Source organism: Triticum aestivum, chromosome 5B (assembly GCF_018294505.1).
Source record: "Triticum aestivum cultivar Chinese Spring chromosome 5B, IWGSC CS RefSeq v2.1, whole genome shotgun sequence".
Taxonomy (NCBI): Eukaryota; Viridiplantae; Streptophyta; class Magnoliopsida; order Poales; family Poaceae; genus Triticum; species Triticum aestivum.
In genome coordinates this window covers 215,775,510-215,847,598 of record NC_057807.1, presented here as the reverse complement: position 1 = coordinate 215,847,598, position 72,089 = coordinate 215,775,510, and the positions used below count along the sequence as shown (strand labels likewise).

Sequence of the window (72,089 nt, the reverse complement as noted above, 5' to 3'; positions counted from 1 at the left end):
TCTCGTCGCCGCCGCTCGCTTCTCGCCGCCGCCCGCGCTGCACGCCGTCGTTGCCGCGCGTCGTCCCGACCCCGCTGTCACACGCCGCCCACGCATCCGCCAGCACGCGCCGCCGCCCCACCGCCATAGCCAAGCCCGACGCCGCGCCGTAGTCTGCCGTCACCGCCCAGACTCGTCGGATCCGCCGCCCGACCCGCCGGTTTCTTCCGGTTCGGTATAACACCGTCCCTGGTTCGCCGGTTTTCTTTTAGGTTTAGGTTTTTTCGGTTTTTGTTTAAAACCCGGTTTTTTTATTATTTAGTTTAGTTAAGTAACGAACTTTTTCTTTTTAGTTAGTTTTAGTGAACAATTTCGTTCTGTAGATCTATTTAGCGAACGTTCGTTCCGTAGGTTTTTCTTTTTCTTTTTAGTTTTCGTCCAGGGACTTAGATGTAATTAGTTTTCTTACAGATTAGTCCCTGTTTTTCAATCGATCACAACTCTTTGCTCGTTTGTACAAATCCAATGAAACCAACGCCCATTTCTCTGTTATGATCCCCTTTGACCAAATAATCAACTTAAACATATTTTTGAAAGTTTAAAATTTGATTTCAAACAGATTTGAATTCAAACTTCTTTTGTTCATAACTCGAGTTTTATAACTCCGATTTTGTTGATTCTTTTTGCAAATCGAAGCACTTGACCTAAACTTTCTGATAAGGCCAAATTCACTCAATTTTGGTACTGTTAGAAATTGTTTTCTGTTGAAAGAGTTATTCGCTTGTTTTCAAAGTTTTTCCGAGATCTTTTCTTCGATTCTTTTGCATGAGTGCTTATGTATGCAATTGCTTGCTCATGATAGATTGACCGGAGTGTGACGAGTAGAACTATCAGGAGTTATGAGTGTGAATCATCTTCATCAGCAGTAAACGCAAGTTCACACTTTGATCATATCCCTTTATTACCCCCTTTTTATGCATTAGATTCAACCCTCAAACATTGCATGAGTAGGACTTGATAACATGTGGGTACTGGGAAGTAGTTGATGAGGTAGGAATCTATTGTCTTATATTCAAACCCTTGGGTGTTACTACGTTATGGTTATACTGCTATGCTATGCTCATAGACGTGGATTGGTTCTGAGAGAATTCATGGAAGATGTGAGAGTTATTGATAATTTAAGGTTTAACTTAAGGTGGCTACTTTAACACACATCTGCGTGGATTGGTTGGGGCACCCTGGAGCACCCAGTGGTTTGCCTGGCCACCTGGAGAACCCAGTGCTTGCCCAAGGGAATCCCGGAGTACCCGTGTGATTGCCCTATGGAATGCCACCCAGGCTCAAAGGGGCCATAAGATTATTCATGCTAGAAACTTATGTGTGCAGCCACAAGCCATTATGGGCTCTAGCACAGTTGAGTAAGTTGTGTGAGCTCTTGAAGAGGTGGACTAGCAGATGTAGGGGGATTGTAGGTGTACCGGTCCGCCCGGAGTAGAGAGTGAATGCTTCTGAAAGACTGTGTCTCGGTCATCCCGTTCTCAAACACCATGTAGTGCAAGAAATTCAAGGGACGCGATCGAGTCTTGTGGGGAAAAGTGTGCAAACCTCTGCAGAGTGTATAAACTAATCATGATTAGCCATGTCCCCGATTATGGACATCTTGAATATCTGGTACTTGAATTATTGATTTGATCTCATCACGTTACTTAATTAAATTGTTGGGTTATTAATGATTTTTGGGATTGAGTTGGAGGAACCTTCTCAATATTTTCAACCAACTTGGTAGTTAAATAAAATATACTCCTTTGTTGTAGGGGAAATTGGCTTTATGCAAAAATTAAACTTAGAGCTTCCACCAGCCAAATATGCATGTAGTGATAGCTATTATTCATTATTATCCTATGGTGTGAATTTGCCAGTACATTCAATGTACTGACCTACATGGCTGCAACATCTCATGTTGCAGGAATCTTACGACGAGTAAGTGATACGTTAGGGTTACGATGTCTACACTTAATTTTGCCGTTGGTGTTGTTGGGACTCCACAACCTTGTTGTTATCTTCCGCTATATGGATTGAGGTAATAGTATTTACGTTAGTTTATACATGTGATTTACCTCTATTATAAATCCTCGAGTACTGTGTGTGTCAGCATACCGATCCAGGGGTGACACTTAAGCACAGAGACTTGGCCGTCTGAGGTCGGGTCGCTACAAACTTGCCATGTTCATACTAAGCAATATGGCAAGCTATTGATATACATCTCCAAAGAGTAGTTACCATGTCCGTATTTAGTAACACGGTAAGTCCATAAGAGGAAGTTGCCATATGTTCTTATTCAAAAGGTGAGGATCAAGAACAAATTGCTATGATTGCGTACGTTGACCTAGCAAAACTGCCATAAGCCTAACATTCCAGAGACACGCTACATAACAATTTTTGCAAGATCTCGAACAAATGTTTGCACCAAAACAATCTAAATCAAGGGTTCATACATAACGAACAGATCAACCAAAATCAAAGCACTGCAAATGAACATGTACACTATCAGAACTCTCAACTCCAAGCCAACTGAAGGCTACACCACGGGGAGCACCCCCGACAATAGAAACCGACATCCGTACCATTCCACCGCGGATTCGCCCAAAAAGGGCCGCAGAATCACACAGGTGCATCGGGGGAGCAAAAAATTGTGCAGCGTTGTGGTGTAGATTGCCCCGGGAGGACTGCCAACTGCAACTATCCTATCTTCACGACGGGACTCCCCAGCGATGGGGAATAACACCCCGCACCCTTCCGTCGCGGATTCACCATGGAACCACAGCGGGATCAAAAGAGAAGTGCCAACAAGATGAAACGCAAGCATCGAGGGGTTAACTGAGTGGAAATGAAAGCAACGAGGGGTTCGCGTGATTACCTTAACGCAGCTTCAGAGTAGACGAGGTGAAGCGGTTGAGTGGACTCCCAGCAATGGGGACCGACCTCCGCGACACTTCAGTCGCGGTTTCACTGAGAAGTCGCCGCCGAATGCGTCTCGATGATCCAACTGCCGCGATGAGAGAGGCAACACACAGTGGAATGCGGTGGGGATAAATGAGGAACCAGCGAAGTAACCGGCGAGGGTGGCGATAGTGGGTGAGTCGGTCTTCGAGCGAGCAGCGGTTCCACCGCACGACCCTGTGCGCTCATGTGGCGTTAGAGCCAGGTGGCTGCTGTAAGATTCGTGCAAACATAATGTATAGAGATCAACACGTTTGGACCAAGTTGCTTCGTGTCACACGTGTGGCACTTATAATTTGGTGAACTTTTTGTAAAAGGTTATATTTTTGCTACTTTCTAACAAAGGTTGGATTTTACCCTAAAAGGGAAATGGTTCCCTTCAACCGACCAATATTACGCGAGCGTCCGCCGCCTCCATGTCTGTTGGATGGTCTCTGTCAGACAGTTAGGAGCCAACCCCTCCGTGTCACATTCTGCAACTGGTCCATTGTTTTAGGAAAAGGTTCTGTAACTAGCCCCGTGTTGCAAACTGACCAAGGGCTAGATCTCGCAACATGACCTATGTTGAAAAACAAATTCTGCAACACCTGATGTTGCAAAAAAGATTCTACAATATGACCCATGTTGCAAAAAAAACCTGGCAACACAACCTATGTTGCAAAAAAAAGGCAACATAACCTATGTTGCAAATGTCTCCGCAACAAGAGATATGTTTCAAAATAGAATTGTCAAATCCGATGACTCCCTAGGCAGTGGATCTTTTAAAAAGATCCGCCGCCCACCGCGTAGCGGCCCCCTAAAAACAAGGTCATATTTATATTCTTTTTTAACTATATTGCAATAAGACACTTTTGGTTTATCACAGAACTCTAGCTTTTTTGTCGATGACACTTGTCATTCTGAAATGGCATCCAATTTTGCATCTTGCCTTCTTCCTCCCTCCTCATCCTCTTTTTCTGTGTTGGCATTTCGTCGAGCAGTTCTCGTCCAACCGCCCATTTGAGGAGAGCACGTCCGTGGACGACGAGAGCACATTGGCTCAATGCGATGCCATTGGACAGGTGCATGCAACTAAAACATGGAAGGCGCCAGCGGTAATTCCCCTGTCATGGCTCCATCCTTTACGACGTTGTCGGACAACTAACAGGTGGACCCCGGGTCCACTCGGTAGGCGGGCGACACCAATGTGTGACTGGCAGCGGGCCTAGCATGTAGTAGGTGTAAGCCATGGTGTGTGTGTGTGGGTATACATAACTCTGTTGTGTAGGGAATGAGTTATCTGAAGAAAGACAAGTCTGAACCTATCTCTCCCTATTGCTCTATTTCTCTCCTAATTCTCTGCAATCCTCTCTGTTCGTCCCTCCTCTCTCTCGAATTCCTGTGAGATCCACCACCAGGGCCTCACAATTGGTATCAGCAGCCTCGAATCCGCGTTCGCCGCGCTCACATCCTGTTGATTCGACGGGAAAATTCCACCATGAAGGGTGTGAATTTTGTTTCTACAAAATTCGCGCAAAATCCCAAGTGGGGTTCGCTGAATTCGGAGTGAGTCGTGATGGCGCTGTCGAAGCAATCGCTGCCATCGACGCAGACCAATTTGGTGCTCACAGCCATGGGGGAAAACACGGAGATCATCCAAACGGTGCTTACCAGTGTGCTCACCAAGTTGGAGGTGATGGATCTACGGATTTCGACCTTGGGGAAGCAGCTTGAAGCGACACAGGAGAATGTGGATTCCATCCGTCATCGGCAAGCAGGGATCAGCATGGCCTCAGGGTTGGGAGTTACGGAGCAGGGTGCGAGATCTATTTCCTGCCCTGCCCCTCGGCTCACGAATCTACAACCGCCATTGCTCAGGAACCCGGAGGCAGGTCAGGTGTTTACCACGACACCACCGTCCCCCTACAGAGCAGCCGTCATTGTGGTAACCTGCGCCAGCGCCACGCTTGGAGCATGGTCAAGCTGGCGAGCATGCCCTGGAGCATCATCAGGAGTTCGCATAGGAACGAGACCGAGTTCATTTCATCAAGCCGCCCAAGCACCACTTTCCCCATTTCAATGGTGAGAATCCTCGGTTGTGGATTGACTTGGCCCTCACTTATTTTGATATGTATTAGTACCTGTGAATCAGTTGGTGTCGACTGCTACACTATATCTCGATGGACACGTTGCACTTTGGTGGCAAGCATTCAAGCATCATCGGCGTCTGTGGCCGTGGGATGATTTTGCTTTAGAAATTGAATTAGAATTTGGGCAAGGCAAGTTTGAATCACATATGACTCATCTCTTACGGTTGAAGCAAACGAGTACGGTAAGAGAGTATAAATTTGCATTCGAGACAGCAATGTATCATTTGATAGCTTTGGATCCTTCTCTGAACTCCAAGTTTTTTATATCTCAATTTGTCCTGGGACGGAAGGATGGGATCAAATCTGCTGTTCGGTTGCAAGCAGCCACTAGCGTAACACGAGCAGTGTGTCTGGCCAAGATCCAGGAGAGCTACAAAGACAGAAATCAAGGTTTCAGAGGCAGATGCAACATCAGTCAGTTCATTCCACAATTCCATCTATGCAACCAGGTCTGAGAAAGTCATCAGATGATTATGGTAGAGAGCATCAGTTGCACGATTTCCACGTGCCAATGGTTTATGCTTTTGTTTTGGAGAGAAATATAGTAAGGAACATCAGTGTAAAAAGCCTATGCAACTCCTTACAATCCAGTTGGGAGAACATGGTGAAATTTTGATTGAAGATGTCGTCCAAGCATTGGAGCTGAACCTGGAAATTTCGAATGCTGTCAGATCTCGGCTCATGTTGTTTCTGGGGCGGATAATGCTAAAACCATTTGCATCCGAGCTCTGGTAGGCAACCAAGTCATGTTAGCACTCGTGGACTCGGGCAGTAGTCACAGCTTTGTGGATGAAAACTTTGCCTAGCACGCTTCGTTGGACTTGGTCGTTGTTCCATCAGTGAAAGTTACCATTGCAAATGGTCAAGCTATGGAATCCAAGTTTCAGGCCCCGAATTTGACTTGGTGGGCACAGGGTCACACTTTTGAAACACCAATGCGAGTGCTCCAGCTGGGAGCATATGATGTTGTCTTGAGGATGGATTGGCTGAAGTGTCACAGTCTAATGACTTGTGATTGGGAGGGAGAATCATTACAATATGTACATGGTGGTTCTATGATTTCCATTCAAGGTGTTCAACCTGTTTCCCCTATGCAATTGCAACCGATGTCGATGGAGCAATTGGACAAAGCTCTACATGGCAATGATGTTTGGGCTATGGCAGTGGTTGATCCTTCTTCTGGTAATGCAATTTCTAAGTCGGGCTCGCATCCAAAAGATCTAGTTGTAGTTTTGACAGAATTCTAAGATGTGTTCGAAACTCCAACTAGCCTTCCTCCACACAGAGTGTATGATCATGCAATTAACTTGGAAGTGGGACATAATCCTCCTAACTCCCGGACTTATCGATACTCTCCACAACAGAAAGATGGGATTGAATGACAAGTGGCAGATATGCTCAAATCAGGGATTGTGAAACCTAGCATGATCCCATACGCCTCTCCAGTACTTCTGGTTAAGAAAAAAGATGGTAGCTGGCGTTTCTGCGTGGATTACCACAAACTCAATGCCATCACTATGAAGAACAAATTCCCTCTTCTTATTGTTGACGAATTACTTGATCAACTGGCAGGATCAAAAAAATCTCCAAGCTGGACCTTAGGGCAGGTTACCACCAAATCCGTATGCATGAACCAGATGAGGAGAAGACTGCACTCAAGACACATTCAGGACACTTCCAATTTCATGTTATGCCGTTTGGGGTGACCAATGGACCACCAACATTTCAGTGCTTAATGAATAACATTTTAGCTCCAGGTAATCGCAAGTATGTCATCGTGTTTCTGGATGACATTCTAGTTTTTAGTATCACTTGGGAGGAACATTTGGAGCATCTCCGCTCGGTACTGCAGACCTTCCATGAGCATCAGTTGTTTGTGAAGCTTTCCAAATCCTCTTTTACTCAGACTGAAATTCAATACTTGGGACATGTGATTTCCTCAAAAGGTATGGCTACAGATCCAGAAAAGACTCTCGCTATGAAACAATGGCCTTAGCCTACCAATGCTACTGAACTACGGGGATTCCTTGGGTTGATAGGTTACTATCGAAAGTTTGTCCAGAATTATGGAACCATGGCCACACCCTTTGAAGGTAATATGCCCTAGAGGCAATAATAAAGTTATTATTTATTTCCTTATATCATGATAAATGTTTATTATTCATGCTAGAATTTTATTAACCGGAAACATAATACATGTGTGAATACATAGACAAACATAGTGTCACTACTATGCCTCTACTTGACTAGCTCGTTGATCAAAGATGGTCGTGTTTCCTATCCATAGATATGAGTTGTCATTTGATTAACAGGATCACATCATTAGGAGAATGATGTGATTGACTTGACCCATTCCGTTAGCTTAGCACTTGATCATTTAGTATGTTGCTATTGCTTTCTTCATGACTTATACATGTTCCTACGACTATGAGATTATGCAACTCCCATTTACCGGAGGAACACTTTGTGTGCTACCAAACGTCACAATGTAACTGGGTGATTATAAAGGAGCTCTACAGGTGTCTCCAAAGGTACATGTTGAGTTAGCGTATTTCGAGATTAGGATTTATCACTCCGATTGTCGGAGAGGTATCTCTGGGCCCTCTCGGTAATGCACATCACTATAAGCCTTGCAAGCAATGTAGCTAATGAGTTGGTTGTGGGATGATGCATTAAATAACGAGTAAAGAGACTTGCCGGTAACGAGATTGAACTAGGTATTGAGATACCGACGATTGAATCTCGGGCAAGTAACATACCGATGACAAAGGGAACAACGTATGTAGTTATGCGGTTTGACTGATAAAGATCTTCATAGAATATGTAGGAGCCAATATGAGCATCCAGGTTCCGCTATTGGTTATTGACCGGAGACGTCTCTCGGTCATGTCTACATAGTTCTCGAACCCGTAGGGTCCGCACGCTTAAAGTTCGGTGACGCTTGGTATTATGAGTTTTTGTGTTTTGATGTATTGAAGGTAGTACAGAGTCCCGGATATGATCACGGACATGACGAGGAGTCTCGAAATGGTCGAGACGTAAAGATCGATATATTGGATGACTATGTTTGGACACCGGAATAGTTTCGGGTGGTTTCGGGCATATACCGGAGTACCGGGGGGTTACCGGAACCCCCGGGGGGTTAATGGGCCTCATGGGCCCTAAGTGGATAAGAGGAGGGGTGGCTAGGGCAGGCCGCGCGGCCCCTCCCCCTCTAGTCCGAATAGGACAAGGAGGGGGGCGGCGTCCCCCCCCTTTCCTTCCTCTCCTCTCTCCCTTCCTTCCCCCTCCTACTCCAACTAGGAAAGGAGGGAGTCCTACTCCCGGTGGGAGTAGGACTCCTCCCTGGGGCGCCTCCTCCTGGACGGCCACCCCCTCCCCCTTGATCCTTTATATACGGGGGCAGGGGCACCTCTAGGCACAACAATTAATCTCTTGATCTCTTAGCCGTGTGCGGTGCCACCCTCCACCATATTCCACCTCGGTAATATCATAGCGGTGCTTAGGTGAAGCCCTGCGTCGGTAGCATCATTGACACCGTCATCATGCCGTCGTGCTGACGGAACTCTCCCACAAAGCTCTGCTGGATCGGAGTTCGTGGGACGTCATCGAGGTGAACGTGTGCTGAACTCGGAGGTGCCGTACGTTCGGTACTTGATCGGTCGGATCATGAAGACGTACGACTACATCAACCGTGTTGTGCTAACGCTTCCTCTTTCGGTCTACGAGGGTACGTGGACAACACTCTTCCCACTCGTTGCTATGCATCACCATGATCTTGCATGTGCGTAGGAATTTTTTTGAAATTACTACGTTCCCCAACAGTGGCACCCGAGCCAGGTTTTATGCGTAGATGTTATATGCACGAGTAGAACACAAGTGAGTTGTGGGTGATACAAGTCATACTGCTTACCAGCATGTCATACTTTGGTTTGGCGGTATTGTTGTATGAAGCGGCCCGGACCGACATTACGCGTACACTTACGCGAGACTGGTTCTACCGACGTGCTTTGCACATAGGTGGCTGGCGGGTGTCAGTTTCTCCAACTTTAGTTGAACCGAGTGTGGCTACGCCCGGTCCTTGAGAAGGTTAAAACAACACTAACTTGACGAACTATCGTTGTGGTTTTTGATGCGTAGGTAAGAACGGTTCTTGCTCGGCCCATAGCAGCCACGTAAAACATGCAACAACAAAGTAGAGGACGTCTAACTTGTTTTTGCAGGGCATGTTGTGATGTGATATGGTCAAGACATGATGCTATATTTTATTGTATGAGATGATCATGTTTTGTAATTGCTTTATTTTATCACTAAGCGGTAGCGGTAGTCATAGAAGCGATAGGTGGCGAAACGACAACGATGCTACGATGGAGATCAAGGTGTCGCGCCGGTGACGATGGTGATCATGATGGTGCTTCGGAGATGGTGATCACAAGCACAAGATGATGATGGCCATATCATATCACTTATATTGATTGCATGTGATGTTTATCCTTTATGCATCTTATTTTGCTTTGATTGACGGTAGCGTTATAAGATGATCTCTCACTATTTTCAAGGTATAAGTGTTCTCCCTAAGTATGCTCCATTGCGAAAGTTCTTCGTGCTGAGACACCACGTGATGATCGGGTGTGATAGGCTCTGCGTTCAAATACAACGGGTGCAAAACAGTTGCACACGCGGAATACTCAGGTTAAACTTTACGAGCCTAGCATATACAGATATGGCCTCAAAACACTGAGACCGAAAGGTCAAGCGTGAATCATGTAGTAGATATGATCAACATAGTAATGTTCACCATTGAAAACTACTCCATCTCACGTGATGATCGGACATGGTTTAGTTGATTTGGATCATGTGATCACTTAGATGATTAGAGGGATGTCTATCTAAGTGGGAGTTCTTAAGTAATATGATTAATTGAACTTAAATTTATCATGAATACCTGATAGTATTTTGCTTGTCTATGTTTGTTGTATATAGATGGTTTGTGTTGTTGTTCCATTGAATTTTAATGCGTTCCTTGAGAAAGATAAGTTGAAATATGATGGTAGCAATTACACGAACTGGGTCCATAGCTTGAGGATTATCCTCATTGTTGCACAGAAGAGTTACGTCCTGGAAGCACCGCTAGGTGTACCACCTGCCCCAGCAACTGCAGACATTGTGAATGCCTGGCAGTCGGGTGTGATGACTACTCTATAGTTCAGTGTGCCATGCTTTACGGCTTAGAACCGGGACTTCAACAATGTTTTGAACGTCATGGAGCATATGAGATGTTCCAGGAGTTGAAGTTAATATTTCTAGCAAATGCCCAGATTGAGAGATATGAACTCTCCAATAAGTTCTATAGCTGCAAGATGGAGTAGAATAGTTCTGTCAGTGAGCATATACTCAAAATGTCTGGGAATTGCAATCACTTGATTCAACTGGGAGTTAATCTTCCTGATGATTGTGCCATTGACAGAATTCTTCAATCACTGCCACCAAGCTACAAGAGCTTTGTGATGAACTATAATATGCAAGGGATGAACAAGACTATTCCCGAGCTCTTCGCAATGCTAAAAGATGCGGAGGTAGAAATCAAAAAGGAGCATCAAGTGTTGATGGTCAATAAGACCACCAGTTTCAAGAAAAAGGGTAAAGGGAAAAAGAAGGTGAACTTCAAGAAGAACGACAAACAAGTTGCTACTCAAGAGAAAAAACCCAAGTCTGGACCTAAGCCTGAGACTGAGTGCTTCTACTGCAAGCAGACTGGTCACTGGAAGCGGAACTACCCCAAGTATTTGGCGGATAAGAAGGATGGCCAGGTGAACAAAGGTATATGTGATATACATGTTATTGATGTGTACCTTACTAATGCTTGCAGTAGCACCTGGGTATTTGATACTGGTTCTGTTGCTAATATTTGCAACTCGAAACAGGGACTACAGATTAAGCGAAGATTGGCTAAGGATAAGGTGACGATGCGCGTGGGAAATGGTTCCAAAGTCGATGTGATCGCGGTCAGCATGCTACCTCTACATCTACCTTCCGGATTAGTTTTAGACCTGAATAATTGTTATTTGGTGCCAGCGTTAAGCATGAACATTATATCTGGATCTTGTTTGATGCGAGACGGTTATTCATTTAAATCAGAGAATAATGGTTGTTCAATTTATATGAGTAATATCTTTAATGGTCATGCACCCTTGAAGAGTGGTCTATTTTTGTTGAATCTCGATAGTTGTGATACACATATTCATAATGTTGAAGCTAAAAGATGCAGAGTTGATAATGATAGTGCAACTTATTTGTGGCACTGCCATTTAGGTCATATTGGTGTAAAGTGCATGAAGAAACTCCATACTGATGGACTTTTGGAATCACTTGATTATGAATCACTTGGTACTTGCGAACCATGCCTCATGGGCAAGATGACTAAAATGCCATTCTCCGGAACTATGGAGGGAGCAACAGATTATTGGAAATCATACATACTGATGTATGTGGTCCAATGAATATTGACGCTCGCGGCGGGTATCGTTATTTTCTCACCTTGACTGATGATTTGAGCAGATATGGGTATATCTACTTAATGAAATATAAGTCTGAAACATTTGAAAAGTTCAAAGAATTTTAGAGTGAAGTGGAAAATAATCGTAACAAGAAAATAAAGTTTCTACGATCTGATCATGGAGGAGAATATTTGAGTTACGAGTTTGGTTTACATTTGAAACAATGCGGAATAGTTTCGCAACTCACGCCACCCGGAACACCAACGTAATGGTGTGTCCGAACGTCGTAATCGTACTTTACTAGATATGGTGCGATCTATGATGTCTCTTACTGATTTACCGTTATCATTTTGGGGTTATGCTTTAGAGACGGCTGCATTCACGTTAAATAGGGAACCATCAAAATCCGTTGAGACGACGCCTTATGCACTGTGGTTTGGCAAGAAACCAAAGTTGTCGTTTCTTAAAGTTTGGGGCTGCGATGCTTATGTGAAAAAACTTCAACCTGATAAACTCGAACCCAAATCGGAAAATTTTGTCTTCACAAGATACCCAAAGGAGACTATTGGGTACACCTTCTATCACAGATCTGAAGGCAAGACTTTTGTTGCTATATTTGGATCCTTTCTAGAGAAGGAGTTTCTCTCGAAAGAAGTGAGTGGGAGGAAAGTAGAACTTGATTAGGTAACTGTACCTGCTCCCTTATTGGAAAGTAGTTCATCATAGAAACCGGTTCCTGTGACGACTACACCAATTAGTGAGGAAGCTAAGGATATTGATCATGAAACTTCAGATCAAGTTACTACCGAACCTCATAGGTCAACCAGAGTAAGATCCGCACCAGAGTGGTACAGTAATCCTATTCTGGAGGTCATGTTACTTGACCATGGCGAACCTACAAACTATGAGGAAGCGATGATGAGCCCAGATTCCGCAAAATGGCTTGAGGCCATGAAATCTGAGATGGGATCCATGTATGAGAACAAAGTATGGACTTTGGTTGACTTGCCTGATGATCGGCAAGCCATCGAGAATAAATGGATCTTCAAGAAGAAGACTGGCGTTGATGGTAATGTTACTGTCTACAAAGCTTGACTTGTTGCGAAAGGTTTTCAACAAGTTCAAGGGGTTGACTACGATGAGACTTTCTCACCCGTAGCGATGCTTAAGTCTGTACGAATCATGTTAGCAATTGCCGCATTTTATGATTATGAAATATGGCAAAATGGATGTCAAAACTACATTCCTGATTGGATTTCTATATATGATGCAACCAGAAGGTTTTGTCGATCCAAAGGGTGCTAACAAAGTGTGCAAGCTCCAGCGATCCATTTATGGACTGGTGTAAGCCTCTCGGAGTTGGAATAAACGCTTTGATAGTGTGATCAAAGCATATGGTTTTATACAGACTTTTGCAGAAGCCTGTATTTACAAGAAAGTGAGTGGGAGCTCTATAGCATTTCTGATATTATATGTAGACGACATATTGTTGATTGGAAATGATATAGAATTTCTGGATATCATAAAAGGATACTTGAATAAAAGTTTTTCAATGAAAGACCTCAGTGAAGCTGCTTATATATTGGGCATCAAGATCTATAGAGATAGATCAAGACGCTTAATTGGACTTTCACAAAGCACATACCTTGATAAAGTTTTGAAAAAGTTCAAAATGGATCAAACAAAGAAAGGGTTCTTGCCTGTATTACAAGGTGTGAAGTTGAGTCAGACTCAATGCCCGACCACTGCAGAAGATAGAGAGAAAATGAAAGATGTTCCCTATGCTTCAGCCATAGGCTCTATCATGTATGCAATGCTGTTACCAGACCTGATGTATGCTTAGCAATAAGTTTGGCAGGGAGGTACCAAAGTAATCTAGGAGTGGATCACTGGACAGTGGTCAAGAATATCCTGAAATACCTGAAAAGGACTAAGGATATGTTTCTCGTTTATGGAGGTGACAAAGAGCTAGTCGTAAATGGTTACGTCAATGCAAGCTTTGACACTGATCCGGATGATTCTAAATCACAAACCGGATACGTGTTTATATTGAACGATGGAGCTGTCAGTTGGTGCAGTTCTAAACAAAGCGTCGTGGCGGGATCTACATGTGAAGCAGAGTACATAACTGCTTTGGAAGCAGCAAATGAAGGATTCTGGATGAAGGAGTTCATATCCGATCTAGGTGTCATACCTAGTGCATCGGGTCCAATGAAAATCTTTTGTGACAATACTGCTGCAATTGCCTTGGCAAAGGAATCTAGATTTCACAAGAGAACCAAGCACATCAAGAGACGCTTCAATTCCATCCGGGACCAAGTCCAGGTGGGAGACATAGAGATTTGCAAGATACATATGGATCTGAATGGTTCCAGACCCGTTGACTAAGCCTCTTCCACGAGCAAAACATGATCAGCACCAAGACTCCATGGATGTTAGAACCATTACAGTGTAATCTAGATTATTGACTCTAGTGCAAGTGGGAGACTGAAGGAAATATGCCCTAGAGGCAATAATAAAGTTATTATTTATTTCCTTATATCATGATAAATGTTTATTATTCATACTAGAATTGTATTAGCCGGAAACAAAATACATGTGTGAATACATAGACAAACATAGTGTCACTAGTATGCCTATACTTGACTAGCTCGTTGATCAAAGATGGTTGTGTTTCCTATCCATATACATGAGTTGTCATTTGATTAATGGGATCACATCATTAGGAGAATGATGTGATTGACTTGACCCATTCCGTTAGCTTAGCACTTGATCGTTTAGTATGTTGCTATTGCTTTGTTCATGACTTATACATGTTCCTACGACTATGAGATTATGCAACTCCCATTTACCGGAGGAACACTTTGTGTGCTACCAAACGTCACAACGTAACTGGGTGATTATAAAGGAGCTCTACAGGTGTCTCCGGAGGTACATGTTGAGTTGGTGTATTTCGAGATTAGGATTTCTCACTCCGATTGTCGGAGAGGTATCTCTGGGCCCTCTCGGTAATGCACATCACTATAAGCCTTGCAAGCAATGTAGCTAATGAGTTGGTTGCGGGATGATGCATTACATAACGAGTAAAGAGACTTGCCGGTAACGAGATTGAACTAGGTATTGAGATACCGATGATCGAATCCCGGGCAAGTAACATACCGATGACAAAGGGAACAACGTACGTTGTTATGCGGTTTGACCGATAAAGTTCTTCGTAGAATATGTAGGAGCCAATATGAGCATCCAGGTTCCGCTATTGGTTATTGACCGGAGACGTGTCTCGGTCATGTCTACATAGTTCTCGAACCCGTATGGTCCGCACGCTTAAAGTTCAGTGATGATCGGTATTATGAGTTCTTGTGTTTTGATGTACCGAAGGTAGTTCGGAGTCCCGGATATTATCACGGACATGACGAGGAGTCTCAAAATGGTCGAGACGTAAAGATCAATATATTGGATGACTATGTTCGGACACCGAAATAGTTTCGGGTGGTTTCGGGCATATACCAGAGTACCGGGGGGTTATCGGAACCCCCCGGGGGGTTAATGGGCCTCATGGGCCCTAATTGGAGAAAAGGAGGGGCGACTAGGGCAGGCCACGCGCCCCCTCCCCCTCTAGTCCGAATAGGACAAGGAGGGGGGCGCCCCCCCCCCTTTCCTTCCTCTCCTCTCTCCCTTCCTTCCGCCTCCTACTCCAACTAGGAAAGGAGGGAGTCCTACTCCCAGTGGGAGTAGGACTCCTCCCTGGCGCGCCTCCTCCTGGCCGGCCGCCCCCTCCCCCTTGATCTTTATATACGGGGGCAGGGGGCACCTCTAGGCACAACAATTGATCTCTTGATCTCTTAGCCGTGTGCGGTGCCCCCCTCCATCATATTCCACCTTGGTAATATCATAGCGGTGCTTAGGTGAAGCCCTGTGTCGGTAGCATCATCAACACTGTCATCACGCCATCGTGCTGACGGGACTCTCCCGCAAAGCTCTGCTGGATCGGAGTTCGTGGGACATCATCGAGCTAAACGTGTGCTGAACTCGGAGGTGTCGTACGTTCGGTACTTGATCGGTCAGATCGTGAAGACGTACGACTACATCAACCGCGTTGTGCTAACGCTTCCGCTTTCGGTCTACGAGGGTACGTGGACAACACTCTTCCCACTCGTTGCTATGCATCACCATGATCTTTCGTGTGCGTAGGAATTTTTTTGAAATTACAACGTTCCCCAACACCCTTGACTTAGTTGCTGACAAAGAAGGGCTTTCTGTGGACTGAACAAGCTACTGTAGCTTTTCAAACCATGAAAACAGCTATGACTAGTGCTCCGGTGTTCGCCTTGCTAGATTTTAGTAAACATGTGACTGAACCATGGCCAGGTTTGTCAGCAAGCAAAACATGAAAGAACAGTGCCTGGTGGTTTGCTCCAACCCCTTCCAGTTCCTGACCACCCATGGGAAGACATAACCATGGATTGCATTGATGGGCTACCCGAGTCAGAGGGATTTGAGGTGATTTTGGTGGTGGTCGATCGTTTTACCAAGTATGCCCATTTCCTTCCTCTGAAGCATCCGTATACAACACAGTCAGTGGCGACTATGTTCGTTGACACTATTGTCCGTCTTCATGGCGTGCCGGCCTCCATTGTCTCTGATTGTGATAAAGTATTCACTAGCAGTTTCTGGAAGAAATTGTTCACGGAAATTGGCACTAAACTCTGTTACTCTACAGCCTACCACCCATAGATGGACGGTCAATCAGAGCGTGTAAAGCAATGCTTAGAGCAGTATCTGCGGTGTGCTGTTCATGACAGTACAGCTCGATGGAAGCGTTGATTGCCAATGTCGGAATTTTGGTATCATTCCTCGTATCACACCTCCCTTGGAAGCACTCCTTTCAAGGCCCTGTATGGTGTGGATCCTAATTTCGGTATTATGCTAATTTATGCTGGTGATCTGCCTACATCTCTTGCGGAATTGGCAGCCGATCATGAGGATTTTCTGGATATGTTGTGTGACAATTTACTACGTGCTCAACAGCGAATCAAGTCTCAGGCAGATAAACATCGTCAGGATCGGGAGGCGAGGAAGTTTTACTCAAGTTATAACCCTATGCACAATCATCCTTGGTCAATCGCCCGTGTCGCAAGTTAGCTTTGAAATATTTCGGGCCATTCCGAGTTACTGCTCGGCTGGGTGCTGCTGCTTATCGTTTGGATCTCCCTAATACTAGTCTGATCCATCCCGTGTTTCACGTGTCGCAGCTGAAACCTTTCACTGCCAACTACTCTTCAGTGTTTCAGGAGCTGCCAGACCCACCTGATTTATCGGTTGTCACTCTCCAACCAGAGGCTATTCTGGATCGTCGCATGGTGAAGAAGGGCAGCAACGCCATTCTGTAAATCAAAGTTCAGTGGCACAGTGTCACTGTAGATCATGCAACCTGGGAAGATTATTATGTGTTGCGCGCTCGTTTCCCACCCTGCAATTTGGGAGGAGGCTCAAGCTCAAGGAGGGGAGAATGTCACGGCTCCATCCTTTACAACGTCGCCGGACAACCGACAGGTGGACCCCGGGTCCACTCGGCAAGCGGGCGACACCAATGTGTGACCGGCAGTGGGCCTAGCATGTAGTAGGTGTAAGCCGTGGCGTGTGTGTGGGTATATATACGTCTGCTGTCTAGGGAACGAGTTATATGAAGAAAGACAAGTCTGAACCTATCTCTCCCTGTTGCTCCGTTTCTGTCCTCATTCTCTGCAATCCTCTCTGTTCGTCCCTCCTCTCTCTCGAATTCCTGTGAGATCCACCACCGGGGCCTCACATCCCCTCGTCTTCGTCTTCAATTTCTCGAACTCGCGTCCTTCCTATCTGCCGGAGGCACTGAACAGAAGCGAGTGCCACTGCGATTCGGTAAAGCATGTACACTTCGTGTGACTCGTCAATCCAGGCCACCAAACCCGAGCCTCGCAATGGTGCACATCCAGCCGCTCGAGGTGTCTCTCGAGGCCGGCAACCTCGCCGACCCCGCCGCGGTCGCGCTCGATGACGACGGCCGCCCGCGCCGCACCGGCACCGTCCTCACCACAAGCGCGCACATCGTCACCGCCGTCGTCGGCTCCGGCGTCCTCTCGCTCGCCTGGGCCACCGCGCAGCTCGGTTGGGTCGCGGGTCCCACCACCATGGCGCTCTTCGGCGGCATCGTCTACTACAGCTCCACGCTTCTCGCCGACTGCTACCGCACCGGCGACCCGGCCGCCGGCACCCGGAACTACTCCTACGTGGAGGCCGTCCGAACCATCCTCGGCGGCGCCAAAGTGAAGTTCTGCGGCGTCATACAGTACGCCAACCTCGTCGGCATCGCCATTGGCTACACCATCGCCGCCTCCATCAGCTTTCATGCCATCACGAGGGCCAACTGCTTCCACAGCAAGGGGCACGACAACGCGTGCCACACCTCCAGCACGCCCTACATGATCGGCTTCGGCGCCGCGCAGATCGTCTTCTCTCAGATACCCAACTTCGATCAGATACGGTGGCTCTCCGTCGTCGCCTCCGCCATGTCCTTCGCCTACTCCGGCATCGGGCTCGGGCTCGGAATCGCCCAGACCGTGGCCAACGGCGGCTTCGGAGGCACCCTCACCGGCGTCGCCATCGGCACGGCGGGCGTCACCGTGATGCAGAAGCTGTGGCGCGTCCTGCAGGCGCTGGGCAACATCGCCTTCGCCTACTCCTTCTCCAACGTGCTCATCGAGATCCAGGACACCATCAAGGCGCCACCGCCGTCGGAGGCAGCCGTGATGAAGAAGGCCACGGCGCTGAGCGTGGCCACCACGACGGCGTTCTACGTCATGTGCGGGTGCATGGGCTACGCGGCCTTCGGCAACGACGCGCCGGACAATCTCCTCACCGGGTTCGGCTTCTACGAGCCCTTCTGGCCGGTGGACGTCGCCAACGCCGCCATCGTCGTGCACCTCGTCGGCGCCTACCAGGTCTTCTGCCAGCCCATCTTCGCCTTCGTCCAGCGCTGGGCCGCCGCCAGATGGCCAGAGAGCGACTTCGTCACGAGGGTGGGGCCGTTCGCGCTGAGCGCGCTCCGGCTTGTGTGGCGCTCGGCGTTCGTGTGCCTGACCACCCTGGTCGCCATGGCGATGCCATCCTTCGGCGCCATCGTGGGGCTCATGGGCGCGCTCTCGTTCTGGCCGCTCACCGTCTACTTCCCCGTGGAGATGTACATGAAGCAGCGCGCCGTGGCGCGCGGGAGCGCGAGGTGGCTCTGCCTCAAGGCGCTCACCGTCGGCTGCCTCGTCGTGTCGGTGGCCGCCACCGTGGGATCAATCGCCGGCATGGTCGGCGCGTTCAAGGTGTTCCGCCCTTTCAGTGGCTAGTCGCCCGCCATACCAAAACAGCTCGGTGTCATCAAGTACGCATACTTGAGTATAGATATATAGAGTTGGTACTGAACTAGTGCATCGAGGGTACAGAACTAATGCGTTGACGCTTGTGACTTGTCATGGCGTGTTTGTAATTGTACTGGAGACGAAAAATCTGGTGGTTTTCATTCATTGATCATGGAAATTAATAATCACATGAATTTTGAAGAGAAACATCAGAAGATGAGCCGTTATACAAATTTTATCAACGAACAACTTAGAAGTGAAATACTATCAGTTCCGAAACATAAAGAAAACTCCACAGATTTTATACTATCATATCAAAAAGTACGTATAAACCAAGCGTTTTTGGGGGAAACCACAGTTCAACGGCTGCCATCGCCAAAGACTACTACACAAAGAACAACTCTACTGTACATATTATACTGAAATAAACTGACTGGCATTCCTACATACCTGGGACTAACAGCATCACCTTACAGACATCCTTACAACTAAAGAATGACTACTGCAAGATCTAAACCATGATATCAATCTTCCCTTGGCTCCACCCAACATCAGGTGATAAGTCATGGCAGCAACACAGTTCTTCAGTTGGTTACACTGAAGTTTCACATTTGGGCACAAGGGTAGGTTCAGTTGGTTGCTCAAGTTTCAGTTCATCAAGTTCCGAAAGCCAATTCAGAAATACCTGCAATGCAGTGCAGGTTAATTTGCAAGAGTCATTCATCATCTGCCATATGCTCCATAAAACATCTCAAGTAAACACAGTAAGTCATTAACACCCTTGATTCATAAGAACGGAACGATTATATTTCATATGCACATGGCGATGATTACAGGCTACCAGATTTTTCTCTTTTCTAAAGAATACACGTTCCTAACTTCGTATATAGAGCCTCCCTGGGATGATTATTTTTGTCCAATGGCCTCCCCCTTGTTATTCACTCTTTGTTCGAACGGTAGTTAGCTGCACACTCTTCGTTCTGAATACCAAAGATGCTGCTGGGGAACTGGGGCCAACAATAACCTTCCTCAAATCCATGAATGGTATTTTCACTGTTTGAATAAACAGAAGAGAATTAAGGGTATATATGTTCAGGTGTGTGAAATGATCACAGAAGGGAAGATCCGAACTTGGGGATTCTATCACAGGGTGCTCGGATCCATCCAATCTGCCCTCTCTCATTGTCATATATCACCATCTGATCCTGCATTGTAATATCTGCAACAAGAGAGAAGTAGCATCATTTTTCTGTACATGATTTGAAAGAGATCATGGATTTTGAAGCTATATTGCTTGGTTTTTATGCCTGAACTTCCTACCTCCAACAATGTTCAGATCCTTGAGTCCAATTTCTGATCCGTTAAGGATGCCCAAACATGCATTCCCGTATTTCTGGCACCAACATAGCAATAAATATTTAGTAACCAAGAACTTGGGAGTTGGGAGTTATTTACAGAATAATCTATCGGGTTGCGGAATGCTTACAGTGACGATGAGGTAGTTCTCAGGAGGGATCTCCATGAGCGCCTTCTTGCCATTGGCAAAGTTCAGAACCAATGATTTGAACTCCTTCTTGACATCAAGCACGGATTTGAATGGTTTCTTTCCTTTCCAGCATAGAGGCAGAGAGGGGTCAGACACCTCTTTCAGCGTCTTGCTTAGATCACCCTTAAGCTGCAATAAACAAAACCTCATGAGCTTGATACATCTGTGCAATAATCCTAATTCCATATTAGAATATGAAAAAAGTTGTGAAACTTACTGCAGTGACAAGTGCTTGATATGGCTGTGAAGAAAAGTAGGTGAACGAGCTTCCGCTGTCCAATACTACTTCCATTGGTTTCACGCCAAGTGACCAGCCACCAAAATACAGGCTTGCTGAGCCAGGTGAGTAATAATTCCTGTAAATGCGATTCAGAAATATAAATGGGAGAATCTGCTCACAACTAGTATATGAGAACAAATCAAATTAAAATAGGAAATGAAGAAAGTAAGTCAAATAAAATTAAAACCACAACAAGTATTTTGGAACGGAGGGAGCATAATTTTTTCGAGAAGGAACTGTGAAGTATTATAATTGGTAGTGATTTCCAAGAAAAATATAGCATTTTAATGTCGTTAGTCTACAGTTTTGCAATTCATTTAGATCCTTTCCATAATACTCTAGAAGTTAGTACAAAGTTGAGTCACTTATTTTAGGACGGAGGGAGTAGTTGTGAGCGACTAGTCAATATTACACATTAGTGTTTAGAAAGTGAAACGCACACCTATTTTTTAACATCATTACAAGCAGGCAATGAGCACTTGTTCTTTCTACAATATATTGCGTGGCAAAAAAAACCATCAAAAATAGGGCTCGCCTGAATGCACTCCTAGCCATTGGTACCCATGTTGCACGTGAATAAGGCACGAGATTATCCCCAAAGAAGAGGAATCCCCCTCCTCTCATGCTGAGGCAGTGGCCAACCACGTTCTTGGTGATCCCATGCTGCTTGAGCTGTGAAAGCAGGCTGATCGATCCACTCCCAAGTCCAAGCACACCATCAGTGGGTGCAACCTCAGTGCTGCTCCCGACCTCCTGGTCATACCCACACCTGAAGGCAAGAAAATAAGCAGTTCAAGAAGATCTGGAAGATGAAGATACCTCTAAAGAATAAAATCTTTGCATGGTATCTTCGTCGCGGAGTCATTCTTACTAAAGATAACCTTATTAAGAGAAATTGGCATGGAAGCCCGCAATGTGTCTTTTGTCACCATGATGAGACAATAAAACATTTATTCTTCCAATGCAAATTGGCTCGTTCTATATGGTCAGTCATCCAGATAGCTTCTGGCTTGTATCCTCCTTGTAGTGTTGCTAATGTATTTGGCAACTGGTTACATGGGATAGATTACAGGTTCAGAACTATTCTTAGGGTGGGAGCGCTTGCCATTATTTGGTCGCTTTGGTTATGTAGAAATGATAAGGTGTTTAACGATAAAAGTACTTCTCTCATGCAGGTTATCTACAGGTGTACCGGGACTCTTCGTTTATGGTCCTCTCTACAACGTGTGGAGAATCGAGGCCTGTTTACGGAGGTGTGTACACGATTGGAGGATACGGTGAGGGATACTTTTACCCAACATGGGTGGCAGCATGATCTTAGGATTGGCCCACCTCCGCTTTAGGCGTTATACATACTCTGTTTCTTTGTATTTCGCCTTCTTAATTTTCGTTTGTGCGAGAGAACTTGTTTGGCTGTGTGCATCATAGTTATGCAGAGGCCGGGTGTAATGATTAAACCTTTTAAGTAATAAAGCACCCCTTTTCGAAAAAAGTGACTCACCATGCAATGTTAGTTTACTTTACAAGTTCCAAGTAAGCATACCCGAATGCAAGACTGGGGCGGACAATGGAGGCATTCGCAAGGCGGACTGCAAAACTGTCGTTGACGAGCACGCCAAGGGATGAACCCTGGTCGGCATACTTAACTTCATAGTCGCACTGCTGCTTCGGTGAGTCGCACTTGAGGTTTTTACCGAGGCCGCCGTGCAGAGAGGCGCACAGCTGATCAACACACGGTACCAGCTTGTTCTTTGTTGGTCTGTAGAGCGGGTGTGGCACCTACACCCACAATTAACATGCAGAACATCATAAGAATCCTTGACGAGAAAGGCGATACCAAATTTGGCTTTCACATATAAAATCTCCAACAATAAAGGAATCGGACACTAAATCTTGAAGACCACGGTAAAAATTTGGCAAATGCAAAGCTCTGAACTCATGCCAATAAATAGACTTGTCCACCGCAAACTAAAATACTACTGCCTCTGATCCGAATTAATTGACGCAGCCTTTATACAATGTCCATTTTACATTGTACAAAGATTACGTCAATTAATTCGGATTGGAGGAAGTCTAGTGTTGGGCTAGCAAAGTAAATGGGGCAATTACACATATGCATGAAATTCATAGATCATATTTCCACTGAATTCATTATATCCATGGATATGTATGTGTATAAAGAGTGAATCAAGCTCCAACTTTCTGTACCAAAATAATATGATGGGCGGGCCCCTGATGCTATGAACACCAACCCTTGGACCAGGAACAGCCAACAGTGACAAGGACTCAAACTCACTACCTTGCGTCAAGTCAAGGGTCTAATAGCATTGGATTGGATAAATAAGGAAGGCGAGGGAATATTACTATACCTTGGAGCAGCTGACGCAGGGGGCGTCGCACTGCAGCCAGGTGAGGTCGCTGCCGGTGTCGACGTCAAGGAAGTATGGTTTCGCCGGGTTGCCAATGCTCATGGCCACGTAGTACAACCTGCACAAGGAAGCGGCATCCAGGAAAATCAGGATCAAAATGTCACCACAGCAACTTTTCTCGATTCGTCCAGGCCAATCGATGTTTCTCCAAAACAAAACAGAAAACAAGGCCAATCGATAATGCTACTACTCAATTCACCAACAAGGCTAAAAACGGATGCTCCCCCGCAAAACAAAACAAAACCAAAAAAAAAGGCTAAAATGCTGGAATTGGCATACAAAAATGGGCACTGAGATGTATGGACGGCACTGGCGAGTAGGGCCAAAATCCGCAATCAGTTGATTGATGGGTTGGGTTGGGTTGGTCCGGGAGGGAGGAGGCATATACCCGTGGGGGTAGACGTTGCCGTAGAGCTGGAAGACGGCAGAGGAGGCCTCCGGGTCGTCGTCCGCGTGGCCGGTCCTCGCCGGCCTGTCCGCGCGCGCCGGCAGCAGGACGGCCAGCAGCAGGAGCAGGATGAGGCCGGCCGGCGGGGCCCACCTGGCAGCCATGGTAGGAGGCGAGGCAGGGGAGACGGACCTCGGCCTGAGCCCTGAGCAGAGGATGGGAAGGAGACTGGGATGGATTGAATGGTTTGCCTTGCCCCCCACCCTCACAGCACGGCCCAGCTCAGGGGAGGGAGGGAGGGAAGGAAGGATGGGGATGGATGGCAAGAGCGAATGGGAGGGACGGCGGTTTTTATAAGGAGAGAAGAAGATGCAGTGTGTGTGCGTGCGTTGTATTGCGATGGAAGCTTCTGTGGAAAGTTTCCTTTCCTTTGGCTGCGGCAAGGAACAGAAAAGGCTTGCCTCCCTGCCTTTCCGGTGGCCTTTTCACCCCGAGTCAAGTCAAGTAGTTCTATGTTGCCGGGCCTTCTTTTCTTTTGGTTGATTCCGTGGAGAAAGGTATTGCCTGGTTTATCAGATTTGCATCATTTTCTACTTCTACCTATTATGTGGCAATGATGGATTGAGGAGATGCTACTACTTCGCTTGCTCCAAATTAGCCGGAATCATAAGGAAAGAGGTGAACTTCCGGAGAAAGAAAAGAGAGGATGGGTTTAAGAAGAAGTATCTTTGGTCCAACATCCTGCAAGTCTTACATTTTCCATTAACTATCTTAGAGCAACTCCAACGGGTCCACCCATTTCGTTCGCTTTTTGTCCCTTTGGGTCGGCCAGGCGGACACGGACGTCCGCTTCCGCGTTTGGGTCGACGTATGCGTCCAACGCGCGCCCGACCCATTTCGACGGCGCCGACAAAAAAAAATTGTGCATGCATATTTCAACTAAAAACAACTTAATTAAACATTAAAGCCGGCCAGGAAGGCCGGCCAGAGTCCACGCGTCCACATTAGCATTAAAAAGAAATTAAAAACAACCTAACTACGAGGCGGCGCGCTGTCCAGCACACCCTAGGCGTCGTCGTCGCTGTCCTCGGGGTCGGTGAGGTCGATGAACGTCGGCGCAGGGCCCGCCCAGGGGAACTTCGTGGCCCATGCGGCGGCGATGTAGTCCGGGGGCAGCTATTCCGGCGAGGGCAGTGCCGGCGCGGGGGGCTATGCCGCCGCCTGTGCAGCCGCGGCCTGGCGCGCCTCCTCCTCAGCCTCGCGCGCCTCCTCCTCGAGGTCGCGCTCGAGCATCTCCTCGTACTCGCCGCGACGCCGCTGCTCGGCCAGCCGTCGCTGGCGCCAGTGCTCGAGGTACGCCGCCTCCTGCGCCGGGGTTTCCCCCATCCAAACCGGTGGCGCGGACACCCACTCGCACACCACTCCCGTCCAGGAGAAGCTCGCGATGGAGCCCGGCTCCGACTCCGGCTGCGGCTGTGGCTCCGGGTCGGCCTTGACGAGGCGTCGGGAGGGGATGACGGGGCCACCGGCAGCACTACACAGTCGCCGCCCGCGGAGAGGGCCATGGCCTGCGCCATGGCCGCCTCGTACCGAGCTTCTTCTTCTTCTATCGCCTCCGCCCTGCGCCGCTCGTCCTCCTCGCTCTCCCAGTAGACGGCTGCAAGGGCCGCTTGGTAGGCGTCCACTGCCGCCTAGTCTTCCTCCCTGACGATGAGCGGCGGCGGCACGCTGCGGTCGACCTCCTGCACGCCGCGCCGCCTCGCCTCCTCGTGGTCGAAGGCGAACCAGCGCGCCCAGTTGGGCGAGTCGCAGGCGTAGGCCTTGTCGCGGCGCTGCTCCGGCGTCAGGAGCGTCCGCCAGCGACGCACCTCCTCCGCATGCGCCCTAGCCGACTGCGGCGCCGCCGGCACTAGGATCCTTTCCGGGTCCAGATGACAGTCGTGCGGCAGCGTCACGTTGGGGTAGGGCAGCGGCACGCAGTGGCGCCAGTGCCACTCCGCCTGGTGCACGGGTACGTTCACCCGCTGCCTCTGCCGGCAAGCCGGCGCAGGCGGAGGCGGGGTGAACTCCGCAGGGAAGGGGATGACGGGGGGCCTTGCCCTTCGACTTGCTACTGCTGCCGGAGAAAAGCCCCATTTGGGGGGCTGGGGTAGCTGGGGTGGCTAGGGTTTGCTTGCCGACGACGGGGGAGCGAGTGTGGTCTAGATGGGGACGGGAAGTGGATGAGGACGGCCCCGCCACATGGTCGGCTTAAAAAAGGACGACCGTCGTCGCTGATGCGTGGGCCCGGGGTCATAAATTAAGCTGATCGGCGAGGGGGCGAGTAGTTGGGCGACCGTCAGGTGGGGCCGTGGCGGACATCGAGAAGGCGCGTGTGGCATTTGGGGCACAAATTTGGGCCACAAATGCGTCGGCGCGGACGCGAAGCGGACGCATTTTGGGTTTGGGTCGACGCGTTGGGCCTCCACTTTTGTCCGACCCAAACGGACGGCGGCGGACGAAATGGGTCGCCCCGTTGGGGTTGCTCTTAATTGCTCTTTCTGTCAAGTCAACACGGAGCTTGACTTGGGGTGGTCGGAGAAGGAGTTAAAGCGGAATTGATGTATGCCTCTTTGTCGTTCATTGTTCAGACTGATTGCTCTGCAGTTGTGAAGGTGCTGAATGAAGCGGGACATACTAGATCATACCTGGGCCATATGATAGAGGAGATTAAGGAGTTGTTAGGAGACAAGGAGCACATAGTTATGTCTATTGACCGTGTGTAGAATAGGGCTGCAGATCGACTAGCCTTTTTTGTCGAGAACGGAGCATCGAACCGAGTTGTGGTTGCTGGTCGCCCCAGATGCTCTCATTAGCCTACTGGCTACAGATTGTAACCCTATTACTTGATATATAAAGCTCCCTTTTCCACCGCAAAAAAAAACATGACAGGGCTCATGTGTTGGTCAAGTTTTTGCACAGTCATGGTCTAATCAGCAAAAACAGATTAAACAAGTCAATAAACAGATTCAAAATGAGATATTTTTGGGAAACAGACAAATAGGGAAACTTACACTACCTAGAAATCCAAATTGACAGAACGATCTCACCGCCGCCAAAAACTCGCAACCAGAAGACGCACGGAACAAGTTGTGCCAAGCATTTTTACCTCGAACGAGTCCGCAACATGCATTAGTTGCTTGCTCTGCGCCACAAATGCATCCAGGTGAGTGCAGAAATCGCTAAGTGGCCGCACATCGCCACCTTGAATCCTGAGGGGAGGGATTTTACCAGGTCGCCCTGACCTTCGGCCCTCCTAAATTCGCCTCGTTGACGGTCAGATCCGAGCATGGACTGACGCTTTGATACCCATGTGATGCCTTGAGGTTGCGGACATCAGATTTGTGTGGTTCTCGGGCTATGGTTCCTAAGATTTGGGAGAATTTTGGGGATCACGGCAGGTGAAGAGAGGAGATACGCTATAGCTACAGTACTCTAAGATAGCATCTTGAATCTTGCTTCTCTCATTTCAAGTATCAACTTACATAGTTCAATAGAAGTGAAAAGGTAAACATTGTAATATCAACGAAGATGTCATTGTTACACATGGATAATTCGAGTGGTTGCCTAGGTCCATCCAAGTCATGGACTGCTGAAAGGGTCGATATGGTTGACTAGAGGGGGGATGAATAGGCAACTACCAATTTTTAACTTTTCATAACAAATTAGGGTTTGCAGCAAGTAGGTTGTCTAGAAGTGCAACTAGGTGAGCAATCTATATGATGCTAACAACAACTACAACAAGTGCAAGCAAAGGATACAACACAATAATAGCTTTGCACAAGGTAAAGGTAAAAGATAACCGCAAGTGGAGCCGGTGGAGACGAGGATGTGTAACCGAAGTTCCTTCCCTTTGAGGGGAAGTACGTCTCCGTTGGAGCGGTGTGGAGGCACGATGCTCTCCAAGAAGCCACTAGGACCACGATATTCTCCTCACGCCCTCATACAATACGAGATGTCATGATTCCACTAGTGGTGCCCTTGAAGGCGGTGACCGAACCTTTACAAACAAGGTTAGGGCAATCTCCACAACTTAATTGGTGGCTCCCAACAACACCACGAAGCTTCACCACCATGGAATGTGGCTCTGACGTGACCTCAACCGTCTAGGGTGCTCAAACACCAAGAGTAACAAGATCTACAAGGGATTAGTGGGAGAATCAAATTTCTCTTGGTGGAAGTGTAGATCGGGGCCTTCTCAACCAATCCCTAGAAAATCAACAAGTTTGATTGGCTAGGGGGAGAGATCAGGCGAAAATGAGCATTGGAGCAACACAATGGAGTTTGGGGGAGGAAGAGGTAAGTCTTCTTGGAGAAGAAGACCCCCTTTTATAGTGCGGAACAAATCCAACCGTTGTGCTCTTCTCAGCCCGCATACAAGCGGTACTACCGCTTCCTACATTATGCCAAGGAGAAAGAAGAAAACAAGGGAGAGCAGAGCACTGGGCGGTAGTAGCAGCGATGGTAGGGGTGGTACTACCGCTCCTACTTCCGCTTGTCATGCTGGGTCTAATAGGTATCGCGGTAGAGACCCAGAGGTACTACCGTAAAACCCGACATGAAAAGTCAAGACCACAACCATGAGCGGTACTACACGCGGAACTAGCAGCGGTACTACCGCTTGCGGCTCTCCACCACTTCTTCAGCAAAACATATGAACTACTCCAAAGAAGAAAGTGGCGATGGGTGCAATATGAGTGTGTACGTGATGATTCCACCCAACCTTTCCGAAGCGGGCCTCCTCTTGATAGTACGGTTATCCCTACGACTCAAGCCCACCGAGAAAGAAACGCAGGGAAGAAAACCGTCCTCACTCTGAAACTCCGAGGGGCTCGAATCGTCTTGTGCCATATGTTTGATAATTTGAAATGCTCAATGCACACGGTTAGTCCGCGAACACATTGTCATCAATCACCAAAACCACTTACGGAGAAACATGCCCTAGCAATCTCCCCCTTTTTGGTGGATTGATGACAACATGGGATTTGCACAGAGGATATAGCAACGAGGTGTGCAAACCCACAGTCTACAAAATATAGAGGGGCTCCCCCTAGATGTGTGCACTACTTTAGATATGCTCTTGGAATGCAAATTGCACACATTTAGAATCAACACTCCCCCTATATTTTATAGACCAAGCAATACTTGCAAAAACATAATAATCAAGATAGTAGGCAAGTAATAACATGTGAGCATATAGATAAGGGCATAATCATAAGATACATCTCACAAGCAATGACAAGTAATAACATGAAGTACTAGACATAATAGATAGAGAGATAGGGTAGCTCATATGCCTCACACTATATGGTCTCGAACTCATAATACAGACACAAACCAAAGCAAATGAAATAGTTCGAGTGAGGAAATCAATGGCAAATAAGAGGACACACACTCGACACAAGACACAGCAAATCCCTACTCTCTCCCCCTTTGGCATCGAGACACCAAAAGGGTAGGGAGTACACCTAGGAATGAAGGTGGTAGCAGTACTCCACGGCATCACCAATCATGCTCCTCCTCCTCAGACTCGTCTATAGTAGGTGTTGGACCTCTATTTCCCTCATCAGAATCAGTCCATGGGTAGTGAACTCTAACCCAAGCATCCTCATCGGTGATCCTGCCCTCAGAGCCACTAGTAACGTCGAGGCCAACCTGCCTCGTGATGGCATTGTCACGACTACGGGCCTTCTAGTATCCACGTGAGCCTTGTACTGTCCCTTGGCCTAGAGGAAGAACAACTTCTTCATCTTCTGCTTGAGCTTCTTAGCCCAAGAGGGCTCCTCTAACCGTGGCTCATAGTCTGGATCATCATCATCATCATCATCATCATCAGACCTGACAGTGTCACGCTCTAGTGGAGCAGAAGCAGACATCCCCCACTTCTTCTTTTGTCTCGGCTGAATAACATCATGAGACACTAAGTCTCCAGTGATAAGCTCCTCATCCGGAAACGAAGAAGCCCATGTCTCCTCAATGAGCTGCATCAGGTAAGGACCACAAATGATGCACTTATGCTCCATAATCGCTGAGCGGAGTTCTGAGCACATAACATGAGAAACATTCAACACGTCTCGAGTGCCCTGCTGCTTCTGGTAGAAGAGAAGGAGATCCACCAGAAAGGAGTGCACCATATCCTGGTTGCCAACGCGAGGAAACAGAGTGTTCCTGAAAATCCGATGCATGATATCGAGAAAGGGCTGGAGCTCATAGGAGACATGCCCAGTTTCAGAAACCTTCCTGGTAGAGAATGGCCAAAGTGCTTCCTTGTGAGTAGTAGTGGTCTTACGGCAGGGTCGAAACCCAATTTGGGCTCTAGGCCCCCTGATCATCATAAGACAAACTCTCCATGAAGCTCTTCCATGTAGCAGACAGACGCCGACCATTGGTCATCCAAGTGAGAGTTCTGTCCTCATCATGCCCAAAGTGCACTGGGGCATAGAACTGGGCCACAAGCTCCGCATCAAAATCCTTGTTGAATGAGATGATCCTCTTGATATCAAGCTCCTTGCACCTCTGCAAAGCGGCTCCAAAGTAAGCCAAGTCCTTCTCTAATTGAGTGATATCAACTAACTTGATTTTCACATACAGATTCTTCTTCCCCTTCAACACATCATGGTAGATAGACTGCTGAAACTTGTTCCAAAATAGACGATTGACAAACGAAGGATCCTGAGGCACCCGGTATGGATTGCGCTTACGCGCCAAACAGAATTCCTGGGTAGGCATCTGATGAGCACCCTTGGTCCCCTTGCCCTTGGAAGCAATCACTCTTACCCTCTGTCTCGGATGCTCACTGGGGCCACTCTCTGGCATGGAGCCACTCTCTAGCACGGAGCCACTCACTGTCACGACAACAGAACAGTAATGCTTGGAGCCACTGGTACGTGCAGGATTCTTGCGTCGAGCCTGATGCCCGGATCTACTACCACCTGGAACACACACACAAAAGCACAAAAAACACAAAGAGTAAACAAATTGCATAAGCCAAGGAAAAATAGATATACAAGAGTGAAGGTTGAACGGTAAAAATTGGAAGTTGGCAGCTCGAAGTGGTAGTACCGCACGTCCCAGCGGTAGTACCACTCCGGAGGAGTGGTAGTACCGCTCGAGGCGGATGTCAACGGGGCTGAAAACTGCCGCGGAGAGATCTGGTAGTACCGGAGGTGCCAAATTCAAATTTTCACGGTTAAACCTTCAATCTACCTACTCTAGCAGTCTCCCAAGTCCTACTCATGCCTCGATTTGACCAAAAATCGATGTAAGCAACGGAAAGAGCCCAAGACCAAGATTCAAGAAATAGAATCATAGGAGAGAATAACGAGGGCAATACCATGTTCCATGGCACGAGGAGAAGGTGGGGATCGATCCCACCAGTCGGAATCGAGGGAGACGACTCGGACCCGGCAGGCCAGTGCTGGCCCTTCGGTGCTTGCTTCGTCGCCTGAGAGAGAGAAACGGGAGAGGAGGCGAGAGTGAATGGGTATGGGCGAGTGGAAACTCCCCCTGCCCGATTCATAACCCCCACTCCCAGTCACTAAGCGGTAGTACTGCCCAGAGAGCGGTAGTCCGCCCCGGTACAAACCCACGGCAGGAGGTCTGGTAGTACCTCTTGGGCAGTAGTACCGGGGAGCAAGGCGGTAGTACCACTTAAAAGCGGTAGTACCGCCCTGACTCCGCGGTAGTACCGTGCAGACGACAGCAAGCAGGAACAAGTTAGGAAGAGGTGGCTAATGCAAACGGAGGAGACAAGAAGCAACAACAAGACAGAAGAGACACTCCAAACAAAAAGAAATAAAACGAGAGCAACCTAAGAGAGACTCAAAACACACAAAAGATCCGAAAGACAATATACAACAAGAAAGTCAACTCGAGTACTACCCTCTCAAAGTGAGAGAGCGGTGGCCGAAGCCACTAAGGAAATATGCCCTAGAGGCAGTAATAAAGTTGTTATTTATATTTCCTTATATCATGAGATACACACACACACACACACACACACACACACACACACACATATATATATATATATATATATATTATTCATGCTAGAATTGTATTAACCGGAAACTTAATACATGCGTGGATACATAGACAAAACACAGTGTCCCTGGTAAGCCTCTACTAGACTAGCTCGTTAATCAAAGATGGTTAAGTTTCCTAACCATAGACATGTGTTGTCATTTGATGAACGGGATCACATCATTAGGAGAATGATGTGATGGACAAGACCCATTCGTTAGCTTAGCATAATGATCGTTAAGTTTTATTGCTACAGCTTTCTTCATGACTTATACATATTCCTTTGACTATGAGATTATGCAACTCCCGGATACCGGAGGAATACCTTGTGTGCTATCAAATGTCACAACGTAACTGGGTGATTATAAAGATGCTCTACAGGTATCTCTGAAGATGTTTTGTTGGGTTGGCATAGATCGAGATTAGGATTTATCACTCCGAGTATCAGAGAGGTATCTCTGGGCCCTCTCGGTAATGCACATCATAATAAGCCTTGCAAGCACTATGACTAATGAGTTGGTTGCGCGATGATGCATTAAAGAACGAGTAAAGAGACTTGCCGGTAACAAGATTGAACTAGGTATGAAGATACCGACAATCGAATCTCGGGCAAGTAACATACCGATGACAAAGGGAATAATGTATGTAGTCATAACGGTTCGACCGATAAAGATCTTCGTAGAATATGTGGGAACCAATATGAGCATCCAGGTTCCGCTATTGGTTATTGACCGGAGAGGTGTCTCGGTCATGTCTACATAGTTCTCGAACCCATAGGGTCAGCACGCTTAACGTTCGATGACGATTTGTATTATGAGTTATGTGATTTGGTGGCCGAATGTTGTTCAGAGTCCCGGATGAGATCATGGACATGACGAGGGGTCTCGAAATGGTCGAGAGGTAAAGATTGATATATTGGATGATAGTATTCGGACACCGGAAGTGTTCCGGAATGTATCGGGTACATATCAGAGTACCGGGGGGTTACCGGAACCCCCCCGGGGGGGGATATGGGCCATATGGGCCATAGGAGGGAGGCAAACCAGCCCACATAGGGGTGACGCGCCCCCCAAGGAAGGCGTCCTAATTGGACTAGGGGAGGGGGTGGCGCCCCCTTTCCTTCTCCCTCTCCCTCTCCTTCCCCCTTTCCCCCTCCGATAAAAGGAAGGGGGGTGAATCCTACTAGGAGCCCAAGTGGGACTCCTCCCACTTGGGGCGCACCTAGGGCCGGCCTCCTCCCCTCTCCCTCCTTTATATATGGGGGTGGGAGCGCCTCTAAGACACACAATTGTTCCAAGCCATTTGCGGCGCCCCTCTCCACGGTTTACGCCTCCGGTCATATTCATGTAGTGCTTAGGCGAAGCCCTGCGCGGATAACTTCACCATCACTGTCACCACGCCGTCGTGCTGACGGAACTCTCCCATGACACTTTGCTGGATCAAGAGTTCGAGGGACGTCATCGAGCTGAACGTGTGTAGAACTCGGAGGTGCCGTACGTTCGGTGCTTGATTGGTTGGATCGAGAAGATGTTTGACTACATCAACCGCGTTAAGCTAACGCTTGCGCTTTCAGTCTACGAGGGTACGTGGACACACTCTCCCCCTCTCGTTGTTATGCATCTCCTAGATAGATCTTGCGTGAGTGTAGGAAATTTATTGAAATTGCATGCTACGTTCCCCAACAGTGGCATCCGAGCCAGGTCTATGCGTAGATGATATGCACGAGTAGAACACAATGAGTTGTGGGCGGTGATAGTCATACTGTTTACCACCAACGTCTTATTTTGATTTGGAGATATTGTTGGATGAAGCGGCCCAGACCAACCTTACTTGACCATGTTCATGAGACCGGTTCCATCGACAGACATGCAACTAGTTTTGCATAAAGGTGGCTGGTGGGTGTCTGTTTCTCCAACTTTAGTTGAATCGAATTTGACTACGACCGGTCCTTGTTGAAGGTTAAAACAGCAAACTTGATGAAACACTGTTGTGGTTTTGATGTATAGGTAAGAACAGTTCTTACTAGAAGCCCGTAGCAGCCACGTAAAACTTGCAACAACAAAGTAGAGGACGTCTAACTTGTTTTTGCAGGGCATGTTGTGATGTGATATGGTCAAGACATGATGTGATATACGTTGTTGTATGAGATGATCATGTTTTGTAAAAGTTATCGGCAACTGGCAGGAGCCTTATGGTTGTCGCTTTATTGTATGAGATGCACACGCCATGTAATTGCTTTACTTTATCACTATGCTTTAGCGATAGTTGTAGAAGCAATAGTTGGCGAGACAACCATGATGCTGTGATGGAGATCACGGTGTCAAGCCGGTGACGATGGATATCATGCCGGTGCTTTGGAGATGGAGATCAAAAGCACAAGATGATGATGGCCATATCATGTCACATGTTTTGATTGCATGTGATGTTTACCTTTTATGCATCTTATTTTGCCTAGTACGGTGATAGCATTATAAGATGATCCCTTACTAAAATTTCATGGTATAAGTGTTCTCCCTGAGTATGCACCGTTGCGACAGATAGTCGTGCCGAGATACCACGTGATGATCGGGTGTGATAAGCTCTACGTTCATATAAAACGGGTGCAAGACAGTTTTGCACGTGCGGAATACTCGGGTTAAACTTGACGAGCCTATCATGTACAGACATGGCCTCAGAACACTAGAGACCAAAAGGTCGAACGTGAATCATATAGTAGATATGATCAACATAGAGATGTTCACCATTGAAAACTACTCCATCTCACGTGATGATCGGACATGGTTTAGTTGATTTGGATCACGTGATCATTTAAATGACTCGAGGGATGTCTATCTAAGTGGGAGTTCTTAAGTAATATGATTAGTTGAACTTAATTTATCATGAACTTAGTCCTGATAGTTTTTGCATATCTATGTTGTAGATCAATGCGCCGTGCTACTATTCCCTTGAATTTTAATGCGTTCCTAGAGAAAGCTAAGTTGAAAGATGATGGCAGCAACTACACAGACCGGGTCCGTAACTTGAGGATTATCCTCATTGCTGCACAGAAGAATTATGTCCTTGATGCACCGCTAGGTGTGCCACCCCCTCCAGCAACTACGGACATTGTGAATGCCCGGTAGTCACGTGTTGATGACTAATTGATAGTTCAGTGTGCCATGCTTTACGGCTTAGAATCAAGAATTCAAAGACGTTTTGAACGTCATGGAGCATATGAGATGTTCCAGGAGTTGAAGTCAATATTTTAAGCAAATGCCTGAGTTGAGAGATATGAAGTCTCCAACAAGCTCTATAGCTGCAAAATGGAGGAGAACAGTTCTGTCGGTGAATGCATACTCAGAATGTCTGGGTATCATAATTTACCACTTGACTCAACTTGGAGTTAATCTTCCAGATGATAGTGTTATTGACAGAGTTCTTCAATCACTGCCACCAAGCTATAAAGGCTTCGTGATGAACTATAATATGCAAGGGATGGAGAATACTATTCTTGAGCTCTTCGCAATGCTCAAAGTTGCGGAGGTAGAAATCTAGAAGGAGCATCAAGTGTTGATGGTTAGCAAGACCACTAGTTTCTAGAAAGGGCAAAGGAAAGAAGGGGAACTTCAAGAAGAATGGCAAGCAAGTTGCCACTCCCAGGAAGAAGCCCAAGTCTTGACCTAAGCCTGAAACTAAGTGCTTCTACTGCAAAGGGATTGGTCACTGGAAGCGGAACCGCCCCAAGTATTTGGCGGATAAGAAGGATGGCAAAGTGAACAAAAGTATATTTGACATACATTTATTGATGTGTACCTTACTAATGCTCGTAGTAGTGCCTGGTATTTGATACCGGTCTGGTTGCTCATATTTGTAACTCGAAACATGGACTATGGATTAAATGAAGATTGGCTAAGGACGAGGTGATGATGCGCGTCGGGAATGGTTCCAAGGTCGATGTGATCACCGTCGCCACGCTACCTCTACATCTACCTTCGGGATTAGTTTTAGACCTGAATAATTGTTATTTGGTGCCAGCGTTGAGCATGAACATTATATCTGGATCTTTATTAATGCAATACGGTTATTCATTTAAATTAGAGAATAATGGTTGTTCAATTTATATGAGTAATATATTTTGTGGTCATGCACCCTTGAAGAGTGGTCTAGTTGTGTTGAATCTCGATTGTGGTGATACACATATTCACAATATTGATGCCAAAAGATGCAAAGTTGATAATGATATTGCAACATATTTGTGGCACTGCCGTTTAGGTCATATTGGTGTAAAGTGCATGAAAAAACTCCATGCAGATGGACTTTGGGAATCACTTGATTATGAATCATTTGATGCTTGCGAACCATGCCTCATGGGCAAGATGACTAAAACTCCGTTCTCCCGAACAATGGAGCGAGTTATTGACTTACTGAAAATAATACATATCGATGTATGCGGTCCAATGAGTGTTGAGGCTCGTGGCGGGTATCGTTATTTTCTGACCTTCACAGCCGATTTGAGAAGATAAGGGTATATCTACATAATGAAACACAAGTCTAAAACATTTGAAAAGTTCAAAGAATTTCAGAGTGAAGTGGAGAATCATCATAACAAGAAAATAAAGTTTTACGATCTGATCAGGGAGGCAAATATTTGAGTTATGAGTTTGGCCTTCATTTAAAACAATGTGGAATAGTTTCACAACTCATGCCACCTGGAACACCACAACGTAATGGTGTGTCCGAACGTTGTAATCGTACTTTATTAGATATGACGCGATCTATCATGTCTCTTTCCGATTTACCACTATCATTTTGGGGTTATGCATTAGAGACAGCTGCATTCACTTTAAATAGGGCACCGTCTAAACTTGTTGAGACGACACCGTATGAACTGTGGTTTGGCAAGAAACCTAAGCTGTCGTTTCTTAAAGTTTGGGGTTGCGATGCTTATGTGAAAAAGCTTCAGCCTGCTAAGCTTGAACCCAAATCGGAGATGTGTGTATTCATAGGATACCCAAAAGAGACTGTTGGGTACACCTTGTATCACAGATCCAGAGGCAAGATCTTTGTTGCTAAGAATGGATCCTTTCTAGAGAAGGAGTTTCTCTCGAAAGAAGTGAGTGAGAGGAAAGTAGAACTTGATGAGGTAATTGTACCTTCTCTCGAATTGGAAAGTAACTCATCACAAAAAACTGTTCCCGTGATGACTACACCAACTAGGGAGGAAGATAATGATAATGATCATGAAACTTTGGATCAAGTTACTACCGAACCTCGTAGGTCAACCAGAGCACGTCCTACACCAGAGTGGTACGATAATCCTGTTCTGGAAGTCATGTTACTAGACCATGACAAACCTATGAAATATGAGGAAGCGATGATGAGCCCAGATTCCGCAAAATGGCTTGAGGCCATGAAATCTGAGATGGGATCCATGTATGAGAACAAAGTATGGACTTTGGTGGACTTGCCCGACGATCGTCAAGCCATAGAGAATAAATGGATCTTCAAGAAGAAGACTGACGCTAATGGTAATGTTACCGTGTACAAAGCTTGACTTGTCACGAAAGGTTTCCGACAAGTTCAAGGAGTTGACTATGATTAGACCTTCTCACTCGTAGCGATGCTTAAGTCTGTCCGAATCGTGTTAGCAATTGCCGCATTTAATGATTTTGAAATCTGGCAAATGGATGTCAAAACTGCATTCCTTAATGGATTTCTTAAAGAAGAGTTGTATATGATGCAACCAGAAGGTTTTGTCGATCCTAAAGGTGCAAACAAAGTGTGCAAGCTCCAGCGATCCATTTATGGACTGGTGCAAGCATCTCGGAGTTGGAATATACGCTTTGATGAGGTGATCAAAGCATATTGTTTTATACAGACTTTCGGAGAAGCCTGTATTTACAAGAAAGTGAGTGGGAGCTCTGTAGCATTTCTAATATTATTTGTGGATGACATATATTGATTGGAAATGATATAGAATTTCTCTATAGCATAAAAGTTTTTCAATGAAAGACCTCGGTGAAGCTGCTTATATATTGGGCATCAAGATCTATAGAGATAGATCAAGATGCTTAATTGGACTTTCACAAAGCACATACCTTGATAAAGTTTTGAAGAAGTTCAAAATGGACCAGTCAAAAAAAGGGTTCTTGCATGTGTTACAAGGTGTGAAGTTGAGTCAGACTCAATGCCCGACCACTGCAGAAGATAGAGAGAAAATGAAAGTCATTCCCTATGCTTTAGCCATAGGTTCTATCATGTATTCTATGTTGTACCAGACCTGATGTGTGCCTTGCTATAAGTCTAGGAGGGAGGTACCAAAGTAATCCAAGAGTGGATCACTGGACAACGGTCAAGAACATCTTGAAGTACCTGAAAAGTACTAAGGATATGTTTCTCGTTTATGGAGGTGACAAAGAGCTCATCGTAAATGGTTACATCGATGCTAGCTTTGACACAGATTCGGATGACTCTAAGTCACAAACCGGATACATATTTATATTGAATGGTGGAGCTGTCAGTTGGTGCAGTTCCAAGCAAAGCGTCATGGCAGGATCTACATGTGAAGCAGAGTACATAGCTGCTTCAGAAGCAGCGAATGAAGGAGTCTGGATGAAGGAGTTCATATCCGATCTAGGTGTAATACCTAGTGCATCGGGTCAAATGAAAATCTTTTGTGACAATACTAGAGCAATAGCCTTGGCGAAGGAATCCTGATTTCACAAAAGAACCAAACACATCAAGAGACGCTTCAACTCCATCCGTGATCAAGTCAAGGAGGGAGATAGAGATTTTCAAAATACCTACGGATCTGAATGTGGCATACTCGTTGACTAAGCCTCTTCCACGAGCAAAACATGATCAGCACCAAGACTCCATGGGTGTTAGAATCATTACATTGTAATCTAGATTAGACTCTAGTGGAAGTGGGAGACTGAAGGAAATATGCCCTAGAGGAAATAATAAAGTTGTTATTTATATTTCCTTATATCATGATAAGTATCTATTATTCATGCTAGAATTGTATTAACCAGAAACATGATACATGTGTGGATACATAGACAAAACACAGTGTCCCTAGTAAGCCTCTACTAGACTAGATCGTTAATCAAAGATGGTTAAGTTTCCTAACCATAGACATGTGTTGTCATTTGTGAACGGGATCACATCATTAGGAGAAAGATGTGATGGACAAGACCCATTCGTTAGCTTATCATAATGATCGTTAAGTTTTATTGCTACTGCTTTCTTCATGACTTATACATATTCCTTTGACTATGAGATTATGACACTCCCGGGTACCGGAGGAATACCTTGTGTTCTATCAAACGTCACAATGTAACTGGGTGATTATAAAGATGCTCTACAGGTATCTCCGTAGGTGTTTTGTTGGGTTGGCATAGATCGAGATTAGGATTTATCACTCCGAGTATCGGAGAGGTATCTCTGGGCCCTCTCGATAATGCACATCATAATAACCCTTGCAAGCATTGTGACTAATGAGTTGGTTGCGGGATGATGCATTACGGAACGAGTAAAGAGACTTGCCGGTAACAAGATTGAACTACGTATGAAGATACCGACGATCAAATCTCGGGCAAGTAACATACCGATGACAAAGGGAATAACGTATGTTGTCATAACAGTTCAACCGATAAAGATCTTCGTAGAATATGTGGGAACCAATATGAGCATCCAGGTTCCGCTATTGGTTATTGACCGGAGAGGTGTCTTGGTCATGTCTACATAGTTCTCGAACCCGTAGGGTCCACACGCTTAACATTCGATGACGATTTGTATTATGAGTTAAGTGATTTGGTGACCGAATGTTGTTCGGAGTCCCGGATGAGATCATGGACATGACGAGGAGTCTTGAAATGATTGAGAGGTAAAGATTGATACATTGGATGATAGTATTCGGACACCGGAACTGTTCCGGAATGTATCGGGTACATATCGGAGTACTGGGGATTACAGGACCCCCCCTGGGGAAGATATGGGCCATATGGGCCATAGGAGGGAGGCAAACCAGCCCACATAGGGGTGGTGCCCCCCCCAAGGAAGTAGTCCGAATTGGACTAGGGGAGGGGGCGGCGCCCCCCTTTCCTTCTCCCTCTCCCTCTCCTTCGCCCTTTCCCCCTCCGATAAAAGGAAGTGGGGCGAATCCTTCTAGGAGCCCAAGTGGAACTCCTCCCACTTGGGGCGGGCCTACGGCCAGCCTCCTCCCCTCTCCCTCCTTTATATAAGGGGGTGGGGGCACCTCTAAGACACACAATTGTTCCAAGCCGTGTGCGGCACCCCTCTCCACAGTTTACGCCTCCGGTCATATTCACGTAGTGCTTAGGCGAAGCCCTGTGCGGATAACTTCACCATCACCATCACCATGCCGTCGTGCTGAGGGAACTCTCCCTAGACACTTTGCTAGATCAAGAGTTCGAGGGACGTCATCGAGCTGAACGTGTGCATAACTCAGAGGTGCCGTACGTTCGGTGCTTGATCGATTGGATTGAGAAGACGTTCGACTACATCAACCGCGTTAAGCTAACGCTTCCGCTTTCGGTCTACGAGGGTATGTGAACACACTCTCCCCCTCCCGTTGCTATGCATCTCCTAGATAGATCTTGCGTGAGCATAAGAATTTTTTGAAATTGCATTCTACGTTCCCCAACAGCCACCTACGTTTGAGTCAATTGGTATGGCATCATGAAGATTTTAACCTTGAAACTCATCTTTGAAGCACAAGTACCATAAAAATGGCTAATGTGAAAGATTTGATTGATTTATGCATAATGGGAGAGGGAGAGTTCATTGAGAGAACAACACTCCCCCTATGTCCATGCCTACATCTAGAGCAAGATAAAATGATGAATGCGGTGGGGTGTGCCTAGACTCAAGCCACATTGCTCGAATCAATGATATTTAGCTCATGCCTTAACTCCCGAAATCTTGCTTCATCTAGAGGCTTGGTGAAACTATCCGCTAGTTGCTCTTGAGTGTTGATGTAGATGATCTCAATATCTCCATGCTTGATGTGATCCCGAATGAAATGATGAAGAATCTCAATGTGCTTCGTCTTCCTATGTTGCACCAAATTGTGAGAAATCTTGATAGCACTTTCATTGTCACATAGAAGAGGCACTTTGTCACAAGTGACATTGTAATCCTTTAAAGTTTGCCTCATCCATAGCAATTGTGCACGACAACTTGCGGCGGCTATATACTCGGCCTCGGTGGAGGAGAGAGACACACAATTTTGCTTCTTCGATGACCAACTCACCAAAGAGCGACCAATGAATTGGCACCCTCCGGAAGTTGACTTCCTCTCCACACAATCTCCCGCCCAATCCAAGTCTAAATAACCCATGAGATCAAAGGTTGCTCCTTTGGGGTACCATAAGCCAAAGTTTGGGGTATGGGCCAAATATCTAAAGATTCGCTTGACCGCCACATAGTGGATTTCCTTAGGTGCGGCTTGAAACTGTGCACAAATTCCCACACTCAACATGATATCCGGTCTAGATGCACAATGGTAAAGCAAGGATCCAATCATGGAGCGATATACCTTTTGATCCACCGCTTTACCATTGGGATCACTATCAAGCTTGCATTTGGTGGGCATGGGAAACTTGACGGGCTTGACATCATCTAGCTTGAATCTCTTGAGCATTTCTTGGGTATACTTGGCTTGGTTGATGAACGTTCCTTCTCTTCTTTTCTTGACTTCGAACCCAAGAAAGAACTTCAACTCTCCTATCATAGACATCTCAAACTTCTCGATCATTAGTGTGGCAAACTCATCATTGAAAGATTTGTTAGGAGAACCAAATATAATATCATCAACATATAGTTGGCATATGAACAAATCCCCTTTGACCCTCTTAGTAAAAATAGTGGGATCAATTTTCCCAATTTCACCCACGTTCTTGCAACAACTCGGTAAGGTGCTCATACCACGCACGTGGGGCTTGTTTAAGGCCATAGGGCGCCTTCTTGAGTTTGTATACATGATTGGGGAGCTTGGGATCCTCGAATCCCGGGGGTTGTTTGACATATACCAACTCATTCAAAGGACCATTAAGAAAAGCACTCTTCACATCCATTTGTTGCAACTTAAAATTATGATGAGATGTATATGAAGGAAATATGCCCTAGAGGCAATAATAAAGTTGTTATTTATATTTCCTTATATCATGATAAATGTTTATTATTCAAGCTAGAATTGTATTAAACGGAAACTTAGTACATGTGTGAATACATAGAGAAAACACAGTGTCCCTAATAAGCCTCTACTAGACTAGCTCGTTAATCAAAGATGGTTAAGTTTCCTGACCATAGACATGTGTTGTCATTTGATGAACGGTATCACATCATTAGAGATTGATGTGATGGACAAGACCCACCCGTTAGCTTAGCATAATGATCGTTAAGTTTTATTGCTATGGCTTTCTTCATGACTTATACATATTCCTCTGACTATGAGATTATGCAACTCCCGAATACTGGAGGAACACCTTGTGTGCTATCAAACGTCACAATGTAATTGGGTGATTATAAAGATGCTCTACAGGTGTCTCCGAAGGTGTTTGTTGGGTTGGCATAGATCAAGATTAGGATTTGTCACTCTGAGTATCGGAGAGGTATCTCTGGGCCCTCTCGGTAATGCACATCACTATAGGCCCTACAAGCAATGTGACTAAGGAGTTAGTTATGGGATGATGCATTATGGAACGAGTAAAGAGACTTGCCGGTAACGAGACTGAATTAGGTATGATGATACCGATGATTGAATCTGGGGCAAGTAACATACCGATGACAAAGGGAATAACTTATGTTGTTATTGCGGTTTAACCGATAAAGATCGTCATAGAATATGTAGGAACCAATATGAGCATCTAGGTTCCTCTATTGGCTATTGACCGGAGATGTGTCTCGGTCATGTCTACATAGTTCTCGAACCCATAGGGTCCGCACGCTTAACGTTCGATGACGATTTGTATTATGAATTATGCGTTTTGCTGACTGAAGTTTGTTTGGAGTCCCGGATGAGATCACAGACATGACGAGGAGTCTCGAAATAGTTGAGAGGTAAATATTGATATACTCGAATGTAGTATTCGGACATTGGAATGGTTTCGAGTGGTTCGAGTACTTTACCGGAGTACCGAGGGGTTACCGGAACCCCCCAGGGAAGTCATGGGCCTCATGGGCCACGGGAGAGAGAGGGGACAACCCACAAGGGGTGCGCCCCATGGGAGTCCGAATAGGACTAGGGGAGGGGGCGGCGCCCCCCTTTCCCTCTTTCCCTTTCCCTCTCCCACTCCTTCCTTTCCCCTCCGGTGAACAAAGGAAAAGGGGGGGGGCGAATCCTACTAGGAGTGGAGTCCTAGTAGGACTCCCCCCATGGCGCGCCCCTCTTGGTCGGCCGCCTCCTCCTCCCCTCCTTTATATACGGGGGCAGGGGGGCACCCCATAGCACACCAATTGTTCTCTTAGCCGTGTGCGGTGCCCCCTCCACAGTTTACTCCTCCGGTCATAGCGTCGTAGTGCTTAGGCGAAGCCCTGCGCGGATCACATCACCATCACTGTCACCACTCCGTCGTGCTGACGAAACTCTCCCTCGACCCTCTGCTAGATCAAGAGTTCGAGGGACGTCATCGAGCTGTACGTGTGCTGAACTCGGAGGTGTCGTACGTTTGGTACTTGATCGGTTGGATCGCGAAGACGTTCGACTACATCAACCGCGTTAAACTAACGCTTCTGCTTTCGGTCTACGAGGTTACATGGACACACTCTCCCCCTCTCGTTGCTATGCATCTCCTAGATAGATCTTGTGTGATCGTAGGAAATTTTTTGAAATTGCATGCTACGTTTCCCAACAGTGGCATCCGAGCCAGGTCTATGCGTAGATGATATGCATGAGTAGAACACAAAGAGTTGTGGGCGATAATAGTCATACTGCTTACCACCAACGTCTTATTTTGATTCGGCGGTATTGTTGGATGAAGCGGCTCGGACCAACATTACATGACCATGTTCAAGAGACCGGTTTTACTGACGTGCTTTTGCCCACAGGTGGCTGGCGGGTGTCTGTTTCTCCAACTTTAGTTGAATCGAATTTGACTACGGCCGGTCCTTGTTGAAGGTTAAAACAACACACTTAACGAAAAATCGTTGTGGTTTTGATGCGTAGGTAAGAACAGTTCTTGCTAGAAGCCTATAGCATCCACGTAAAACTTGCAACAAAAAGTAGAGGACGTCTAACTTGTTTTTGTAGGGCATGTTGTGATGTGATATGGTCAAGGCCCGATGTGATATACATTATTGTATGAGATGATCATTGAGGGAGTCCTGGACTAGGGGGTGTCCGGATAGCCGGACTACCACCATCGGCCGAACTATCATCGGCCGGACTATCATCATCGACCGGACTCCAAGACTATGAAGATACAAGATTGAAGACTTCGTCCCGTGTCCGAATGGGACTTTCCTTGGCATGGAAGGCAAGCTTGGTGATACGGATATGTAGATCTCCTACCATTGTAACTAACTCTATGTAACCCTAGCCCTCTCCGGTGTCTATATAAACCGGATGGCTCTAGTCCATAGGACGAACAACATCGACCCTTACAATCATACCATAGGCTAGCTTTTAGGGTTTAGCCTCCTTGATCTCGTGGTAAATCCACTCTTGTAAACATCCACAATATCAATATCAATCAAGCAGGACATAGGGTTTTACCTCCATCAAGAGGGCCCGAACCTGGGTAAAACATCGTGTCCCTTGTCTCCTGTTACCATCCGCCTAGACGCACAGTTCGCGACCCCCTACCCGAGATCCGCCGGTTTTGACACCGACATTGGTGCTTTCATTGAGAGTTCCTCTGTGCCGTCACCGATAGGAAGGATGCCTCTTCCCGTCTTCAAGGACGGTATCTTCGCCAACGGAGCCTTGGCCGCCGGCCAAACTATCCGGCTAGGAGGTTTTCTCATAGCCGCCTATCCGGCCACCGCCTCCGCAATGACCTCTCGAGTCATCGAGAGCAACCTTCACGTCAACTCGGAATTCGCCGAGCATCTAGATCCAGCAGAGCTCTCGTCCGTAAACGAACTCTTGGATCGGATCGCCGCCCTGGGAGTCGCTACAGACTACGACCAGATCGGGCTTAAAACCGATCTGAGAGAGATTAACTCTCCCCAGGTCACCCACCACGTTACGGTGGTAGAAGAACAATGCGGCGACTCTTCTCCTATATTGAAAACTAGACATGTCCGGGCTCCCAAACCCTCCACGCCAGATTCCTGCGGAGGGGCGGACTTCGATCGAGCACTGAACTTAAAATCAGGCATCGTTCCGGACTCGTTGGACAATGTCCAGTGATCAAAGTTCCCGATCTTGGAAACTCCTCGGCCCTCGAGCCTTGAGATGGGTAGGGCTCCGGACTTAGTTCCGCCCACCCGACCAGATATATGTGATCTATCTCTAATCCGGCAAGAGCCCACTGAAATAGTACATCGTTACTGGGCCAGATTCCTCCTGGTTATGGACAGGATAAAAGACTGCTGAGAGGAAAACGCAATCTCAATTTTCTGCAATAATTGCACGGACGAGGGAATCCTAAACGCCGTCAGCCGTCGTGAAATCACACGCTTCGCCGACCTGGCATCCATAGTACAGAAGTACTGTGCGATAGAGAGTTTCCAGAAAACCGAAAATAGGTTTTGGGACAATCCGGCCCCGGATACAGACCCAGTCCACAATAAAAGGGCGCATCACATTCAGGCGCCAGGTGCAAGAACCAAAAAACAGAAACCCCTTAAAGGGAACGGAACCATACTAGAGGGATGGCTCAGCAGACCCTGTACAATTCACAGTGCAGGGGGCGCCATCCGAACACATAGCCTTCGAGCATGTTGGATACTACGACAGGTGGCCAAAAGTGGAGAGGAGCTTCTAGCCCCGGGAAACCACACCAACAATACAGGTACGGTATTAACAGTCTTCGAGACTTTCGCATCAAACAATATGCGGAAACGAACAATCCGCAGCCTTGTCCGATAGTGGACGGCTTTCGGCTTACCAAGGTGCTCATGGATGGCGGCACCGGATTAAACCTCGTCTACGAGGAAACCCTTCAAAAAATGGAAATAGACTGGAACCGCATTGAGCGAAGCAGCACAACCTTCAGAGGGATAATCCCTAGCCGGGAAGCACGCTGCACAGGAAAAATCACACTCGATGTGGTATTCGGCTCGCCGGACAATTACAGGTCCGAGGAAATCACATTCCAAGTGGCCCCGTTCAACAGCGGATACCACGCTATATTGGGACGAGAGGCATTCACAATCTTCCAAGCCGTACCCCATTACGGGTACATGAAGCTCAAAATGCCTGGGCCCGGCGGAATAATCACTCTCGTTAGTGATCCGGACATAGCACTCCGCGCTGAAAACAAGACGGCCGCATTAGCTCTGGAGGCACTATCCGAAGCCTTAGCGGCAGAGGAACTCACCGCGCTGCGCTCTACGGTGAATAGGGACGATGTGATACTCGATAAGAGATCCAAGTCCACCTCCTTTAAACCAGCCAAAGAAATAGTAAAATTCCAGGTCCACCCAACGGACCCGACAAAGACGGCCTCCATCGGGGCACAATTGAACCCTGATGTAGACGCCGCACTGCGAGAATTCCTTCGGGAAAATTGGGACATTTTCGCCTGGCACCCCTCGGATATGCCCGGAATCCCACGCAGACTAGCAGAACACAGCCTAAACATCCTAAAAGGATTCAAGCCAGTCAAACAGGCTCTTCGACGATTTTCCGAACCCAAAAGACAGGCAATGGGAGAGGAACTAGCCAAATTATTGGAAGCTGGATTCATCAGAGACATCAAACATCCGGATTGGCTAGCAAACCTGGTAATGGTACCAAAGAAGGACAAATCCTGGCGCCTATGTGTCGATTTCAAAGACCTAAATAAAGCCTGCCCAAAGGATCCCTTCCCCCTCCCCCGCATCGACCAAATCAACGATGCCACTGCAGGGCACGATTCATTGTGCTTCCTGGACGCATACTCCGGCTATCATCAAATCAAGATGGCAGAAGCGGATCAAGCCGCAACGGCATTCATTACTCCATATGGACCATTCTGCTTCAACACGATGCCCTTTGGACTTAAAAACGCCGGCGCGACATATCAGCGCATGATTCAGACATGTCTGGCTACCCAGATCGGCAAGACAGTAGAGGCATATGTAGACCACGTGGTCGTCAAAAGTAAACGTGTCGAAACTCTAGTAGACGACTTGAGGGTCACGTTTGACAACCTCCGAGAATATGATATCAAGCTAAATCTGGAAAAATGCGTTTTCGGCGTGCCAACCGAAAAGCTCCTGGGCTTCATCGTATCCGGTAGAGGAATTGAAGCAAATCCGGCCAAGATCCGGGCTCTATCACAGCTGGATATTCCAAAAAACCTCAAACAGATCCAGAAATTGACGAGATGTGTGGCGGCCCTCAGCCGCTTTATCTCCCGCTTAGGAGAAAAGGCGTTGCCCCTCTATCGCCTCCTCTGGCACACCGAACACTTCGAGTGGACGGATGCTGCCACCGCCGGACTCGAAGAAATAAAGGCCATATTGGCAACGAATCCGGTCCTGGCCGCGCCCAACCTGGGCGAGCCAATGCTGTTATACATCGCAGCAACACATCAAGTTGTAAGCGCGGTACTCGTCGTCGAACGAGAGACAGAAGGGCATAAATTCCCTCTTCAAAAACCAGTGTACTACGTATCCACTGTGTTAACCCCCTGCAAGTCCCGTTACCCGCACTATCAGAAGATCGCGTATGCAGTGTTCATGGCATCCCGGAAGCTCCGACACTACTTTCAAGAGTGTTCGATAACAGTGGCCTCTGAAGTACCACTCAATGACATTATAAACAACCGCGACGCAACGGGCAGGATTGCAAAATGGGCCATTGAGCTCTTACCATTCGATATAACTTACAGACCTCGGCGAGCTATAAAGTCACAAGTTTTGGCTGACTTTGTCGCTGAATGGACCGAAGCCGAACTCCCTAAAGAGTACGGCGCATACTCCAATTGGATTATGCACTTCGACGGCTCTAAAATGTTGGCCGGACTGGGGGCTGGCGTCGTCTTGACGTCCCCGACCGGTGACACAGTCCAATACGTACTTCAAATAATGTACACGGACTCCAACAACGCAGCCGAATACGAGGCCCTTTTACATGGTCTCCGGATGGCAATCTCCATGGGCATTCAACGCCTAGAGGTGCGTGGGGATTCAAACCTCGCAATATCCCAAATAAATGGAGACTTTGATGCCAAGGATCCAAAAATGGCAGCATATCGCAACACTGTCCTAAAAATGTCAGCTCGGTTCGACGGACTCGAATTCCATCACGTAGCCAGGGATAACAACCAAGCGGCCGACGTATTGGCACGCATCGGCGCAAAGCGTGGCGCTGTCCCTCCAAACATCTTCCTGGAATGGCTGTTCAAGCCATCCGTACTATGGGAAGAGGAGTCCGGACATAACAAACCAGAAGCAGCCACACCAACCGACACAGAGCAATTTGACATAAGCGGCAATTCCGCCGCCGAAATAACACCCTCAGCCCACGACATAATGGCTGTAATCGCCCCGTGGACAGAACCATTCCTAGCCTACTTACTTAGGCAGGAACTTCCCGAAGACCAAAACGAGGCCCGCTGCATAGTTCGGCGATCTAAAGTCTACAAGGTCCACGAGGGAGAACTTTATAAGAAAAGCACAACCGGAGTCCTTCAAAGGTGTATCTCCGAAGAGGAAGGGCGAAACCTCCTGGCTGAAATTCATGCCGGACTAGGCGGACACCACGCAGCAGCCCGGGCCCTCGTAGGAAAGGCATTCCGTACAGGATTTTATTGGCCGACGGCCCTGGCAGATGCTCAGGACTTAGTCCAACGATGCGTCGGTTGTCAGCTCTTTGCTAATCAGAGCCATATGCCACCCACCGCCCTCAAAACTATACCCATTACCTGGCCGTTCGCGGTCTGGGGGCTTGACATGGTTGGACCACTTAAAGGGGGAACCCACAAGCAAAGATACCTATTGGTCATGGTGGATAAATTCACCAAATGGATAGAGGCCAAGCCAGTTAAAACGGCAGAGTCCGGACCAGTGATAGACTTTATATCCGGGGTAGTACACCGTTACGGTGTCCCCCACAGCATCATCACCGATAACGGCACGAATTTTACGGCCGATGAGGTTAAATCATGGTGCAAAAATATGGGCATCAAGCTCGATTATGCTTCAGTCTATCATCCTCAAACCAACGGTCAAGTGGAACGAGCAAATGGTCTAATAATGAGCGGCATCAAACCCAGACTAGTGCGGTCACTTACGAAATCTGACACGCACTGGGTAGAGGAGCTCGACTCCGTACTCTGGGGGCTGCGGACAACGCCCAACCGTACTACCGGATTCACACCATTTTTTATGGTGTACGGCGCAGAGGCAGTTTTGCCCTGCGACATTATTCATGACTCACCTCGAGTGCGCATGTATGAAGAAAGAGAGGCCGAGCTGGATCGGCAGGACAGCTTAAACGCATTGGAGGAAGAACGCGACATCGTCAAGGCTCGTTCCGCGTTCTATCAGCAGCAGGCTCGAAGATATCAAAGCAGAGAAGTACGGGCCAAGACTTACAACGTGGGCGAACTAGTTCTACGCCTGCCGGACAAGAAAAAGGACAAGCTCAAGCCCAAATGGGAGGGCCCCTTCATCATCGATCAAGTCCTGACCGGCGGAGCGTACCGTCTACAAAATGCATCGGATAATCGACTCGAGCCGAACCCATGGAACGCAGCCCGCCTCCGAAGATTCTATGCCTAGCGCCGGATTAAGAGTTCATCCCTTTCTCCCGTCCAAATTTTTTATACTTCAGCTGCCTTTTTTTTCTCTTTTTTCTCTCACCCCTATTCATAAGCAGCCTGAAAAGGCTTATTTGTGCATAGTCCACACATAATCGATGTGCTATCCGCACTCACTATACCTGGGGGCTTCTTTACCAGAAGCTTAAATTATAAGGGCTTCGTGCCCAGCACATGTGTCAAGCTCCCACATGTACCTTTTATTCACCATTATATGCATCGATATGACTTAAGTTTTGGCCAAGCTTGGTTGCCTGGCTCCTGTGCTTACCCCTACGTTCCCGATTGTTCGGCTAGGAGGTAAAGGGAGCACCTCTGCGATTGTTACTGCCGGGTCAGCCGGATGTGTACCTCAGACTGGGTGAAGCCGAAAGCTAGCGTTCTTAAGGGAATACTCGGTCGGTGACGTGAAAGATGATTTACCTACTTATTTATCTGCCCCCAGATGTTTTCTGCTTTTTTCGCAGTCCGGACATGCACTTTAGGGCATGCCACCCCCAGAGGAAAGGAACCCTTAACGGAACTATTCTCCCTGGAAGATGTTTCTTACTAACCATGTAATATAACATAACTAGTTGGGCACTTGTCTGATAAAGCACTAATGACCCCTACGCCTGGTCTCCATGCATACCCCGGTTGTTTCATAACCGAGAAGGTATTCGGACACACTCCGGACTCTAGGGTCCCGAGGTCGAAGCGAAAAGGTCGGCAAAGACAAACGATCTACAATCCTGCTAGAAGGCATTTTACATGTCATTTTATAATACATTGTCAAATTGACTGACTGTATTCTTCTTCAATCCCGTCTAACAAGCTGTCTAATTTACAGTCCTGTTGGGAAAACTTAGCGGCCAACTCTACTTGGCCGTATACTAAACTTACAGGGATCTCCTTCCCATCGGGCCCCACAGGACCGACTTCGGCCATGTGGTTGGGATCCGCCTTCTTGTACCGCGTCTTCACCATGGCCCAGGCCTCCCTGGCACCTTGGCGGCAGGCTGAAATCTTCCATAAATGGAAGCGCTGCCGCACACCCTGAAGCTTCTCCGCAAGCTCCCCAAGTCCCTCGGGTAGGGAGAAGGCTGGCCATAAAGCCTGGATGACGCCGCTCATTGCCTGCCGAACTCGTTCGGTCAGTTGCAACAACTCGGGAAGTTGATCACCCGTCGATACGGGCATCTCCTCCGCAGGGCGACCTGTGAGTATACCTATAGACATATTTTGTCAATTGACTTCCTCGCCGAACTCTTCTTTTCAAAGGAGTTCGCTCAAGCACTTACTATAGATGCCACGACGAAGCCGCTGATTCTACTTAAAGGAGCCAGACAGCTCGGCCCGAACGCCTTTCAGCTCTTCTCCAAGCTGGGCATGGGCATCCTGGAGCTTGTTCCTTTCGTGTTGCACCTTATGCAGCACCCTCTCGCCGGCCTTCAACTGGCGCAGAAGTTCTTGCCTGTCCGGATCTTGTCCGGCAGCACCTGCAAAGTCATTATCAGACTTGCGCACAGGCCAAACACTACTTATCTTTTTAAATAATGTGTTACCAGGAGAGGTCCCTGCGTTTCCTCCTGTGGCAGCGAGTGCGGCCTCAAGTTGAGCCTTACACTCTTGCAACTCCTGAGACAGTTGGGTATTCTTCTCGGTAAGACCCTGCGTTTCACATGATCCTTAAATCAGTTAATATAACTACTTTAAGTCTCGGGGGCTACTGGCATATATAACTATTAAATTCTCTTGCCCGTATGTCTTTTACATACTGCTCCGTGGCTCTGGTCAAACCATCTTGAGCGGCACGGAGGTGTGCGTCCCCTGCGTTAAAGGCATCCAACGCCTCAGGGGAGAAGCACGCGTCACGATAAACAGTCCGGCGGCGCCTATGTTTCATGGCGCTCTGCACCTCAGATTTGGTGGCGGACAGTCTGTCGGCATCCTCCGTTGGAGGAGTATCCGGCTCGCGCCTTGCGCTCGCCTCCCCCTCCGGACCAGGCGCTGGAGCTTGGCTGGTAGAAGCCGGATTGACAACCTCTACACCCGCAGTCCGGCGGGCGCTTTTTCCCCTACAAAAGTCATGAGCACTCGAACGCTTCCTAGGAACGTTGCTCCAGATGATGAATTGTGAGCTATACCTTTGCGGCGACGTTTCAGTCCGCGCCGCGCTCCTCTTCCGTCCACTGGTCCGGACTGGCCTTTGATGGTCAGCCGCCGCGGGCTCGGCTTCCCGCCCTAGAGGCGCCTCCTGCACAGCGTCATCGTATACGGTGGTCAGAAATAAGCAAGGAAGGACTAACGGTGTTAGAACTTCGGTCACAAGCACCTGGGCAGCCGGATATAGTCCGGGATAGTCGGCCGTAATGGCGACTAAGGCATTATCCATGCTGAGCTGGTAGAACACCCCGTCGACTAGCTCCACTCCTATGTCCGGATCCTCTTCGGAGGCCGGGTCCCGGGATCTCTCTGGATCCTCGGGTTGCGGGGCTGGACTTAGCATGTCCTCCATCGTCCGACGCAGCTCCTGCGTCAAAAGAAGAACACAATATAAGGAAATTAAGTTTCAAAGGCATGGGTTAGACACGTGAAGTGTTCGCTTACCCAAGGCCGGGGATTATTCATGGAGAACCCATTTAACGGGTTCGTCCGAAGGAAATCTTCCTTCTCCCCCTTATACAGGCCGGACAGGATCTGCACCAGGTCTTCGGCCAAATCCGGCCCTTTGCGGCCGTGACGGGTGGCATCGTCCTCCCCGTTAAAATCCCACATGGGGTGGCCCCTGTATTGTAGTGGCTGCACTCCCCTCATAATGCATGTTGCCATGACTCCAATCATGGTCAACCCGGAATGGGCCAGTAACCTTATCCGGCCCATCAAATAATGGACGCTCTTGTGTTCCTCCAGTCGGGGGCTCCGTGGGCGCCAACTAAGGCGTTTCTTCAGAGGAGCATTGTTGAACTCCGGGAGGCCGATCCGGATAGGGTCTGGCAGCGGAGCATCTTCTATATAAAACCATAACGAAGGCTAGTCTTCGGACGCCTTATTAGGGGTTCCGGATGGATATCCGGTCCCGGCGATGCGCCATATTTTGGCGCCGCCCACTTGATATATGAGCCCCTCATGAGAGCGGGGAACAAGGCAAAACCACCTCTTCCCCAACGCAAAATGGGGCTCGACGCCCAGGAATAGCTCGCAAAGAGCTACGTAACCCGCAATATGCAAGATCGAGGCGGGCGTGAGGTTATGAAGCTGGAGTCCGTAGAACTCCAGGAGCCCACGGAGGAACGGATGTACAGGAAATCCGAGCCCCCTTATCAGATAGGGGATGAAGCATACCCGCTCCCCTTTGTTGGGATTTGGAGTAGCCTCCGCTTGCTTCCCACCTTTATAGGTGGCCAGCCCGGCCCGGACAGGAACCATGAAGGCCGGAGGGAGATATCCCCACGTTTGGAGCTTCACCAGCTCGTTGTGCGGAACAGAGCATCTCCCCCAATCTCCTGGCAAAGGGCTGGGAGCGCGAGAAGAGGAGCTGCGTTGAGGATCCATGATGGAATGGATTTTTGGTCGAAAGCGCTCCGATGAGTATTCGCGGGAGGAAGATGGTGGTTTGGATCTGGATTCATGCCTCTCTTATAGGCAGATTACTTGCACAACTAGGGGGTAAAACATAAAAGGCACCCTGGCTTTTCGCATTCGTGCGACGCGTGGAAGAAGGCCATTATTGAGCGTGGGAGCCAAGAAACGCAACATTGATGAGGAAGCCGGACACTATTCGGCAGGTACATGGAACTTGAAGGAGAACCCGCCTTGCAACGCCGAAGAATACACACATGCTGGACTTATCGTCATTGAAGACTGGTTCGGGGGCTACTGAGGGAGTCCTGGACTAGGGGGTGTCCGGATAGCCGGACTACCACCATCGGCCGAACTATCATCGGCCGGACTATCATCATCGACCGGACTCCAAGACTATGAAGATACAAGATTGAAGACTTCGTCCCGTGTCCGGATGGGACTTTCCTTGGCATGGAAGGCAAGCTTGGCGATACGGATATGTAGATCTCCTACCATTGTAACCGACTCTATGTAACCCTAGCCCTCTCCGGTGTCTATATAAACCGGATGGCTCTAGTCCATAGGACGAACAACATCGACCCTTACAATCATACCATAGGCTAGCTTTTAGGGTTTAGCCTCCTTGATCTCATGGTAGATCCACTCTTGTAAACATCCACAATATCAATATCAATCAAGCAGGACGTAGGGTTTTACCTCCATCAAGAGGGCCCGAACCTGGGTAAAACATTGTGTCCCTTGTCTCCTGTTACCATCCGCCTAGACGCACAGTTCGGGACCCCCTACCCGAGATCCGCCGGTTTTGACACCGACAATCATGTTTTGTAAAAGTTATCGGCAACTGGCAGGAGCCTTATGGTTGTCGCTTTATTGTATGAAATACAATCGCCATGTAATTGCTTTACTTTACCACTATGCGGTAGCGATAGTCGTAGAAGCAATAGTTGGCGAGACGACAACGATGCTACGATAGAGATCAAGGTGTCAAGCCGGTGATGATGGAGATCATGACGGTGCTTTGAAGATGGAGGTCAAAGGCACAAGATGATGATGGCCATATCATGTCACATATTTTGATTGCATGTGATGTTTATCTTTTATGCATGTTATTTTGCTTAGTACGGCAGTAGCATTATAAGATGATCCCTCATTAAATTTCAAAGTATAATTGTTCTCCCTAAGTATGCACCGTTGCGACAGTTCGTCGTGCCGAGACACCACGTGATGATCGGGTGTGATAAGCTCTATGTTCACATGTGTGCAAGCCGGTTTTGCACGTGCAGAATACTCGGGTTAAACTTGATGAGCCTAACATATGCAGATATGGCCTCGGAACACTGGGACCGAAAGGTCGAACGTGAATCATATAGTAGATATGATCAACATAGAGATGTTAACCGTTGAAAACTACTCCATCTCACACGATGATCGGACATGGTTTAGTTGATATGGATCACGTGATCATTTAGAAGACTAGAGGGATGTCTATCTAAGTGGGAGTTCTTAAGTATATGATTAATTGAACTTTAATTTATCATGAAATTAGTCCTGATAGTTTTTGCATATCTATGTTGTTGTAGATCAATGGCCCGTGCTACCGTTCCCTTGCATTTTAATGCGTTCCTAGAGAAAGATAAGTTGAAAGATGATGGTAGCAACTACACGGACTGGGTTCATAACTTGAGGATTATCCTCATTGCTGCACACAAAAATTACGTCCTGGAAGCACCGCTAGGTGCAAGGCCCGCTGCAGGAGCAACTCCAGACGTTATGAACGTCTGGCAGACTAAAGCTGATGACTACTCGATAGTTCAGTGTGCCATGATTTACGGCTTAGAATCGGGACTTCAGAGATTTTGAACGTCATGGAGCATATGGGATGTTCCAGGAGTTGAACTTAATATTTCAAGCAAATGCCCGAGTTGGGAGATATAAAGTCTCCAACAAGTTCTATAGCTGCAAGATGGAGGAGAATAGTTATGTCAGTGAACACATACTCAGAATGTCTGGGTACCATAACCACTTGACTCAGCTGGGAGTTAATCTTCCTGATGATAGTGTCAATGACAGAGTTTTTCAATCACTGCCACCAAGCTATAAAGGCTTCGTGATGAGCTATAATATTCAAGGGATGGAAAAGACAATTCCCGAGCTCTTTGCAATGCTTAAGGCTGCGGAGGTAGGAATCAAGAAGGAGCATCAAGTGTTGATGGTTAACAAGGCCACTAGTTTCAAGAAAAAAGGTATAGGGAAGAAGGGGAACTTCAAGAAGAATAGCAAGCAAGTTGCTACTCCCGGGAAGAAGCCCAAGTCTGGACCTAAGCCTGAAACTGAGTGCTTCTACTGCAAAGGGACTGGTCACTGGAAGCGGAACTGCCCCAAGCATTTGGCGGATAAGAAGGATGGCAAAGTGAAAGGTATATTTGATATACAAGTTATTGATGTGTACCTTACTAGTGCTCGTAGTAGCGCCTGGGTATTTGATACTGGTTATGGTGCTCATATTTGCAACTTGAAACATGGGCTATGGATTAAACAAAGATTGGCTAAGGATGAGGTGATGATGCACGTCGAAAATGGTTCCAAGGTCGATGTGATCGCCGTCGGGACGCTACCTCTACATCTACCTTCGGGATTAATTTTAGACCTGAATAATTGTTATTTCGTGCCAGCGTTGAGCATGAACATTATATCTGGATCTTGTTTGATGCGAGACGGTTATTCATTTAAGTCAGAGAATAATGGTTGTTCTATTTATATGAGTAATATCTATATGGTCATGCACCCTTGATGAGTGGACTATTTTTGTTGAATCTTGATCGTAGTGATACACATATTCATAATATTGAAGCAAAAGATGCAAAGTTAATAATATAGTGCACCTTATTTGTGGCACTGCCGTTTAGGTCATATTGGTGTAAAGCGCATGAAGAAACTCCATGCTGATGGGCTTTTGGAATCACTTGATTATGAATCACTTGATGCTTGCGAACCATGCCTCATGGGCAAGATGACTAAGACTCTGTTCTCCGAAACAATGGAGCGAGCCACTGACTTATTGGAAATAATACATATTGATGTATGCGGTCTGATGAGTGTTGAGGCTCGTGACGGGTATCGTTATTTTCCGACCTTCACAGATGATTTGAGCAGATATGGGTATATCTACTTAATGAAACATAAGTCAGAAACATTTCAAAAGTTCAAAGAATTTCAGAGTGAAGTGGAAAATCATCGTAACAAGAAAATAAAGTTTCTACGATCTGATAGCGGAGGCGAATATTTGAGTTACGAGTTTGGTCTTCATTTGAAACAATGTGGAATAGTTTCGCAACTCACGCCACCTGGAACACCAAAGAGTAATGGTGTGTCCGAACATCGTAACCGTACTTTATTAGATATGGTGCGATCTATGATGTCTCTTACCGATTTACCACTATCATTTCGGGGTTATGCTTTAGAGACGGCTGCATTCACATTAAATAGGGCAACATCTAAATCCGTTGAGACGACACCATATGAACTGTGGTTTGGCAAGAAACCTAAGCTGTCGTTTCTTAAAATTTGGGGCTGTGATGCTTATGTGAAAAAGCTTCAACCTGATAAGCTCGAAGCCAAATCGGAGAAATTTGTCTTCATGGGATACCCAAACGAAACTGTTGGGTACACCTTCTATCGTATATCCGAAGGCTAGATATTCGTTGCTAAGAATGTATCCTTTCTAGGGAAGGAGTTTCTCTCGAAAGAAGTGAGTGGGAGGAAAGTAGAACTTGATGAGGTAATTGTACCTTCAGATCCAGTGAGGAAGGTAGTTCATCACAGAAATCAGTTCTAGTGATTCCGACACCAATTAGTGAGGAGCTAATGACGATGATCATGAAACTTCAGATCAAGTTACTACTGAACCTCCTAGGTCAACAAGAGTACTGTCCGCACCAGAGTGGTACGTTAATCCTGTTCTGGAAGTCATGTTACTAGACCATGACAAACCTACGAACTATGAGGAAGCGATGATGAGCCCAGATTCCACAAAATGGCTCGAGGCCATGAAATCTGAGATGGGATCCATGTATGAGAACAAAGTATGGACTTTGGTGGACTTGCTCGATGATCGGCAAGCCATAGAGAATAAATGGATCTTTAAGAAGAAGACTGATGCTGATGGTAATGTTACTATCTACAAAGCTCGACATGTGGCAAAAGGTTTTCGACAAGTTCAAGGAGTTAACTATGATGAGACCTTCTCACCCATAGGGATGCTTAAGTCTGTCCGAATCATGTTAGAAATTGCCGCTGTAGCGACCAGACCTCAATCAGTCTAGTCTCTGTGCATCAGTCTCATCCCTGAATCGGTAATGCTGACACGCACAGTACTTGAGGATTTATAACAAATTTTCAATCACACACTTATTACATCGAATGTCTCAAAAGAGAACTTATTACAATATTATGGCTTAAGTCCATCTAAATAAGATAACAACGGAAGGCTTCGAAGATAAAGTGAGTCCATCAACTCCAACGGCATAACTGAGTGAACGAGAACGACATATGGCACCTTACTCGTCGTCTGAAAAGTCTGCAACATGATATGTTGCAGCCCGAAACGGGTCAGCACATGGAATATGCTGGCAATGTAACACATAGAGTAATGAACAGAATAAATGCTACCTCTACATGTATGTATGGTTGGTGGAAAGCTTTATGGTTACAGTTTTGCATAAAGCCAATTTTCCCCTACAACAAAGGAATAAATTTTGTTTAACTATCATGGTTGTTGTTAAACATTGAGAAGGTTCCTCCAGCTCAATCCCAATTAAGAAACATCAATTAACCCAATCAAATTGATTTACAGTGATGAGATCAACATGACAATCCAAGAACCAGATACTCAAGATGTCCATAACCGGGGACACGGCTAACCATGATTAGTTTGTACACTCTGCAGAGGTTTGCACACTTTTCCCCACAAGACCCGATCTCCTCCGTTAGATTTCTTGCACTGCATGATGTTTGAGAAACGGATGACCGAGACACAGTCTTTCAGAAGCATTAACTCTTTACTCTGGGTAGACAGTACCAACTACATCCCCTACATCTAGTCTACCACTGAAAGAGGTCACACAACATACTCTACTATGCCAGAGCCCATATTGGCTTGTGGCTGCACACGGAAGTTTCTAGCAGGAATAATCTTATGATCCCTTTGAGCCTGGGTGGTGAACCGTAGGATGATCACACGGGTACTCCGGGATATCCTAGGACAACACTGAATTTTCCAGGTGCCCTGACAACCACTGGGTACTCCAGGGTGCCTCAACCAATCCACCCAGATGTGTATTTAAGTAGCCACCTTAAGTTAACCATTAATTAACAATACTCACATCTGTCATGGATACACTCACCCAATCCACGTCTACTAGCATAGCATAGCAATCCTGAGCATAACGTAGAAGTAACTCCCAAAGGTTTGATAATAAAAGGCAATAGGTTCTACCTCATCATCTACTTCCCAAACCACATGTTAAATCAATGCCTAACCATGCAATGTTTAAGGATTCTAACTAATGCATAAAAAATGGGTAATAAAGGGTATGATCAAAGTGTTACTTGCCTTGCTGATGATCCGAAAAACCTAGAGAATCTTAGTAGTACGCTTCGCACTCCAGGAATTCTATCGCAAGCAAACAAAAATATACATAAGCACTCAAACTAGAAGCACGGGTAAAACTCAAATAAAAGATCTAACCAGAAAGTTCAACTGAAGAACTCCGATTTGCAAAAAGAATCAAATCAAACGGAGCAACGAAACTCAAACTACGAAAGAAACAAGATTCGTTTATGTCGGTGTACTAGAGTAGGGGTACCCTAGTATCCTGAACTTGTGCACGGGCAGTCGCAGCACCCCGCGGCAGGGCTTGCCGGGTGACCACCAAGGCCCTCCGTGGTTCCTCTGGAGCCGTTCAAGAACAAAGTATTCAAGACAAGACCCCGGCAAGAGGAGCTTGCCGGGAAGGCCAACCAAGGCATCTCAAGTAAAGCTTGCCGCGACGCGCCACGCGTCCCGGCAAGGCTCGGTGAGCGACAAGCTCCCGGGCCCGACAAGACAACGACCGCGGCAAGGCACTTGCCACGGCAAGCGGCCACTCCGCACCCGCGCTCCAGCACATCCACCAACGTGTCGCCCTGGGGCCCTTCCAGGCGCGCGTGGCGAGAGGATGTGCAGCCAGCGGTGCACGGTGGCAAGCGGCGCTGACAAGATTGTCATCGTGGCAAGCGGTGGCGATCCTGACGGTCCCTTTCTGCACTGTTTAGGCGACACAGACGGGCATTTAATGCCTTTGTCCCCTGCCGTCAGAGTTAGGTATGATACACTGTATCTACAGTATAGGTAGTTGTACCTACCGCATCTCTTTTTCCATTTTTGCCCTTTGTCTGCGTTGCCACCTGTCGGTGACCCCTTGAGCATATAAAAGGAGGCCCATGCGCAACGTAGAAGGGGTTCGACTGGTTCGAAGCTAGAAACACTCTCACGCTCGGTCTGGTAGCTCACAACGCTCCCGAGCAAGAACTCAATATACGCATACATGCAGCAGTAGGAGTATTATCTCTCCGGAGAGCTCCGAAGCTGGGTAAACTGCTCGTGTGCTTCGCCTCGATCTGCTCTTCGTGCGATCTCCGCCCCCCGCCGAACCGAAAGGGGCTCGGTCCGCCGGTCCCATAGGTGTTCGTGGATCAGTTTCCCCGACATCTTTGGCGCGCCAGGTAGGGGGCGTCGAGATTGTGTGAACCTGATCCGGCGTTCACACGAGCAAGATCTTCATTTTTCTTCGTCAACATGCCACCGAAGAAGAAGGTTTCGGAGGCAGCTATTCCGTCCGCGTCGATCCCACCGCCACCGGAGCAAACGAGTGGTGGGATGGACGCCGGCGGAAGAACGGGCGTCGACGAGGGAGATCACGGTGCTGCCGGGTCCAAGGACAAGGCTGCACAAACCTCGGCGTCCGTACGCGCACCGCGCCCATCTCAGGAGGCGCAGGACCGACAACGTCATGGTACTCGCAGTGCCATGCGTCCGTTGAACCAAGATCAAGCTGGTGGATCTCGGGGTGCTCAAGACCAGCGTGCACGCCAACACGCTGGCACGAGCGAGGCACGGTCGCCTGGATGGGATACTGCTCCTTCTAACATAGTTAGAAGTCCGAGCATATCCCGCTCCTCGCACCGTTCGCCTCTGCCGTCCACCACTCCAGCAGAAGCTTTGGCGCGAGCTCAACTGCTCCTGGATTACCCTCCGACGGCGGACAAGACCGACGAATGGAAGGCTACCATCCAGAGTCTCATCGGCTTCACCAACGGCGACACTCCACGGCAGCCGAGTACATCGCTGCCGCGGCAAGACTGCCGGGCGCGAACCGATGGCGACAAAACCAGTGGGGGTGCAACCTCCATGCACTCTCCATCCCGAAGGTCAAGATCGCCGACTCGTCGGATCCACCTCGACAGCGACTCCACCGCGTCATCAGATCCACGAGTTTATCGCGATCAGCACCAAGTTCTTCACGAACGACAGCAAGAAGACGCTCGTACTCGCATCGAGCGCCGAAGAGAAGCGCGACGTCAATCTGACCAGCGCGCTGGGCCCTCTGTCGACGTGCATGCGCCAGGGGAACCAGGCGACTTGCCGTACGCGGTAGGTTGCCCTGCGTTCACTCGTGAGCTGCGGCAAGTCCAGTGGCCCAGCAAGAAAAACTTCAAGCCAGACGTACTAGAGAAGTACGACGGCAAGTCGCATCCGTCGGAGTTCCTCAGCATCTACACCATTGCGGTGCAAGCTGCCGGGGGACGGGACGACAAGATCCTTGCCAACTACTTCCCGCTGGTGCTCAAGCCCAACGTCAGATCCTGGCTCATGCACTTGCTGGATAACTCCATATCTTCCTGGGCAGATCTATGCCATCAGTTTGTCGGTGCCTTTACAGGCGGCCACAAGCCTCATGGCCAAGAGAGCGACCTTCATCTACTCGCCCAGAAGGAAGGAGAGCCCCTGCGCAAGTATATTCAGAGATTCAGCCGTGTACAGCACAACATCCCAGATGTCCACCCTGCCGCGATGATCAGCGCGTTCCATCAGAACGTGCGAAACCGCAGGATGCGGGAGGAGATGGCGATGTGCAAGATTAGAGACGTCAGTGAGCTATATGCCTTGGCCGACAAGTGTGCATGTGCTGAGGAAGGGAGAAAACTCCCCGGAGAGAATACAGTAGCAGGAGGATCTGATAGTGAAGATGCTGCCCCGACAAAGAAAAACCGGCGGCGGAACAATAGAAAGAAGAAAGGCAAAGATGTGCTAGTTGTTGAGCAGTCCGGCAACGGAGGTGGCGCCAAGAAAGCCAAAGCTGGTACCTCCGGCGAGCAGGATGTGGCGGTTGCCTACAAGCAGGACGGCTCCAGCAAGCAGTACTGCAAGATCCACCGCACCAAGGGCCATGACCTCCAAAGCTGCAAGAAGGTCGAGCAGCTTGTCGAGCAGCAAAAGGCTGAGTACGAGCGACGCGACAAGGAGAAGGCCCAAGAAGGTGCTGGAGGAGCCGGCAAGAAACGCCCCAGCCGGGGAGGACGTCGTGGCAAGGCCAAGCAACGGCAAGAAGACAGACCTCCCCGCGGCCGCGACAAGGATGAAGCTGACGACGACGACGAAGATATGGATGATGACGAGGCCGATGAGCAGGAGTTCCAGAAAGCCACAGAGGTCCTGTGCGTTGACGGCGGTGCTTCTCTGCATACTTCACACCGCCAGCTCAAGCAGTGGATGCGGGAAGTCAATGCAACAGAACCATCCGTAGAGTCGCGCAAGCCTCTGAAATGGTCCAGCACGCCTATCATCTTTGATATTGAGGACCACCCTGACCGCATAACTGCGGTCGGGTGCTTGCCGATGTTGGTCTCACCAACTATCCGTAACCTCAAGGTCACTAAGATGCTAGTTGACGGCGGGGCCGGCTTGAACCTGATCTCCTCCGCGGTGCTCCAGAAACTCCAGATCCCTGACAGCGAGCTCGAAGAGACCGACACATTCCAAGGAATCAATCCGGGAAGGAGCAAGCCGAAGGGAAAGATCACGTTGCCGGTGACATTTGGCAGCGAGTTGAACTTCAGAACTAAGAGGGTTACTTTTGACGTCGCTGACTTCCCATTGCCCTACAATGGGATACTCGGCCGTCCAGTGCTCGCCAATTTCATGGCAGCCTCTCACTATGCATACAACATGCTGAAGATGCCAGGCCCGATAAGTGTCATCTCTGTCCCTGGCGACAAGAAGGATGCTCTTATCTGCGCCGACAAGATCTATTGGGAAGCAGCAGCCGCAACAGATCGCAAGTCACTTGCCATTGAAGCTCCCGGAGGAAAGAAGAAGACCAAGTCCGGCAAGAGTTCTGATGCCCACTCCGGCAAGCGCACCTCTTCGGAGTGCTGCGCTACCGTCGAGGACGCACCATCGAGCTCCACCGGCAAGTGTAAGAAGACGATGGCAGCTCCACCAGAGACCAAGAAGGTGTCCGCCAAGGAGGACGGCACTGGTGGTACCTTCACCATCAGTGCCACTCTCGACCCTAAATAGGAAAGCGCGCTCATTGCTTTCCTGCGGGCGAATGTCGACGTGTTTGCATGGCAACCGTCTGACATCCCGGTGTTCCCAGGAAAGTAATCGAGCACCATCTTGCCGTTTGTCCTCATGCACGGCCCGTCAAGCAGAAAGTCAGGAAGCAAGCAGTGGAGCGCCAAGAATTCATCGCAGAAGAAATCAAGAAGTTGGAAGCAGCAGGCCTTGTCAGAGGAGTGCTCCATCCCACGTGGTTGGCCAATCCTGTAGTCGTGCGCAAGGCTAACAGGAAATGGAGGCTTTGTATCGATTTCACCGATGTCAATAAAGCTTGTCCCAGAGACCCATTTCCCTTGCCGCGCATTGACCAGATTGTTGACTCCACGGCCGGATGTGATTTGCTTTCATTTCTTGATGCATACTCAGGATACCATCAGATCTTCATGGCAAAAGAGGATGAGGAGAAGACCGCATTCATCACCCCATGTGGCACATACTGTTTCGTACGGATGCCTTTCGGATTAAAGAATGCTAGTTCAACATTTGCAAGGGTAGTCCATGTCGCTTTTGAGCCGCAAATACACAGAAATGTGGAAGCCTACATGGATGACATAGTGGTCAAGAGCAAGGACAAGGCAACCCTGATTCAAGATTTAGACGAAACCTTTGCAAATCTGCGCAAGATCAACCTCAAGCTTAACCCTGAGAAGTGTGTGTTTGGAGTCCCCTCCGGCAAGCTTCTCGGGTTCTTTGTGTCTCTGCGGGGAATTGAAGCCAATCCCGACAAGATCAAGGCCATCGAGCAAACTGAAGCACCGAAGCGCGTCAAGGATGTACGAAGACTTGCCGGTTGCGTGGTTGCTCTCAGCAGGTTTATCTCTAGATCTGCTGAGCGCGCCCTGCCATTTTTCAAAATATTGAAAAAGGCAGGTCCAATGAAATGGACTCCGGAAGCGGAGGCTGCGCTGCAGGACTTGAAGAGATACCTGTCCTCCACTCCAACACTTGTCGCACCTAAGCCACAAGAGAAGTTGCTGCTGTACATAGCGGCAACCAATCAAGTGGTTAGTGTTGCGTTAGTGGCGGAGAGGGAGGCGGATGATGAGCCAGCAACCACGGCAGGTGCATCCAGCGACAAGCAGGGGATTCGCCGACAAGCTCTGGTCCCGACAGAGAAGGATCTGCGCAGGCGCAAGAGGAGGTGCAGAAGAGAATGGTGCAGCGCCCAGTTTATTTTGTCAGTTCCCTTCTGCAGGGGGCTAGGTCAAGGTACTCTGGTGTGCAGAAATTGCTTTTCGGCCTTCTCATGGCCTCGAGAAAGCTGCGCCATTACTTCCAAGCACATGAGATCACAGTTGTCACTCGTTTTCCGCTGAAGAGGATACTGCAAAATCTAGAAGCAACAGGCAGGATCGTCGAGTGGGCACTGGAACTGTCAAGCTTTGGCCTCAAGTTTGAGAGCACTTCAACTATCCAAAGCAGAGCACTGGCAGAGTTCGTAGCAGAATGGACGCCAACACCAGATGAAGAAATTCCAGAAACGAGCATCCCCGTCAAGGAGGCAAGCAAAGAGTGGCTGATGTACTTTGATGGTGCCTTTTCGCTACAAGGCGCCGGTGCTGGCGTGCTACTTGTTGCACCCACCGGAGAGCACCTCAAGTACATATTCCAGATGCACTTTCCCAAGGACCAAGCAACAAACAATAATGCAGAGTATGAAGGTTTTCTTGTCGGTCTCAGGATCGCAGCAGACCTTGGGATTAAGAAGCTCATTGTCAGGGGTGACTCAGAGCTTGTCGTCCGCCAAGTGAACAAGCTTATGTTGATGAAGTGAGAAAGCTAGAAGAACACTTTAACGGCCTTCAGATGGAACATGTTCCAAGAGCTCAGAATGGCATTGCCGATGGCCTATCGAAGTGCGCCGCACTTAAGTTACCTGTGGAACCAGGGATCTTTGTGCTCAAGCTGACTCAACCTTCTGTAACACCATCAACTAGACAGAGCAAGAAGAGGAAGTTGGTTTCTGGTGACTATTTTCCGGCCGAGCTTCCCGAAGCCGCCGCCAAGAAGGTCCCCAAGATCAACACCAAGAGTGCTGAGGAGCAGTCTGCTCCGGCAAGCCCTAGGGTTTGTTCCGTTGAAGCAGACGCTCCCGACAAGTTTTGCTCCGGCAAGCTTGCCGGGGAACATCAAGCTCCGGCTGGGCCGCCAGCCCTTGCCGTAGAAGCGGATGTTCCCGCAGCAGCAGATATGCCTTTAGTCCTTGTTGTCGAGCCGCAAGCTCCAACATGGGCGCAGCAGATTGTCCATTTCCTTCAGACATGAGAACTTCCCGAAGAACAAGAAGAAGCGGAAAGAGTAGCCTGGTAGTCAAGTATGTACAAGTTTGTCGACAACATACTGTACAGAAGAAGACTCAACGGTGTGAAATTGAAGTGTATTCGCCGGGAAGACGGACAACAGCTGTTGGCAGAGATACATGGAGGCATATGTGGTCACCACATTGGCGCAAGAGCACTTGCCGGCAAAGCATTCCGGCAAGGTTTCTTTTGGCCAACAGCCCTCCAGGATGCAACTGCACAAGTAACCAAGTGTGAAGCGTGCCAGTTCGATTCCAAGCAGATACACCAGCCAGCTCAAGCTCTCCAGACGATCCCTTTATCCTGGCCATTTTCGATCTGGGGGCTCGACATCCTTGGCCCCTTCCCCCGAGCTGTCGGGGGCTTTGAGTACTTGTTCGTTGCAATCGACAAGTTCACAAAGTGGCCGGAAGTGGAACTAGTGAGGAAGGTGACAGCACAGTCAGCAGTCAAGTTCTTTAGGTCGATTGTTTGCCGTTTCGGGATCCCTAACAGGATCATCACCGACAACGGCACACAATTCACGAGCCGCACCTTCATGCAGTACGTCCAAGATCTTGGCGCCAAGGTCTGCTTCGCTTCTGTTGCTCATCCGAGAAGCAACGGTCAAGCAGAGAGGGTAAATGTTGAAGTGCTGCGCGGGCTCAAGACCAGGACTTTCGACAGGCTGCGCAAGTGCGGAAAGAACTGGATTGAGGAGCTGCCAGTGGTTCTTTGGTCGATCAGGACGACGTCAAATCGAGCCACTGGCCAGACACCTTTCGCTCTAGTCTATGGAGCAGAGGCAGTTCTCCCCACGGAACTCGTATACGGGTCACCTCGAGTGCTCGCTTATGATGAGCTTGAGCAAAAGCAGCTGCGACAAGATGACGCGCTGCTCCTTGAGGAAGACCGTCTTTAGGCCACTGTACGAGCTGCTCGATATCAGCAAGCTTTGCGCCACTACCATAGCCGCAAAGTTAATGCCAGAAGTTTCGAGGAAGGCGACCTTGTTCTTCGTCGTGTTCAGTCCGCCAAGAATTCCAACAAGTTGACGCCGAAGTGGGAAGGCCCTTACCGGGTGAAACGAGTCACTAGGCCTGGCGCTGTCCGCCTTGAGACCGAAGATGGAATTCCGGTGAGCAACTCCTGGAACATTGAGCATCTTTGTAAGTTTTACCCGTAGGGCGCGGTTGCCGGAACCTGTTGCGGCAACCACCTTTTGTACAAGTCTTGCCGCTGTTGCATGTAATCCTTCGTACAAAGCCGGGCGCAGACCCGGTGCATAAATAAAGCTCATGTGCTTCGCACATCTTGTCAATTTCATGCTTTCTGCTTTTTCGCATGTATTATCTGACACTTTGTGCAGCACCTACCCCGGTAAGAAATAACGAGCCGTAAGGCTCCCTATCTTTATTTTATCTTCTTTCTCTTTCTCAAAGGAAGGAAGTTTCCCTCGCCCACAAGTTTGCCGGGGGGGAAGGAGAAGATAAGGGTGTGGACTAGGCGTCGTTCAAGAAAGTTTCGCCTTACCGGGAAGCAAATGACAGAAAAGCTAAGTTGCCAAAGTTTGAGCAATCAGTTTTTTAATTTTTAAGTTATCTTCCTCGAACGACCGTACTTTGTATGGAAAACCTGTGCACGGAGGAACCAACTCGCAGCTAGTTGCGCCCTTACTTTGTTTCGAGTCCGCTCAACAACTAAGTGAGCTGCGACTAGTTGCGACAAGGTTTCTTGTCGGTAGCGGCACCGCCAGCAGGCTGCTGATGTTCCGCACTCAGCGCTCACGGCTAGGGTGCCTGCGCCGACAAGTTCCCTAAAAGCATAGGGAAAAAACATACAAAGGAAGGAATCAAGTAAAGGAAATAACGCAGCAATCGATATCCAAAATAGAGCTATATTACAAAATAGCTTGTCGCAGCTCTAACAAAGTGTTCTCATGGCATGACCAGCAGCGACAAGGAAAAGAGAAAACGGGCGGCCTAATCTACGTGATCGCCCTCGACCCTCTTGATCCCGCTCACCTTGTCCACAATGGGTGCGACAAGGGCCTTGAGCGCTTCTAGATCAGCATCCGGCGGCAAGGACCTGAGGACGTTGGTGAGGTTGAGGCCTGGGTTGCGGAAGGCCACCTTCACCAGCACCTTCTGAAGAGCTCCCGCGCAGATCTTGCGCGACTCGTCGGCCAGCTGCTTTGGGATCCTCTCCCGGAGTCGCTGGAGTGCCGTCGCCACGCCTTTGAAGAACAAGCTGAGCTTGGCGCTGGGTTGGAGGCGCTCATTGGAGGAATACCCGAGATCCTCCATCCCCAGCTACGCCAGCTCCCCGTCGATGGTGGCGGCAACATCCACAAGGCCCTACGTCCAGTGCTCCACATTCTCCCTGAAGGTGTTCTGGGCGGCGGCAACACTCGCCAGCAACGCCTCGTCGGCCTTAACCTTCTCCGCCAAGGCCGCCTCCCGCTCCCTGGCACCGTCCAGCATCTGGGTTAAGGTGGCCAGCTTCAGCTCGAGATCAGCGTTGGAGTCCTTGGCGGCGCTAAGCTCTTTGCTCCTCTCGGCAAGGAGACCCTGCAGCTTGCCATGGGCGGCGGCATCCTTCTCGCGCTCAAGCTTGAGCGCGGCAAGCTCCTCGCCGCTCGCCTTGAGGTCGGCCTCCAGCTGCGCCACTTTCGCCTCCAGCTCCTTCTTGGCGGCCTCGGCAGCTGCGGCGGCATCCTTTGCTTCCTTGGGAGCCCCGCCAACTGTTTGCTCCCGCGCGGCAAGCTCTTCCTCGTAGCTGTCAAGGTTAACCTTGCGCTGCGCCAGCTCGCCTTCCTGCGCAAAAAGCTTCTCAGCAGCGAGCCGTTGTTGCTCCTCAGCTTCCGCCTTCTCGAGGAGGAAGGCCTTCCGCTCCTCTGCCAGGGACCGGAGAGCTTCCCGCCTCAGACCCCGGAGCTCCTCCGCACGCTTCTCAATGTCCACCCCCGCCTTCGCCACAAGCGCTTCTCGCGATTCCAGCTTGGCTTGTCGGGCGCGGTAGAGCGCCAGCAGCTTCCGCAGCAACCGCTCCTCCTCAGGCTCGCCGCTGCTGCTGCTTGGCGCATCGACCAATGACAGCCCAGCGGAGGCAAGCACTTCTCCGTCCAAGACTTCTCCTTCGACCGGCGCCCTGGAGCTTGACGCCCAGGGGAGCTTGATGAAGATGCCGTCGCCGGCCTTCGGATAGGCGCCGGGCTGGGGCTCTTCGGAGCCTGGTGCTGCGGCGGCGGCGGAGGGATCGGCGGTCGGTGTAGCGCCTGGCGCTCCTGCGGCCTCAGGGCCGTCAGTGCGATCGCCGGATCCCTCGCCAGCTCCTGCGGTGGCAGCTTTGGCGGCCTCCTCTCCGGTGGGCTCATCAGCGCTGGCTCCTTCTTTGGTGGCCACGACATCGTCTGCGTCGCCACGCGTGTTACCCTCGCCGGCGACCTCAGTTTCCATCGGCTCTGTGGCAGAAGGATCTGACGACCGGAAGAGGGAGAAAAGTCAAGCAAATATTCAGAAAGAAAGATCAGAAAAATAAGAACCCAAGGGAAGTTTTTCAGGCAAGAGGGTTACCCGTACTTGGATCTGTAGTCGTGGTCTCAACCACCGGAGGGTCGTTGATGCTGCCCCTTGCCGGAGAACTGTCCCTTGCCGGAGAACGCTCCCTTGCCGGGGAATCCTCCCTTGGCGGTGTGGTCGAAGCAGATGGCACTTCGGGAGCGGTTTCCGGACGCTCCTGGTGAAGCTGCTCTGCTCCTACACAACCCAACAATCAAAGATATTAGCAAAGAAAGAGCGCCCATGCGCGCCTAAAAGTAAGAAGTAAACCATATACTTACGCTGGGGGCTGCGCTGGGGGCTGCTTTGGGGAGTAGCTGTCGGGTCCGGTAAGGTGGTGTCAGGCATGTCCCCCGTTGGCGCAATGGGTTCATCCTCGATGACAATCACCAGGGCCTTGGCTCTCTTCACCGCTCTCTGGGCCAGCGTCCTGAAAGGGAATGGGTTCAGAGTGAAGCAGATCAGATACAAGACAAAGCAACCAAATTGAAGAACTACAAGTACAGCAGAGGAATCTTACTCTTCTTCTTCCTCGTCGGAGCTGAGCGCGGAGAGATCGAAGTCCGGCTCCCCTCCGGCGCGACGAGGCGGAGGAGTAGTTTCCCTTGACCGCTTGGCGGGGGTAGTGGCTGTGGTGCGAGAGGACCCCGCTCCAGTTGCTGCGGCGGCGTGAGGCGCTCCCGCGGCAACAGTGCTTGCCGCGGTAGAGCGTGTCGCGCAGCGCGGCGGCTGTTGACTTGTCTGCCGCCCTGCTGCGTCCCCGGCCCTGCGGAGACGCCTTCTTGGTGGGGCTTGGGGCTCCGCTTGCGGCGAGCTGGCTGAAGGTGGAGAAGAGGTGGAGCCGATCTTCAACGAATCGCTCGCGCCCTCGACAGGCCCGCTCGACTCTGTTTCAGGCCAGACGAGCTCTTCCTCGCCGGCAAGCTCCTCCCGCTCGGCAAGGCTGGCCGCCTCTGCTGCCTCTGCCTCCTCCACGGTGAATCTGAATTGGCCTGCGGCAACGGCTGCTGCCGCCTCTTCCAGCCTGGTGGCGATGCGCCGCATCTCGTCGTCAGTGGTGTCGCGGGTGAGGCTCTTCTGCTTGTCGGGGCGGACTGCCACTTCCACCAGCCCGTCAAAGAACTCCTGCACGACGTCATCTGCAGGCTCTTGCCAAGTGGGGACGATTCCATGCGAGTCGCACAGCGGCATCATTGCACGGATGCGGTCAAGCGACGAGTTGTTGCACAGCGGGACGACGTTCCTCGGCAACCTGAACGCGCCGGGGTGTTCAGGATCATGCTTGAACAGCTCTAGAAGCATCGCATCCAATTCCAAGATAGTGAAGTTGAAGTTGAGGCCCGGGCACAGCCTCATGATATCCGCCGCGTTCTGGAACTCCCAGGCGGGTCTCCCCCTCTCCTGCAGGGGGGCGATGCGGCGGCGAAGGAAATCTGCGCCAACAGCGCCTACAGTGAGCCCGGCAAGCCTAAGGCGTAGGATCCCAGTGACGGCAATCTTCAGCCTAGCGTCTTCCGGGGCCACGCTGCTCCAATCGTTGCCGCACACTACTGGGGCTTGGCGCTGGGCGGTAAACGGCTGCGGGTTCTCCTCGACGATCCAGCACCAATCTGCTCTCCATTCGTCCCACTTGCTGCGGAGCTCGCCCTCCAGATAAGCGTCCTTCTTGCCAAGTCTTGAGATCCAGGCGATTCCGCCGGATAGGGGCTCTCCTCTCTTGACTCGGGGTATGAAGAAGTGGCAGAAAAGGGCTACGTTTGGATGGACTCCGACAAAGTTTTCGCAGAGATGTGCGAAAACTGCCATGGTCAGAACAACGTTGGGGGTGAAATCAAGGAGGTGAAGCCCGTAGGTGTTCATGATATCACAGAAGAATTCGGAGAAAGGTGGGCAGAGCCCGCAGTAGAAGAACATCATGAAGAAAGGGTATCCAGTTGGAGCTAGCTCTGAGGCGGCAGCTGAGAGTACCTTCATGCGCGGATGCGCTCGCGTCTGCGTCGACCAAAAAAGGTAGTAGTACTCCCTCAGCTCCTTCGCGGTGAGCTGGGGGGGGGGGGGAAGATTGCCCGCTCCTTCCGCAGCGCCGCAAGCCGCTGCGCCTCGGCCGACTTCACGCCCTTCCCCTTGTCGGCTTTCGGAGCCATGGCAGAGGTGGTGGGAGAGGTCGACGGCGTTGGTGGTGCTGGTGGCGATGGGGGGCGGAGCGCTGCTCTCTCTCAGAGGGGGGGAGCGGCGGAGATTTTGGAGTAGTAACCAGCGAGATGGGCGACTGCCCCTATTTCCTCTGCTTATAAAAGAGGGAGGGGGCGAGCGTTACGCCTTTCCGAATAAAGAAACCACCCACGATCTCTCCCACGATGCCGCATTCGACGCGTGCCGTTCGGGAGGGCGCGGTGGATACGGAGTAAGAAACGGCACAACCCAGGCCGCGCATGCCCGTGCCCTGTTATGGGCCTGGCCCAACAGCGCTCGGCACCGTGTGTGGCCCAGGCCCGGGGGCTCCTGTCGGTGTACTAGAGTAGGGGTACCCTAGTATCCCGAACTTGTGCACGGGCAGTCGCAGCACCCCGCGGCAGGGCTTGCCGGGTGACCACCAAGGCCCTCCGTGGTTCCTCTGGAGCCGTTCAAGAACAAAGTATTCAAGACAAGACCCCAGCAAGAGGAGCTTGCCGGGAAGGCCAACCGAAGGCATTCAAACTAGGGAGACAAGGCCCCGGCAAGAGGAGCTTCCGAGAAGGCCGACCAAGGCATCTCAAGTAAAGCTTGCCGCGACGCGCCACGCGTCCCGGCAAGGCTCGGTGAGCGACAAGCTCCCGGGCCCGACAAGACAACGACCGCGGCAAGGCACTTGCCGCGGCAAGCGGCCACTCCGCACCCGCGCTCCAACACATCCACCAACGTGTCGCCCTGGGGCCCTTCCAGGCGCGCGTGGCGAGAGGCTGTGCAGCCAGCGGTGCACGGTGGCAAGCGGCGCTGACAAGATTGTCATCGTGGCAAGCGGTGGCGCCCCTGACGGTCCCTTTCTGCACTGTTTAGGCGACACATACGGGCATTTAATGCCTTTGTCCCCTGCCGTTAGAGTTAGGTATGATACACTGTATCTACAGTATAGGTAGTTGTACCTACCGCATCTCTTTTTCCATTTTTTCCCTTTGTCTGCGTTGCCACCTGTCGGTGACCCCTTGAGCATATAAAAGGAGGCCCATGCGCAACGTAGAAGGGGTTCGACTGGTTCGAAGCTAGAAACACTCTCACGCTCGGTCTGGTAGATCACAACGCTCCCGAGCAAGAACTCAATATACGCATACATGCAGCAGTAGGAGTATTATCTCTCCGAAGAGCTCCGAAGCTGGGTAAACTGCTCGTGTGCTTCGCCTCGATCTGCTCTTCATGCGATCTCCGCCCCCCGCCGA

General features: G+C 48.8%; 2 protein-coding genes across 3 annotated transcripts; one reads left to right on the top strand and one right to left on the bottom strand.

The window, feature by feature from the left end:
• Positions 1-17,305: 17,305 nt before the first annotated feature.
• On the top strand, positions 17,306-19,155 carry LOC123111061 (amino acid permease 4). The gene has a single exon (XM_044531737.1). It carries the CDS (start codon positions 17,563-17,565, stop codon positions 18,976-18,978), a length of 1,416 nt encoding a protein of 471 aa, XP_044387672.1. The 5' UTR covers positions 17,306-17,562; the 3' UTR covers positions 18,979-19,155.
• A 116-nt stretch (positions 19,156-19,271) lies between these two features.
• LOC123111062 (aspartic proteinase Asp1) lies at positions 19,272-24,116 on the bottom strand. 2 transcript variants are annotated; one of them, XM_044531739.1, is made up of 9 exons: positions 23,634-24,116; positions 23,186-23,303; positions 22,360-22,595; positions 21,352-21,585; positions 20,754-20,892; positions 20,477-20,665; positions 20,311-20,383; positions 20,122-20,209; positions 19,272-19,675 (listed from the first exon to the last, which is right to left on the bottom strand). In XM_044531739.1, the coding sequence occupies exons 1-9, from the start codon at positions 23,795-23,797 to the stop codon at positions 19,666-19,668; spliced, it is 1,251 nt and encodes a 416-aa protein (XP_044387674.1). In that variant the 5' UTR covers positions 23,798-24,116; the 3' UTR covers positions 19,272-19,665. The 2 variants fall into 2 exon arrangements, with proteins under 2 accessions (XP_044387674.1, XP_044387673.1); XM_044531738.1 differs by lacking the exon at positions 19,272-19,675 and adding an exon at positions 19,776-20,043.
• Positions 24,117-72,089: the final 47,973 nt, after the last annotated feature.

Excerpts from the sequence above, each read along its gene's own strand:
- LOC123111061 (XM_044531737.1), top strand. The coding sequence starts at position 17,563 with ATGGTGCACATCCAGCCGCTCGAGGTGTCTCTCGAGGCCGGCAACCTC.
- LOC123111062 (XM_044531738.1), bottom strand. The coding sequence starts at position 23,797 with ATGGCTGCCAGGTGGGCCCCGCCGGCCGGCCTCATCCTGCTCCTGCTG. Across the intron at positions 20,666-20,753 it reads ATCAAGCACTTGTCACTGCA|CTTAAGGGTGATCTAAGCAA; the intron begins GTAAGTTTCACA and ends TGTTTATTGCAG. Across the intron at positions 20,384-20,476 it reads AGAACTACCTCATCGTCACT|AAATACGGGAATGCATGTTT; the intron begins GTAAGCATTCCG and ends TGTTGGTGCCAG.